This window comes from Aedes albopictus, chromosome 2 (assembly GCF_035046485.1).
Source record: "Aedes albopictus strain Foshan chromosome 2, AalbF5, whole genome shotgun sequence".
Classification (NCBI taxonomy): Eukaryota; Metazoa; Arthropoda; class Insecta; order Diptera; family Culicidae; genus Aedes; species Aedes albopictus.
Window position 1 is genome coordinate 10,894,766 of NC_085137.1, and position 60,948 is coordinate 10,955,713.

The 60,948-nt window shown below is 39.2% G+C and overlaps 5 protein-coding genes, 1 long non-coding RNA gene and 1 pseudogene across 6 annotated transcripts; 2 read left to right on the plus strand and 5 right to left on the minus strand.

The window, feature by feature from the left end:
- Window positions 1-10,285: 10,285 nt before the first annotated feature.
- LOC134288831 (uncharacterized) lies at window positions 10,286-11,138 on the minus strand. The gene is made up of 2 exons (XR_009998139.1): window positions 10,800-11,138; window positions 10,286-10,713 (listed from the first exon to the last, which is right to left on the minus strand). It is a non-coding gene; the product is annotated as an uncharacterized LOC134288831 (long non-coding RNA).
- Window positions 11,139-25,919: 14,781 nt separating this feature from the next.
- LOC109398322 (uncharacterized) lies at window positions 25,920-27,738 on the plus strand. Its single transcript, XM_019670672.3, has 3 exons — window positions 25,920-26,446; window positions 26,511-26,942; window positions 27,003-27,738. Exons 1-3 carry the CDS (start codon window positions 26,237-26,239, stop codon window positions 27,675-27,677), a joined length of 1,317 nt encoding a protein of 438 aa, XP_019526217.3. The 5' UTR covers window positions 25,920-26,236; the 3' UTR covers window positions 27,678-27,738.
- Window positions 27,739-28,956: 1,218 nt separating this feature from the next.
- LOC109398331 (uncharacterized) lies at window positions 28,957-30,446 on the plus strand. Its single transcript, XM_019670685.3, has 3 exons — window positions 28,957-29,202; window positions 29,266-29,697; window positions 29,753-30,446. The coding sequence occupies exons 1-3, from the start codon at window positions 29,038-29,040 to the stop codon at window positions 30,422-30,424; spliced, it is 1,269 nt and encodes a 422-aa protein (XP_019526230.3). The 5' UTR covers window positions 28,957-29,037; the 3' UTR covers window positions 30,425-30,446.
- A 9,973-nt stretch (window positions 30,447-40,419) lies between these two features.
- On the minus strand, window positions 40,420-41,653 carry LOC109429835 (uncharacterized; annotated as a pseudogene).
- A 145-nt stretch (window positions 41,654-41,798) lies between these two features.
- On the minus strand, window positions 41,799-43,125 carry LOC109398309 (uncharacterized). Its single transcript, XM_019670657.3, has one exon. It carries the CDS (start codon window positions 43,089-43,091, stop codon window positions 41,799-41,801), a length of 1,293 nt encoding a protein of 430 aa, XP_019526202.3. The 5' UTR covers window positions 43,092-43,125.
- A 5,404-nt stretch (window positions 43,126-48,529) lies between these two features.
- Window positions 48,530-49,744, minus strand: LOC109429836 (zinc finger protein 26). The gene is made up of 2 exons (XM_019705821.3): window positions 49,342-49,744; window positions 48,530-49,280 (listed from the first exon to the last, which is right to left on the minus strand). Exons 1-2 carry the CDS (start codon window positions 49,588-49,590, stop codon window positions 48,660-48,662), a joined length of 870 nt encoding a protein of 289 aa, XP_019561366.3. The 5' UTR covers window positions 49,591-49,744; the 3' UTR covers window positions 48,530-48,659.
- A 3,995-nt stretch (window positions 49,745-53,739) lies between these two features.
- On the minus strand, window positions 53,740-55,609 carry LOC109429837 (uncharacterized). Its single transcript, XM_019705823.3, has one exon. The coding sequence runs from the start codon at window positions 55,099-55,101 to the stop codon at window positions 53,857-53,859; it is 1,245 nt and encodes a 414-aa protein (XP_019561368.3). The 5' UTR covers window positions 55,102-55,609; the 3' UTR covers window positions 53,740-53,856.
- Window positions 55,610-60,948: the final 5,339 nt, after the last annotated feature.

The following is a 60,948-nucleotide window of genomic DNA, read 5'->3' on the forward strand; positions in this document are numbered from 1 at the left end:
TCTATCTTATGAAATTTGTCATAGCAAGCACGATCAATTTTCATAAGGTATTCTTATGCCATCCATAAGAATTAGTTATAGCAAACTTTCATAAGGTATTTCGATGAATTTCGCTAGTTTTTTTCGCTGAGTGTATCGGTCAACAGAGATCCGTGTGCACCAAATCCAACAGTCCGTCTGCTTCCGTTGTGCTGGATTGAAAAGGGTCACGAGCCTGCTTCCCTGTAGCACAGGTCACACAGTCGAATGCCGCTTCCTTCCGAAGATCCAAATCGTCCACCATGGTTGCGAGTTTCTTCATGCCTTGCTGATTCAAGTGTCCTAGCCGCCTGTGCCAGATTTCCGCTTCTGCTGTCAACAAGGATGTTTCCGGTTTCTTGCAGTTGAGTCGATACAAACCATCCATCTCGGTTCCTGAGGCTATCACTTCTCCATCTTCATCGTAGACTTCACAGGAATCTGCCTTGAACGTCACCGTCAATCCTTTTCGGCAAATCTTGCTTACTGATATCAGTTGCCCTTCTTAAGTCTCAAATTTGAGGCTAAATAAGGGCAGGATTATTCAAATGTTGTAGATTAGCTTACATTACTACCTACATATATGGGTTCGCTTAAGGCGTTTTTGCCATTGGTGTTTTTCAATTGACGCCGATTTGGTTTGTCGTTGATGTTTCCTTTTTGTGCTGTGATTGTGAAGAGTGTGTAATACTGTCTAGTTTGGGTAGTGGCTACGGCTAGGAAACCTGAGATCAATTTTCAGCGTAAAAAGCGTGCGTAACCCAAGTGGCTCTACTTCAAAAGGTTCATTTTCGTAGGATAACTTCTGTACAGTTTACCTTGTGAACCCAGTTTTGCTTCTTTCATTATAAATGAATTGTCGTGCCTCGAGCATGCTATATCTTACTAAGGTACACCGGGGTAAGTTGAAACGGGTGGGGGAAGATGAAACAGCGGGTTAACAAGATGTTTTCTAATGATGATAAACAGTTTGATCGCCATAACACATAGTTTTTGATTCAAACTATCTTTTAGCGAAGGATAAATTTCCAAATTGTATTGAAATCTGTTTCAAAACTTCGTGTTTCATCTTGCCCCACCCGTTTCAACTTGCCCCGGTGTACCTTATGTTTCAACCTTTCCTTATGGATGCCTTCTAGCAAGCTCTTGTATTCAGCATCTTTTCGCTGATATTTGGCAGTATTGCTACGATGGTTACATCATCTGAAATAGGTCAAACATTTATTTGAGATAGATAACTTAACATAGAATTGCACCAAACCCAACTCTGCATTAGCAGAATTTGTCATGAGTTGACTGAATGGCATGTGTCAGATGAGGAGTCTCTATTTGACCTTCTTTGCACTTTTTTAGTGTTCCTTCGCAAAATTTGCGTATTCAGGCATCCCTGCTCAATAAACTAGGGAACCTGTACTAATTGGTTGCGACTACATTTTATAGATAACTCGCTTCCATTGCTACTCCAAAAGAGTTTCATTGTGGTTTTGTACCTACAACGCCCTCCATTGTGGTATACCATAACTATTGCTTTGAAAGAAGCTTATCCTCTGCGGTCTGTGCGGACCACACGAGGTATTCCTGAATGGAACTCCGAGCTGTTCAAGTTCAAAATATCTTCGGATAAACCAGTCTTTTGTATAGTTATTTTATTATTATTTATTCCTTGTTGGGTATCTAAGTCACTACGACCAGTTATTAGATCTATTGTGACATATGCCCCAGTTTGTTTTAGCTATATCAAGTTGACGTATTACTACTGTTAGCAATAATCAAACCTTGACTGTGCGTTTGATCCCAACATGGTGACACAGCTCGGATAAACTGTACAACCGTATTGGGATTTGTTCTCCAGACATCAAGGGGTTCTATCAGCCCCTTGTCGAAGAACCTAATTCTTTTAACAGCAATTGCCGGACAACGGCATAACAAATGTTCCGAGTCTTCTGTATCAATGTCGCAAAAACGACATACATCATTCTGAAGCTTTCCGATTAGCTTCATATGATAACGGCTCGGACAATGGCCTGTTAGCAGGCCAGTAAAAGTACTTAGATCTCTTTTTGACAGCTCTAAGATTTTGCGAGTGTTTGAAAAGTTTGGCTTTATGAAACGTTTTGACTGCCTCGCAAAAGTGGTATTTTCCCAGTTGGATATTATTTTTTCATGTTCCCATGTTTTAAACTCCATTCTGAGAGAACACCCAGACACACCACAAAACGGTTCTGGTCCTATGAATTGGTGTGACGAACCAAGTCTTGCTAACATATCAGCTTGTTCGTTTCCATCAATTCCACAGTGTCCTGGAACCCAAAACAGCTTCACCTGATTACGGCAAGCTAATTGTTGGAGTGATGGAGTGTAGTTTGGAAGAGCATGTTGCTGATTTCAAAGCATTTAGAGCTGCTTGACTATCAGACATAATGCATATTTTTGAATATCTGTAATTTCTGCGTAAACAAATATTACAACATTCTAAAATTGCCTGAATTTCAGCTTGAAAAACAGTTGGCCATTTGCCCATGGGAATTGATACGTTAATCCCGGGGCCAGTTACTCCTGCACCAACTTGGTCGTTCAGTTTCGAACCGTCGGTGTAAAACACGATTGATCCTGGATGTAGTTCTGGGCCCCCATTTGTCCACAGATTTCGCCCAGGATTAATCACTTCAAAAGTGCGTTCAAAATTGTACCTTCTGCTCATCCAATCACTGTTACTTGTGATTAACGAGTTGATACTAATTGATTTTAGAATACTTAGATGGCCTCTCAGGTCACCTTCAAAGAGGTTTGTAGTTCTTTTAACCTTCAAAGCACTCTTTGTAGCTTCTAATTGAACAAATTGATGCAATGGAAGTAAGAAGAGTAAAGTGTCTAGCGCTTTAGTCGGCGTACTTCGCATTGCACCAGTAATTGAAAGACTAGCAAGTCTTTGAAGTTTTTCAAGCTTCTTCTGAGCTAGCTTTTCATTTGTTTTAGGCCACCAGATTAGTGACGCATATGTAACTCTGGGTCTCACAATTGCCGTGTAAATCCAATAGATCATTTTCGGCTTCAGTCCCCATTTTTTACCAAAAGTTTTTTTGCTGATCCATAGAGCATTTGTGGCTTTTCCAATCACTTGCTCAAGATGCAAATTCCAATTTAGCTTACTGTCAAGATGTATTCCGAGATACTTGACTGTGCTTGAAAGTTCCAAAAGAGTTCCTTTCAATTTTAGGTTAGTTATTGAAATTTGTCTCTTTCGTGTAAACGGTACGACCGTGGTTTTAGAAGGATTGACATTTAAGCCTTCCTTATCGCACCATGAAGAGACCAGATTTAAGGCAGTTTGCATTCTGTTACTGATAATGAGCCTCTGTACGAGTTTGCCCTGTCCTGCTCACTCCCACAGAAAATTTGAAAACAGCGCGCACAGTAAAAGTCACATTTGACTTTTACTGTGCGCGCTGTTTTTAAATTTTCTGTGGGAGTGAGCAGTACACCAGATTAGTGCAGAGGCTCATATGGTCATATTTTCCACGGACTACTATGACTATGTCATCAGCGAAGCCAATTATTTCAAAGCCCTGTGCTTCCAATTGTTTGAGAAGATCATCAACTACCAAGGACCACAATAAAGGTGATAGCACGCCTCCTTGTGGGCACCCTTTCACTGCTCTAACGCTAATAAATGAGCTGCCAAGGTTTGATGATATCTCTCTTTCTGATAACATTTTTCCAATCCAATTAACAATACATCCGTCAAAACCACGTTTTGACATAGCATTCCTAATTGAACTGTAGGATGTGTTATCGAACGCTCCTTCAATGTCAAGGAACGCTGCAAGTGAAATCTCTTTTGCTTCAAAAGATCTTTCCAGTTTTGTAACCAACTTATGAAGTGCAGTTACCGAAGATTTGCCCTCTTGATATGCAAATTGATTTTTGCTTAAAGGGCTTTTTGTTAAGTATGACGATTTAATATGCTCGTCTAGTAATTTTTCCATTATTTTTAGCATAACGGACGATAAACTTATGGGTCTGAAGGATTTTGGTGATGATTTATCCTTCTTACTTGCCTTTGGTATAAAAGTGACACGCACTTCTCGCCAAGCTTTAGGGATGTAGCATAACGATAAGCTCAATCTGAACAATTTAGTTAAAATGGGTGTTAAGGTTTCTTTACCCTTCTGCAGTAGTACAGGAAAAATTCCATCCCTACCAGGCGCTTTGAAGGGTTCAAAGGAATCTATCGCCCATTCAACTTTTTGTTCTGTTATAATTTTATTGGCCATAATGCATGCATCACTCCTGAAACTTTCTAACCCAGTTGAATCATGAATTTCATGGCCATATCTCCTGGTTTCATTGTCATCAGTTTGCGATACAGATGCATCTTGGTCTTGAGTTGAAACAAGCGTAGAACACGGAAAATGCGTTTTCATCATTGTTTCTAAAATTTCACTGGTACTCGTTGTAAAAGAGCCATTCTCTTTTTTAAGAGTTCCCAGGCCAATTGAATGGTCTTTAGCGAGGACTTTTTGCAACCTGGCTGCAATTGGAGTACTCTCAATGTTTTCACATGTGTGCCTCCAATTTATCCTCTTTGACCTTCGGATTTCTCTGTTATAAATTGTGAGGGACTCTTTGTATTGTTCCCACTGTTGTGTTCTTTTAGCCCGGTTAAATAGTTTCCGGGTTTTCTTTCGTAGTTTTTGCAGGTTGTTATTCCACCAAGGTACATCTCTATTTGAAGAGCGTTCCTTAGGAGCACAACTGCTATGGAATGCCTGTTGAATCAGGCTTGAAAGTGTTGTAGCGCTATTTTCAAGCCCATAACAAGAATTTGGGATGTTATTGAAACTGTCCCGTAGAATTCCCGTAGAAAGTTTTGAAGTATAAAGCTCCCAGTTTGTCTTCCTAGGATTTCTCGTAGTTTCTATGAGTTGATGACCAGCCTCATATTCAAACAAAATATGCTTGTGATCAGATAAAGAGATTTCGTCTGACACATGCCAATTTTTGATTTTTTCTGATAGTGTAGGACTACACAACGTTAAATCAAGAACTTCTTGTCTAATGGCATTCGTAAAAGTAGGTTCTTCGCCTTTGTTACATAAATCGATCTCATTTCCAGAAATGAAATCTAAAAGGTGTTCGCCCCTATTGTTGATGTCTGTGCTAGCCCATATTGTATGATGGGCATTCGCATCACATCCAATTATGAAAGCTTTATTTTGCTTTCTACAATATGAAACAAAAGCTGCCACTCCTGGTGGAGGTATATCATCCACATCTCCCGGAAAGTATGCCGCAGCAATACAAATTTCCGTTTTTCCGTGAATAGTCGGTACTTCCAACATAATTGCAACTATGTTTCGATTGATAAACTGAGTAATTGGAATTGCATTTACATTTCCACTCACTAAAATTGCAGCACGTGGTGGAGATTGTCCTGCCTTATATATCAATTTGGTAGAAGTTGTAGGTATTCCTAGTATCCTACTGTTGTTTGTCCATGGCTCCTGAATAAGAGCAATATCCAGTTTGCTCTCAGCAAATCTTTTGCAAAGTACAGCGGTTGCTCCCTTTGCATGATGAAGATTTACTACGTATAGTTACGAATCTCTAGCTTCCGAAAGAGAATTATAGCTATATAATTGACTTTGTGGGCACTAACACGCTCTGCTTACTTCAAATATCCAGGAGCAAATGGGGTTTTGTCTCATTTTTCTCCAGAGGGATTTGAGTATTTCAAACATGTTTTGAACTCTTGTAGTTTTCTATGGGGTATTTTGCTGGCGTGAAATTACTCCATAGTTTTATCCCGAAAAGGTGCGTGCCTTGTATAAAGAAGGAATGAGTTCCTGGTTACCTCGTTCTTTCTGAAATGCTTGAAACGCATTGTCGATTATCACATCTGTGATGTTCGTCTGGCTGACGTGGCTATTCATGTGAACTCACATGCCTCCCAAATTGGGATGTCCACAGTGGCTCTTTTACATAAAGTTGTATACGTTTTCAAGAAACTACTCGCTCAAACGTAGATTTTGCTTGGGCGATTTCTTGAACGTTGAGGATGCTTTCGATGCCGTGCCTTTCAATATCATATTGAAAGTCGCATGACGTCACAAGCTACCTCCAATAAGCTATAGGCTCTCTTTACGCTTATGCGTTTTACAGTGTCCTTTTCAGGGCACTGATTAAACCCGTTGGGGTATGGGCTATGAGCTCTCGTTGCGCTTATGCGTTCATTCCCTCTTCTAGGGTAATCCTTCCTATTTCATCACCTTTCCCTTTCCTAATTCCCATCCCTTATCCCATGCTCCCTCAGGTAAATGATGAAATAGGCTTACGTAGGATAACGTGCCTCTGGAGCCGGCCTTCTGATACCTGATACTATATCAGTCATGATTTCAATAAAAATATGCGTTTAAAGATGGTTCTGTGCTTCCTTTGGTATTATGAGCAGCGTGATTTTGCTATATACAGTGGTAGACATTCGTTTAGCCGAGGTATGTTTTTTTCTATTTTTTCGCAACTGTAAAGAATTTATGTTCTTTTTTTAGTGTTTAGAGGATCTCCTAGGTAATTTGCATTAGTCAATGGGATGAAACAATATTGTATTTATTTTATGGCCGTAAAATACAATAAAAATAGAAAATTTGCCTAGACATTCGTTTAGACGAATTGTGCATTTTTTTTAGAATTCCATAATAAAAACTATCAAATTTTGAATAATATCCAACACAATCATTTTGTATGGTGACCTGCATTATAGATCAACTTATAAATCATGAATTCGATCGTTTTCAGAAGTGTTGCCATATTAATTTTACATGCATCTCATATGAGTAAGCTATAATATTGTAAATGTTTCCAAATTGAGATTTGTTGTAGTTATATTCATCGGAAGTGTTTTAAAAGATTCCAATAAAAGTATCACGACGAGTGCAGGTTGAAAATATACGAAAAATAAAATTTTTAACAGAAAAAAATGCCGCAAACCATAAAAAATCACGTATTTAAGTAATGTCTTGATGAAATATGATAGTTTAAATTGCATAAATCACAGTGTTTACTACTATTACGTCTTCTATAATTATGTATATCTGCTAGACTGTATTCTGGCTGAAATAACATACATTGGACGCCTCACATTTTGAGATATGGCCCCCAAAGTATTCAAATTTCTAGCATGAACTACTTATTTCATAATTTAGACGTTCTTTTCAAAGAAATCATGTTAAAAATGAATGTGGTTCAATTCTTAGACTCATTTATAATATATTTCTTCAGATTGAATGAAATAAGCCAATGTTTTGACCATGTCATGCATTTTTGTATGAGCATCTGCTTTAAAATAAACAGGGTCAAAAAATTCCAACTCTTCTTGCAGTTCTTTCGCTTGGCCGTCTTCTGATTCATTTAGTAATGCTAGAATTATACAGTTATACTTCAGAGGCGTTAGGATACGTCTTTACTACTTCAAAGAACTATTTATTTTAGCTTCTATCGATCTCATTTTGATGTTTAACCAGCCGAAAACCTATATACCGTATTACCCCGCTAATACGACACCGACTGTTGTCGAATAACCGGGGTAAACTTTTAATTCGACAAACTGGTCACCCTACACCATCATGATCATTGAATTTTGGCATCTCTATTTTTGTTTTTGTTTTGACTTTCGGATTTGTTATGAAACATAATTTTAACAGATAATGCGGTGGTGCGAATGAAAATCTCGTTCTTTCTACGATTATTGCTATCCTCAGTTCATTCCGGATGGTCTCCAGGCGGTTTGGGTGTAGAATAGCACCAACTTAGAACTTCCGGAATTGCCAGCTGCAGGAGGAGCTGCTGCGGGTGGGAGTATAAGCGCAATATCAAACTGTTTTGCATTTACAGTGTACATCGCTGTGACATTCGAACACTTTTAAATTCGACATGTATCGAATAAGCGGGGTACGAATTAAAAAGTGTCGTATTAAAACGTGTCGAACGAACGGGGTAAGACGGTATTTCATTTTCTCACGACATTTAATGCAACAATTTAAACATTCCCAACAATAATTGTTGGGTTATCTTCGGATTACCAACTCCTAAGAGCAAACGCCGGGTATCTTGGCCGTTAGCTTTAAGCTAAAATAGATATATATTTCGAATGAATTCTTTGCAGTGTATGAGGACTTACATTTTTGGTTTACCGATATAATAAGGAAGGTGTGGGTCGCACAGGTAACACGCTGATAACCGTATGCCTACAGAATAACTTTATGTAAGTTTCAAACAATTATGGGCCAATAAATACAACTTACTACTAAGCACATAGGAAATTCACCGTATTATTTCAACAATTCTCCGTACGGTTTTAGGAATAAGGATTAGAAATAAGTATAATTTTGCTGGATTTACAACACTTCAAAGTCTAACGATATTCACGATGACGAAGTTGTTTTTACCAATCCGCGATGACAATTGGCATGACAATTCGTCACAAACGTCAGAATCATCGAGCGTTGCTGTCAGATGGAGCGTCACGTTCGACAGCGTTGCTGCGACGAGGGGTCCCGTCGGCACAATAATTCAGTGCCATATTTTAAAAACAAATAATCTACCCAAGAAACAGTGATAGCTGAATAGCAGTTTCTAAAGCTGAAGTTTGCTTAAGAATTGTTTGTTCAACTCTTATATAGCTGAAATGTTTGTTGGGTAGTTTACGTTAGAGTGTTAACAGAAAGCATTTTCCTTAAATAAATTAATTTATCATTGTTTCTCCTTATCGGGACATTTTTTGTAATAATTCTTTGAATTTCACAAAAATATAAACTTTAAGGTCAATTATCTTGCGAACACGCCATAAACTAAATGCCTTGGGGCATATCCTCGAAATGCACTCACGATTTAACAAAAAATCTATTGAAAACCAATTTTTCATTCACCTCGGCTAAACGAATGTCTAGGCAAAACATGACATTTGAAGGGTTTTTACCTTCGTTTTTGTTTCAGTGTATATGTAAGTGTGATGTGTCATCTTTTCATAAAACAGTACTAGATAAACTATCATTGCCATAAAAAAGTTTTATCATAAAATCTTTTGTTTGAGTTTCCTGACATTTTTTTGAAAATTTTTGGCCCTCGGCTAAACGAATGTCTATCACTGTAGATTGCCTGAAAAAAGGGATCATCAATCCTTAATTTAGGTAAAACGGTCATTTATAATGTATAACGATACAAATATTCGATTGTTTATGCTACGTTGATACATTTTGAACATCAAATTTGCAAGCAATAAATACTTCGGTAACATTTTTCTAAGATGCACCGTTTAGAAGATATTACTGACTTAATATTGATTTTTTTTTTGATAACTTAATAAGTTTTTGGCCCTTTTCGAATGTAGTCCGTGTTTCTCCAGTTTCAAAAGTTTTTTTTTGCAATTTCTCATCGTAATAGGCGCGGATCTGACAGGAAAAGGCCTACTTTCCCACACCAAATTATCAGTGCTGTAATGGTTCATTACAGCACTGATTTGCGTTGCGTAATGAACCATTACAGCACTGTTTTCAGTTTTGATCAACTTCTTGATGCTTTCTGGACGCAGGTTTGAAAAAATGTGACAACTGCACAGTATAACCTGCTATGATCAGACTTTCTTAAACATGGCTATGAACATCAGTGTACAGTTTGATGTGAAAGTTTTGTTGAAAACTATCCTCAAGTGGTAATTTATGAAATTGCAAAAAACGTTGTACGCATCTCGGTCCAGAACTCGATTTTTACAGCACTCGTCGTACTTATCCAACTCGGCAAGCCTCGTTCGATAAGTGTACAACTCGTGCTGTAAAAATCTTCATTCTGCACCTTGTTGCGTAAACTACTATTTTCAGAAAGATTGGAAAATTTTGAGGTCAAATGACACTGACAGTTTATAGATTTGAGTGAAATTCTCTGCCTTAAAAGTAATCTGAGAACAAGTTACAAAATCTCACTATCAGGAACAATGATTTCTTCCAGTGATTTTTGGTGTATTGTGCTGAAAATGTGCATTTAACTCTTGCATATCGCCTAACAGTTTATTCCATTTAAACTGGATGTGTTTATACTGTGCATATTTTCTCTCTATTGCTGAACATCGCCACAGACATCATACCGATGAGACAACCCGATTTCGAGATACACCTTTTTGAGAACTGCAAATGCTAGCTCCTCAATTAGCAAGATTCAAAAGAGCGAATTAAGCAGGGATGGTGATTGTGCGCAATAAAAAATAACACATTATATGTTGGATATTATCAGTTTATTTTTATTTGTGTATTTTTTATCAAATTCGCCTATAGGCGAAACACAAATTGCTGCTATTCCTCGGTTGAATATTTTAACGTCTTCAGGCATCGTTAAGTCTTAATTTGATTGAATTGTGCTTAGCGTTGACGCTTTGCGAATCAGGTACATCAGATATGGTCTGAACAGTTGGCATCCTTGAGCCGCCGGCTACGCTTTGTTCTTCGTTTTGGGTGCGGTGAGCTCTTGAATCAATATGTAGACGGCAAGACGAACAAATACGAAAATCTTTGGTATTCAGTGTGGATACCTTGGGAAATCCAATTGATTTTAGTTTTTGGATGATACCATCCGTGAGATATCGCAGCTCTTTCGAACAATGAATATCTTTGAATGGGCGAATACATCTTATTTTACTCATTTTGTAATCTGTAACATAGAAAATATTTTCCACTTGTTAGTTTTGTACGAAAATATCACAAAACATGTAATCAAAATGTGTATTTAAAACTTACCTTTGCACCAAAACGTGTTACACTTTCCTTTACAATTATTATGCTATCAAACAACACTGGATCTAGTTCAAAAACACTGGATTATGAGCTGAAATTACTATGAAATCACTATGCTTCTAGCAACCTTTCTGCATTTACTGTTTGGCTTTCCCTAGTAGATCCTGGATGAATTCAGAACCGAGTCAGACATTATTATACAGCTCACGGGTAGAAATCATAGAATGCTGGGTAAAGACTGTTGAACCTTCAGGTACGAGTTTGGAGAGTTGGAGCGAGGTAGATTTGCTGGCGTAGGTATATTGTTATTGAAGAAGATTGTAAATTGCAGCCTCATGTCACCGCAATGAGCCTCTGCACGAATTTGCCCTGTCCTGCTCACTCCCACAGAAAATTTGAAAACAGCGCGCACAGTAAAAGTCACATTTGACTTTTACTGTGCGAACTGTTTTCAAGTTTTCTGTGGGAGTGAGCAGTACGCCAGATTCGTGCAGAGGCTCATACTGCCCCACAGAAAAATAACGAGCCAACATCACTGGTTCTCACTTCCAGCCGCCTCGTTGAACACGATAGCGGCGGCTCGGCGGCTTGGTTCCCCATGACAGCGCAAAGTTTGTAAACAAACATAATTTCAGGAGCAAAAATCAAAAGCGGCGAAACTTTTTTTTCACAACCAATTTTTTTTTGCACCTTTTTAAATCGCAAAACATGATTTTTAATTTCGCAATTATTTATTTAAATTTGAAGTCGTAATAGTATCAGCTCGTATTCGTCACGGGAACAAAAATTCCATAAAATTTATAATTGTTATTGATATGATTCAGCCACAGTCGATAATCGTTTCCGGATTTTGATGCTGACCTCAAAAACATGGCCGCGTGACAGGAGGCTGGTAAATTGTATATACTTTGAATGAATAAAGAGTGCAGCAGTTGTTAATTAAGGTATAAGTCGGCAGTCGTCTAGTTTGATGGAAGGTGACTACTGCGTTCTTTTGATTTATTATTAATAAACGGTCATCGACGGAGCTAGCCTCGTTATGGCCAGCGTGGCCATGGTGGACAAGTTCCAACAAAGAAGCGCTTGAAAATTGAAGCGTTTTACCTCAGACGAATCAAAATTTGCTCTTTTATAACAAAATTATAACAATTAGTTTATTTTTCTAATTTTCTTAAATTTCAACATTGTTTTAAAATTTAAGAAGCTTATTATTGTTCATTTAAATTTCCTCTAATTGACTTGAATACAGATATGTTTTGAAAAAAAAAAATACCAACATAGCCGGCAATTTATTGAAAAAGTAATGGGATGCATATTAAAAATACAGGGGATGGTCAAAATGTTTGGGATAGGCAACTTTTTTTTCTCTCACAAAAAAGTTCAACAAGCTATAACTTTTCATAGAGCGCATCAAGAAATCTCAAATTTTGACTGATTGTCAACCTATTATGTGTGCATCATTGGTACAAAATTGGGCTCGATTGATTTCTCAGACAACTCATTTTTGAGGTGTCATATCTCGGAAACCAGTTAACCGAATTTAATGAAATTTTGACGTACTCTAACAATATGTAAATGCTTCACAAACCATTAAAACATACAGGGGATAGACAAAATGATCGGGATAGGCAAAATTTCCATTTTTTAAAAAAAGTTCAACTAGCTGTAACTTTTCGAAAAGTGCATCAAATATTCTCAAATTTTTACTGTACGTTCATCAACTAGTTATGTATCAGCGTTACAAATTTGGAAAAGATCGGGTCATTCTCCACAAAGTTATAAAGATTCTTGAAAAAGGTAAAATTATCCGATAGCCAAATTTGAGCTGTTATATCTCCGGATTCAATGAACCGATTGAAATGAAATTTTGACCATTTATGACTTATATAATGAACTCTGGAAAACATTTGACTTAACTTAAAATTTTTAACGAGAGACAAAATTATAGCAATTTTAATTTTTTCACGATTTTTTTTAGTAAATTGGTCTATTTTTAATATGCATTCTATTACTTTTTCAATTTATTGGTGGCTATGTTGTTACTTTCCTTCAAAACACATTTATATATTAGTCAACTAGAGGGAAATTAAATGAACTATAATTTACATCTTGAATTTTGAAACGATGTTGATATTTTGGATAATTTGGTGTTTTATTAGAAAAATAATCTAATCGTTATAATTTTCTTCCGTGTTAAGAATATTAAGTTAAGTCAATGGTTTTTCATAGCTCATTATATAAGTCATAAATGGTCAAAATTTCATTGCATTCGGTTCATTGAATCCAGAGACATAACAGCTCAAAGTTGGCTATCGGATAATTTTACCTTTTTCAAGAATCTTTATAACTTCGTGGAGAATGGCCCGATCTTTTCTAAATCTGAGCCACTGATACACAACTAGTTGATGAACTTACAGTAAAAATTTGAGAATATTTGATGCACTTTTCGAAAAGTTACAGCTAGTTGTACACTTTTTGAAAAGTGAAAATTTTGCCTGTCCCGATCATTTTGTCTATCCCCTGTAGGTACTTTTTAAACGTTGAAAAAAATTATCATGGATTGACACTTTTTGGATTTTTCTCGAAAAAATGTATTTTTAAACATCAATGTCAATAAATTTTAGTGTTGATATCCAAAGATTTTCCACTTCTGTTCTCAAGTTATCTCTAATCAGATATATTAGAGCCTATTTAGATTGAAGGAAGAACACATTTAGTAATTTTTGTGTGGTATTGTAAATTTGACTTATTTTCCTCTATATGGGTAAAATTTCAATCCGGTATAACTTAATTCGCCGTGAGAAAATATTACATTTTATAACGTCGTATTAAGTATCAATATATTGTTGATAAACTTTAAAAAAATCTTTCAATTCGGTTCACTGGTTTCCGAGATATAACAGTTCAAAAATTAGTTGTCTAAATAATAGTGTTTTACCCGAATGGTTCTAACTTCACGAAAAATTAATCAATCGAGCCCAAATTTGTACCAATGATGCACATATAATAGGTTGACAAACAGTCAAAATTTGAGATTTTTTGATGCACTCTATGAAAAGTTACAGCATGTAGAATTTTTTTGTGAGAGAAAAAAATTTGCCTATCCTAAACATTTTGGCCATCCCCTGTAAACCAATTTACTAAAAAATCATAAAATTAATGAAATCGCTATAACTTTTTTTTTTGTTAATAATTTAAAGTTGAGTCAAAAGTTTTTCAGAGCTCATTATTTAAGTCATAAACGGACAAAAATTCATTGCATCAGAATTATAGAGGAATTTCTAGAGAAATTTAAAAAAAAATCACTTGGGGAGATTTCTGGAAGATTTTTCAGGGTAATGGATGGAGAAACTTATGATGGACTTCTCCAAGAAAGTTTTAAAGAGATCTGACGAAGATTTTGTGAAAGAATTATCGGAAAAATTCTAAAATAAAACCTCGTAGAAATTCCTTGATTAGATAACAGAAATAATGGAGCAATTTTTCAATCTGTGAAAGTTTAGTTATTCGCGCTATAGTATAACTTACTTAGTTATAAGTTTGCTATCATAACAAATTTTGCTCTCGGATTATTATCAATAACATATAAATTTCAAAATTTGTTATTCATTTTTTTCAGAATTCATTGTTATTAACACTAGGAGCCCCGAGATCAAAAAAGTTACGCGGAGCCCCGTGATCGAAAATTAGTTGTAACTAAATCTTCAAATGACTATATCTCAGCGATGGCTCAACCGATTTTCAATTTTTTTTTATGGATCTCTTGTCCGAATCCTAAAGTTTCAGATAATTGAACAGAAATCATTCTAGGGATGTTCAAATTTCCTATAGAAAAGTGCAACCGATACAAATTTTTTTTCGACGTGCTCATTGAATTGTAAACGTTTAAAATACTTCAGTAAACATCATAAATATTTGTGATTCAAATGAATATAGTATAAAATAACTGAATGCACATCGTAAGTTCAATGAAAAAAAAAATCAACATCCCTAGCGCTCCCGGCACGCTGATTAGTTGCAATTCAATGTTCAATTGGCTATATCTCAGCGATGACTCAGTTGATTTTCATAATTATTTTACCAATCTCTTGTCCGAATCCTAGTTTCAAATAATTTGATAGAAATTATTTTAGGGATGTTCAAATTTCCTTTATAGCAGTACAATCTCTACAAATGTTATTCGACATGCTCATTTGATTGCGAACGTTCAACATCTTTCAGTAAGCATCATAAATCTACGATGTTCACATGACTATAGTATATTTAAGATAACAGCTTGTATATTTAAAATCCATCAAAAAATATTTTCAACATCCCTAGTGCTCCCGGCACAATTAACAGTTGCAATTAAATTTTCAATTGGCTATATCTCAGAGATGGCTCAACCGATTTTCATTATTTTTTATAGATCTCTCATTCGAATCCTAAAGTTTCAGATAATTGAACTGAAATCATTCTAGGAATGTTCAAATTTCCTATAGAAAAGTGCAACCGATACAAATTGTTTTTCGACGTGCTCACTTCATTGTAAACGTTCAAAATATTCCAGTAAACATCATAGATCTTAGGGATTCAAATGAATATAGTATAAGATAACTAAATGCACATCGTTAGTCCAAAGAAAAAAAAATTGAACATGCCTAGCGCTCTTGGCACAGTGATAAGTTGCAATTAAGTGTTCCATTGGCTATATCTCAGCGATGACTCAATCGATTTTCAAAATTATTTTACCAATATCTTGTCTGAATCTTAAAGTTTCTAATAATTTATTTGAAATTATTTTAGGGGTGTTCGAATTTCCTTTATAACAATACAATCTCTACAAATGTTATTCGACATGCTGATTTGATTGTGATCGCTCAACATGTTTCAGTAAACATAATAAATCTGCGTTGTTTACTTGAATATAGTAAAAGATAACTGGATGCATATCGAAAATCAATCAAAAAAATATTTTGAACATCCCTAGTGCTCCCGGCACAATGAATAGTTGCAATTAAATTTTTAATTGGCTATATCTCAGAGATGGCTCAACCGATTTTCAAAATTCTTTTGCCAGTATCTTGTCCGAGTCTTCAAATATCCAACAATGGACTAAAACTTATTCTAGGGGTTTGATAAAAATTTGATTACCGATGTGTTGTTAAATTATTCAAATTTTAGACAATTGAACAAAAACATTCAGAAGGTGTTCAAATATCCCCCATACCAATGCAACAGATACTTTTTTTACTATTTTTTCTTCACTGTGAACGTTCCAAATATTTCGTAAACATAAAAAATCTACGAGATTAAAATGGAAATAGTATTGGATTCAAACTACTTTTACCAAACCCTTACCATAATCTTCAATATTCAAACAATTGCACAAAACCCATTCTTAGTGTATGTATGTGTGTGTGTTTGTAGCTTTTTTTTTATTTATCAACGACGCTTTACATTATAAAGTGAATTAGTGTCAGGGTGTGTTACACCCTGTACCCTGCTACCAGTGCTACAAAAAAAAAAAGATTTTATACCATTTTAACTTCAATTGAATGTGCGGTGCACAGTTACAGCTTGTTTAAGGACAAACGTCTTGAAATCCCGCTTCTACATTGCATCGAAACTTCAGACGCACAAATATCAAGAAGCAAACTTCAAACAACAATGTATTTCATTATTCTGTTCTTGCTCACTTGTAATTAGCTTGAAATAAAAAGCTCAGGTGCACTGGTTTTGTTTACGACGAGATTTGTGCCCTCGAAATCGTGAGTAGGTGCCAAAGTCGGCCATTGTGGCAGCCATTTTGGGATTCTAACAAGTCTGTCCTTAACATTTTCTAGCTAATTATTTAAATGTGTGTGCTCTTGAAAATCCGCAACTACAACCAAACAGTAATTCAACTGAAAGCCCTTGATCTACTACTCAACTTTACCGACGACACCATATTTCTTAAAAATCAGGTTCCTGAGATATGTAGAATTCAAAATTTGTTTGCACTCTAGCGCCGCCTAGCGGTGGAATTTCGAATAATACGTACCATCATCTTTAAGTCCTTTAACAACCAAACGTTAACAGTCCAAGTAATAAGGATCCTGAGATATATGAGAATGCAATTTCGTTACTGTTTCACCTAATTGTCTGTGGTTTAAAGACAAGTAGACGTAACACTGACAATATTTCCATCCCGTATATATCAGGATTCTTATTACTAGAAATTTGAGATAATGAGCCGTATGAGTCGAAATTTCACCGCTAGGCGGCGCTATAGTGCAAACAAATTTTTAATTTAACATATCTTAGGATCCTGATTTTTTAGAAATATGGTGTCTTCGGCAAAGTTGTTGAGTAGGTCAAGGACTTTCAGTCGAATAACGGTTTGGTTCGAGTTTCTGTCACAAAATAGCGCTATTTGCAAATTTGAAAAAAACATGATAAATCAAGTCATTAGCTAGAAAATGTTTTACAAGCTGTTACTTTTTATTAAGTGCACCGAAAATACTCAAATTTTGACTGCAAGTTCCTTAGCTAGTTAGCTACATATGGTACAAATTTGGGCTTGATTGGTAGAGTTACCGGAAGCTGAAAAGGCTTCAGTAAAATATTTATAATTTCATTGCAGTTCATTTCATTGCACTACTATATCTTAAGGATAAGTGAACCAAATTTAATGGAATTTTCGTAATTTATGACTAATAAGTTGGTCTTTGATTACCATTTGGCTAACCTCAAATATGTCAAAAGAGAATAAAGTTACAAATTGTGAAACTTATTTTCAGAAATTCCAATCATTTGCAAGCTATTGCAAATTTGTTGTTAGCACAGCCTAGTGACAAAGTTTTGCATCAAATGATAAACAAACTGTAAGCTCTTAATTTACCATACATTTTGCCAAAGAAATCATCTTTTTAAATAAACAGGAACCTGAGATATTCAAAAACTAAAATTTGAAAGTTCTCTAGCACCGCCTATTGGTTGAATTTCGAATCAAACTTTTTATGATTTGCACAGCATATTAGTAAAAGAATTCTAAAATCGGATGAGCCATCGCTGAAATACATTCAACATTTTTAATTTCAATTCCGGGAGCTTTAGGGATGCTCAACATCTTTTTTGGTGGGGTTCTATAAATGAATTGGGGAATCTAATATTGTTTTCATTTAAATCACGTTAATTTATGATGTTCATGGAAGTATTTGGAACGCTCACAATGCAGAAAAATCATCCTAAAAATTCGTACTGTTGCATTGTTATGAAGAAATTTGAACACCCCTCAAATATTATTTGTTCAATTGTTCGAAATTTAAATACTTGGATAACATATTAGTAAAAACAATTTAGAAAATCGGTTATGCCATTGCAGAGATACAGCTGATTGAAAATATAGTTTCAAATAATTTTCGAACGCTGTGTCTGGAGCGCTAGAGATGTTCTAAATAAGTTATTTTTCTATCTGTATTAACGAGATTTTTAGTCCTAGGCTAGTTTATCTCGGGACCCACGCTTTACTTCCCTTCCGAAGGAAGAACTCATATTTTGTGAGTTTGTCGGGAGTCGGATTCGATCCCAGGTCATAGTCAAGTGTTCTAACCATCACACCAGGTCCGCTCCACATTCTAAATATTGTATCTAAGACAAATCTCATTTGACCTACACAGATCAAGTGGTTGTTAAACATCTTCTACTATAGGTTTCACAACATGTTTTCCTTAGTCTTATACTATTTACATTTGAAGCATGTTGAAATTTTAAAACGTACACAATGAAGAAATAATGGCCGAGGAAAAAATCATATCTGCTGCACTGGTGTGGAGGAACTTTCAACACCCCTAGAATATTTTTTGTTCAATTGTCTGAAATTTGAAGATTCGAACAAAATATTAGTAAAATAATTTTGAAAATTGGTTGAGCCATCGCTGAAATATATTCAAAGTTTTGTAACAGCTTTATTTCAATCGCAATTCCGGGTGCACTAGAGGTGCTTACCCTTTTTTGGGAGGTTCACTAGTTGTATTCGGGAATCCAATCATGTTCTTATTTGAACCACTTAGATTTATGGGCCCATATAGTCGAGGCGGTAAACGCACGGGTATTCAGCATGACCATGCTGAGGGTGACGGGTTCGATTCCCGGTCGGTCCAGGATCTTTTCGTAAAGGAAATTTCCTTGACTTCCTTGGGCATAGAGTATCTTCGTGCCTGCCACACGATATACACATGCAAAAATGGTCATTGGCAGAGGAAGCTCTCAGTTAATAACTGTGGAAGTGCTCATAGAACACTAAGCTGAGAAGCAGGCTTTGTCCCAGTGAGGACGTTACGCCAAGAAGAAGAAGAAGATTTATGATCTTTAGGAAAGTATTTGAAACGCTCACAATGAAGAAAACATGGTCGAACAGAGCTCGTTCTGTTGCATTGGTATGGAAGAAATTTGAACATCCCTGAAATAATGTTTTTGCAATTTCTAATCGTAATAGGCTGGTTTACCTCACGCAAATCTGACAGGAAAAGGCCTAATTTCCCACACTAAGTAAACAGTGCTGTAATGGTTCATTACAGCACTGATTTGCGTTGCGTAATGAACCATTACATAACTGTTTTCAGTTTTGATCAACTTCTTGATGCTTTCTGGACGCAGTTTTGGAAAATTGTGACAACTGCACAGTATAACCTGATATGATCAGATTCTCTGAAACAAAGCTATGAACATCAGTGTTCAGTTTGATGGAAAAGTATTGTTAAAAACTAACCTCAAGCGGTAATTTACGAAATTGCAAAAAACGTTGTACGCAACTCGGTTCAGAACTCGATTTTTACAGCTCTCGTCGTAAATATCCAACTCGGCAAGCCTCGTTGGATAAATGTACGACTCGTGCTGTAAAAATCTTCATTCTGCACCTTGTTGCGAAAACTACTATTGTTCAATTGTCTAAAATGTGAATATTGGGACAACATATTAGTAAAAAAAAAAGAAAATTAGTTGAGCCACCGCAGAGATACAGCTGATTTTAATATATAGTTTCAACAAATTTTCGATCGTCGTGCCTGAAACGCTAGGGATGTTCAAAATAGTATATCTAATACTATTCTCATTTGAACTACACAGATCAATAACTTTTACAACTAGGTTGACATGTCGAAAAAAAAAATATATATCGGTTGCACTAATCTAAAGGAAATTTGAATACCTCTAGATTGTTTTTTTTTCAATTGTTTGAAATTTGATGATTCGGACTAGAGATTGGCAAAAGAATTTTGAAAATCGAATAAACAATCGTTGAGATATAGCCAATTGAACATTTAATTACAAGTAATCACTGTGCCAGGAGCGCTAGGGATGTTCAAAATATTTTCCGTTAAATATTCGATGTGCATCCAGTTATTTTATGCTATACTAGCTGACCCGGCAAACTTTGTCTTGCCATCTTGTGTTGGTTTGACAACTGTTGAACTCAAAATAGCACCGCACTCTAGATCGGTTTTATTTCAATCGTGTTGATTTCCTTCCCAAAACATGAAAAATCAATAATTTATCATTTTTCTTACTTTTCTAGTTGATTTTCGTAACTTTTTGTACATATAAACACAGCCACCATGAACACGAATCAAACCATGCAAGAGTTAGCCCGATCGGTTCATCCGTTCTTGAGTTTTGTTACCTCAAAGGGGCTCCAAACTCATTTTTATATATGCGAACAACGCAGATTTATGATGTTTACTGAAAGATGTTGAACGTTCACAATCAAATGAGCATGTCGAATAACATTTGTAGAGATTGTACTGTTTTAAAGGAAATTTGAACACCCCTAAAATAATCTCTAATAAATTATCTGAAACTTTAAGATTCGGACAAGAGATTGGTAAAATAATTTTGAAAATCGATTGAGTCATCGCTGAGATATAGCAAATGGAACACTTAATTGCAACTTATCACTGTGCCGGCAGCGCTAGGGATGTTCAATTTTTTTTCTTTGAAATTTGAACATCCCTAGAATGATTTCAGTTGAATTATCTGAAACTTTAGGATTCGGACAAGAGATCCATAAAAAAAAAATTGAAAATCGGTTGAGCCTTCGCTGAGATACAGTCATATGAAGATTTAGTTACAACTAATTTTCGATCACGGGCCCGCGAGTGTTAAGTTGTTATTGAAACTAACAAAACAAGTTATTAAAATGGTTTTCCAGGAATATTTTTTCGTTATGATATTTGTTATTTTGCCGCTTAGACAAGTTTATAACATGATATGTTATGCTAATAACATAAAAATAAATGATTTTATTATTCAGTTATTTTGCCAAAATATCGAATTTTCTAATGCATTTGTTATTTCTCTCTGCTCGGGATATCTTTCGACTGACGGGTGCCATTTTACTAGTGAACATTTTTATTTGATAACGGTTTTTGCCACACAGTGCATCGATCTAATGGATATAATGTAGTGATAAAAACACGGCAGACTGCGGTGGGCTGAGCACGACGCTCGAATGCTGGAGGAAGGGGCCGTCTGCTTCGTCATAGGCCGCGCATTCGATGGCGTTTTCCAGTTGAGGAGAACCTAAGGCCTCCAAACGTTCAGAACGACTGGAAGCGATTGGCCCAGGATCGAGATCAGTGGAGGCGAATGCTTCATTCCGCGTAGACTCGCCCCTTCGAGCTGTAGCCCATCAAGTATCAAGTACAGGGGATATTCAAAATAACTGCCCAAGTAACAATTTCAATTCCTTTTAGATTTGATTATTTTTATGGAAGCTTTATCACAGCATGACCAATTCATGGAACATTTATAGTTGTTTTTATCAAGAGAAAACAATCTTCGTTCACTATTAACTTTTACAACCAAAACCAACGCAGTCAGTCGGACATTGTCCTGTAGATGGGCTAGATCACGCCCGAAACCGGTCGACGTAAAGGTAATTTTAATCTTTTCTTGACGATTGTAAGAACGATAAGTGTTATGTCTTGTCTCATTTCGCGTCTCGTGTGAATCTTCGTTCGTTTGCGGTTTTTAAGTTATCTTCAAGTTAATTTTGAAATTCGCGCATAAAACAACTGAATTTACAAGAGCATTAAATCTTATAATAAGTTTTAAGGTGTATTTGAAGTTATTTTCAGCACATAACATCAACATATTTTATTAAAAGTTTATGCTTCGTTTATTCAAGTGCATTTCATCTGGCTAATCCTCCTTTAAAAACTTCTTGAAGCCTTCTATTCTTGAGCTAGAGCCATTACTCTGGAACAAGAACTATGCGAAATAATGATAACACAACGAACTATTTTTCAATCCAAATAATGAATGTAACAAATTGGTTGAAAAATCGCGTTCTCATGCAAATATAAACACATAAACATGTTTGCTCACTGATAATTTAGCCATTCTTGTGCTAAAAAGTAATCATGTCAACGAAATAATGGTTTTACGGCCAATCAAAAATGCGAGTAGCTGGCTGCTGTCGTCCTGCCTTCAACCAGTTTCTCACACAGGCCATAGCTATGCGAATCGAAAATGAAATGGGTACTTACTGTGACTCTGCTCAAGCTCATGCCAAATAGTGTAATTGTAGCAAGTTGCACTTCATTATTAAAAGCAAAAATACAGGGAAACACCGCGAAATGTACAGACACAACTTTCTAGCATCGAAAACGTAAAGAAACAATTGTCAAAGGCTGTTACTCTTGTATAAAACGAATAAGATTCATTTAAGACGAACAAATCTGCCTTAAGATCATAACTAGTAAAAACAATCTTCAATAAAGGCTGTAGCGTTCATGCAAGGTGACTTGGTTCCATCATTGTTTTGAGGGGGTTTGGATTAAAGGTAATAACAATTGATGGCGGCTGCATGAGTTTTGTTCGCTTGGAACGGCAGCCATGCTTGAAAAGAATTGAAAAAGTGGCGTAGCCTTTTGTTTTTAAAGGAAATTTATGTCTTCGTATATTAATGATTGATATTATTTTTGAGGCGCTTTGTAATTTTCGTATGTTTTGGGTGGCATATCAACGAAAAAGTGGGTATGGCACGGAAAATTTCGATTCCCTGTCATCAATGATCTGTCAGGAAATTTTAATGTTTTAGCCATTTCAATTTGATGAAAATTAATTCGCAGTTCAATTATTATTTCATCCATGAAACAAAACTTGTTTGCATCTGCATAATGCTTAGGTAAAAGATTTCATTTATTATGCACTGTTGACACTTTTGAGAAAGACAGCTAAAAGATCAACATGCCTCAAGATATTCTTGTAATAGTTTCATGAAGTTCTTATAATCAATTATCAGCGCATGTACATAAATACAACTAGTTTCAAAGCAGTCTTCAAAAGCAGCTTTGAAGATCTCCTGAAGAGTGGACCAGATTAGTCTTATGGATGTTTTATACCTATTTTATCTCAGATTTGCAGAACAAAGTGCTTTATTGCTAAGTTTTATTATTCTATCTTAGAAATTACTTCAGGATTGCCACAAAAGTATAATTGTTACTTGGGTGGGACAGGTAAAATATTCGCTTTTCAAAAAATATTCAACTAGCTGTAACTTTTCGAAAAGGTCATCAAATATTCTGAAATTTTTACTGCAAGTTCATCAACTAGTTGTATACCTGTGGTCAAAATTTGGAAAAGATCGGGCTATTCTACACGAAGTTACAAAGGTTCTAGAAAAAGGTGTAAAGCCTGTATCCGCAATAATCGGGACACAGAAATATGGCTGTAAATCTGCAATAGAAACATTAAAATTGCTCAAATTTTGCCTAATAATATCTTAAGATGCGTTAATTTCACCTGCAAAGTTTTAGGTGAATCGGTGAAGTACCTTGTGTTGTAGCAATGAAACAGTAGAACGCGAGCAATTGAATTTTGTACAGCTTCTGGTTTAGCTTGTCAGCGCTGTAACTTTTGAATTTGATAAAGGAAATGGCTGAAATTTTGAACACAAACCCCTCAATCTACTTTACTTGCATGGGCAAAATTTCAAAAAAATCGATGCACTATACACAATTTTATAGTCGAAACATATATTGGGGCTGACCGCGATTTTAGCCCCTCAGACAACATTTAGTGAGTACCCCTTATTGTATCGATTGTATTGTTGAAAGTACTACACCAATAATCATCAAATTTTGCAAGCATAATATATACATGATCAACTACCTTCTGTGAAAATTTCATGAAAATTGGCAGAGACATTCAAAAGTTATGAATGGGCAAACATCGCACATGAAAAACATGAAACATTTTCACTAACACTATCCCCTATCAACACCAGTAACTTTCAATCCAAATGATAAAAGTTGATGCAATTTTGCAAGAAGGTGTCTTTATAAGTTTCATAACTGCTTACGAAATTTCATAATTATCCTCACAGAACTTTGAATTGTAGCGGAAAAGAACCATCTAGTATGCGAATGAAAATGGGTGATGATTGTACAAAATCCTAAAAACCACGTCTGTTTGTTTCTCATCCACAGTTAAAAGTAATGCATCGATTTTTATGAAATTTTGCACAAATAATAAACATGCATTAAAGAGTTCTCAGTTAATTTTTGGCCAATTTTTATTGATTCAAAACAGAGTTACTGCCGTACTTCTATGTCCCGATTATTGCGGATACAGGCTTTAATTATCCGAAAGCAAACTTTGAACTGTTATATCTCCGGATTCAATGAACCGAATGCAATGAAATTTTGATCATTTATGACTTATATAATGAGCTATTGAAAACTTTTGACTTAACTTCAAATTCTTTACACGAAAGAAACTTATAACAAATAGATTATTTTTCTTATATAACATCAATTTATCCAAAACTTCATCATCATTTCAAAATTCGAGGTAGTAATTATAGTTCATTCAAATTCCCTCTAATTGACTTGAATATATTAATGCTTCAAAGGAAAGCATCCAAATAGCCCGCATTAAATTGAAAAAGTAACACAAGTTTACAAAATAAAACGAAAATCGTGAACTTCTGTCCACGACCAAAAATTTTGAAGCACAATTTAGCCCTGATTTCGAAACCGACCTTCAAAAAATTTTAAGTAGAACAGTTTTTGAGTTTTAGCTCAATATCGAGTTTTGCAACTTTTCAAAATATGTAATTTACTAAAATCCAAATATATTGCGTTTTGTTCAACCAATTTTAAATCTCTTTCCATAAATTAAAAGCTGAATACAATACCATTCGATCATCTGAATACAGGTTCTGCGTCAGATTGATGAAATTCAAGATATTGGCGAGTTTTAGGGACGATCTCTTTAAAATTTAACGAAATTTCCAAAAATATAACGAAGAAATGTATTTTTTCAATAAGAAAAAAACAACTTAAAAATTCTTTCTCGACGTTTATTTGACATATCATATGTAGGCGAGTTACAGTAAAAATTTCAGCTCAATCGGAGCATTGATTGCGGAGAATGAGATGTTTGAAGTGAGCGACTTTGCTTAAAAATAGAACAAAAATCGATTTCAAATCATCAACCTTGTATGGAAAGTCGAAAAAATTTCCGCTCTACTGTAATTTTTTTTCTTTTGCGTTTTCGAACTCAGGGTATGATTCTACACCAAAAATGATCATCAGCTTACCGAGTTCAAAAATGCTGTAAACTAGTGTAATGGGATGCATATGAAAAATTGATAAATTTACTAAAAAAACATGAAATAAATAAAAAACAATAAATTAAATCACCATAACTTTTTTTTCTTATTAATAATTTCAAATTAAGTAAACTGTTTTTCAAAGTTCATTATATAAGTCATAAATGATCAAAATTGCATTGCATTTGGTTCATTGAATCCGGAGATATAACAGCTCAAAGTTGGCTATCGGATAATTACAGCTTTTTCTAGAATCTTTATAACTTCGTGTAGAATGGCCCGATATTTTCCAAATTTGGACCAATGATACACAACTAGTTGATGAACATACAGTAAAAATTTGAGAATATGTGATGCCCTTATCAAAAAGTTACAGAGAGTTAAACATTTTTTGAAAAGTTTAAATTTAACCTGTCCCAGTTATTTTGAGTATCCCCTGTATGTACTACTTTTACTCATACTACCCGATGTGACCCGGCTATGATTGTATTATTCTGTTTGTCAGTTTCTTTAAAAATGACATCAGGTCCACTCCTACCCCTTTACGTTACATACTAGCATTTCGATATTAAAACGAAAGCTGTAACTGAACGACAACGTAAACGGACAACGAATTCTAAATTGTGCGGGCCCGCTCCTTCAAATCAACTCACCTTCGGTCAGCTTCAACGAGATTACCTATCTTGTCAGCATCCTATCAGGAGCTTGTTTTGTCCGGTGAGATAATTTGGAAAGCAAAAAAAAAATCATCAGATGGGTCAGTCTCGTGCGATCAGCGGCGCGTTTCGTATAGTTTATGCCACATCGCGTCTTTCGTTCACTCACTGTGTGTTCACGGATCTGCTAAGCCAGTTGAAGAAAGATGAGTGATTCCGCTAGGTGTGCCGGCAACAGTGATCAAGGCCACGCAGTGAACCCCTTTCGAGAGGTAATCAGTGCTGAAGAATGTGAGCAAATCGTACGAAATGCGCTGGGATCGAACGACATCACGGTGGTCGAGTACGAAGTTACGAAAATTCCCGGACATATCGGATTCTTGGGGGAATATCTCCGGCTCGAGGTGTTGGTAGAGGTATGGTTGGTTATTTTTACATACTTCGTTTAAACCTTGTAACTAAGATCTAACCATTCCTCAGAAAAATGGAGTTCAATCGCGGGAGCGATACTTCCTCAAATCGCTGCCCATCACGGACAAGAACCAACGAGCCATGATGGAGTCTTTGGGATTTTTCCGCAAGGAAGTCGGAGTGTACTCCCGGATACTGAGTGGATTCGGACACAATGAAGCGCCGGTCAAGTGGCGTCCAAACTGCTATCTTACACGTGCCGACCTTATCGTACTGGAGGATCTGAAGTGGCAACAGGGATTTAGCATGATACACTTCCAGACTGCGCTGGAGCAAAGCCATCTCCATTTGGTGCTGGAAGCGGTAGCCCAGATGCATGCCTTGTCTTTGAACTACGAATACAACTGCGTTAGTGGTCAACGTTTGGACGACCTGTATGCGGATGTGCTTTTCGAGACGTCCGTCATTCGAGATAACAGTTGGTTTATGGCCGGATTAAGCGTAAGTGTACTATAGTATTTGCAAAGTAAACTTCACTTAAATCTGTTTCCTCTCATTCAGGGCATTAAGGCAATTGCGCTGAATGGAACTAAATACTCGTCAGATCCAGCAAAAAAGCAAATCATGGAACAGCAGATAGACGAAAAGCTGAACGAGATTTTTGATATAGTCAAACCCACTCACGACTTCCAAAGCGTTCTAGTTCATCGAGACATTTGGCTCAACAATCTTATGTTCCAGTTCGAAAAGGACCCCGCAACGGGCCAAGACAAACCGGACATTCCCAAAAGATGCATTCTCTTAGACTTCCAAATTTGTCGCTACTTGCCACCGATCGTTGATTTTCTTTTGACGCTTTATCTCACCACGAGACGCTCCCATCGAGAGCAATTCTTCCAAGACTATCTGAGATTTTATTACGACCATCTGTCGGACAGGATGCGCTCGTTCAAACTGAATCCGGATCAAATGTTGCCTTTCGAGCAACTAGAACGCAGCATTGGACACTACAAGATCATCGCGCATGTCTTTGCCGGGGTTTATCTGGCCTTGACCAATCTACCGGCCAACGTGCTGGACCAGTTGCACCAAGACGATCCGGAACTGTATCATCAGTATTGCAATAGCAATCGCGATGAGTTTATGCTGAAATACCTGCGAGAGGATGAGTTTTATCGCGAAACAATGACCGAATGCGTGGAAGAAACCGTTGAATATTTCTTTGGATTTGAATAAGGGGACGGGTAGGACTACATATTGTAATGTCTTTCAATAAAGCATGATTTTTATACCAACACCTGAAATGCTTTGAATTGTAGAGTGCTTACGCCAATGAAACCTGACACAAACCAGCAGGGTAAGTAGAAAGGAGGTAATCCAAGTTGTCAAATTGCTATATCCGCCATATTGGAAATGAACTTGACATAGAGGCTTGCAGCAAATCAAATCAGTTATAAAACTGGAATCGAGATGCCCCAGTAGGAATAAAATTCCTAAGTAAAAACCAGCTATGAACGCAGCAGCAATGACTGCGAAAAAGCAGGCGAATTACTCGAATACTCCAGGATAGACTGGCCCAAAACGATCAATGGTTGGTACCTCATAACAAAGCAAATATATGTTTTGCGTTGTATGTGTCAATATGCGCGCATTTGTAATGCTCCATTAAGATATTATATTTTATTTTGCAATTTCGTTATAATAGCTTCCAACGTCGACATGAGTTCTGTAGTGTTCCATTAAATTTTCCTAAGATGGCGTCCATCTGCAAATCCCACATGGGCATTGTAAATAGGATAAATGCAGCAACAGTGTTAGATTAGATTAGTGTAGGGATGTAGAAAATTTCGTCGCGATCGAAAGCTTGCTGTGGTTTCCACAACTCCGTTGTGGGACAAGTTTACATGTCTTTTGTTTTGTGTTTATTTAGTTATTCTTTGATCGAATTAGATCTTTTGTCTGATTTTATACTAAAGCCATCAACTTCGAAGGTTCAATAATGTAGGAAGATTTTGTCTAATTTTGAGTTGCGCCCTACGTACAGATTATTTAAGTATTCCTGCAGGAACTATTTTGTTATCGTGAGTCTAGCCGAACCAGCTTTAAGATTTGCGAAATATTTGTTAATGGTTTAATTAAACTAGACTAAATTGAACGGTTTTAAACTTCCTGCGAAGCCATCGCTGCAAGTAACGTTTATGTTTTGAAGCTTCTAAACCATTCTCATCTGAAAAGACACTCGCTGCTAATGGATTGGAAAGTACTACCCTAAAATTAAAAGACATTCTGCAAAAAAAAGAATCATTTCATTCACAAACACTTCACTCAGCTAAGCAAACTGTTCAAGACGATCTTATATCACAATGATAAGAAAATGTGGCACTGTGGAAAACGGCAGGCCAATCCAAGCATCAGTATTTTTATTACTCTTGTCTTGGCTAAATCCATAGAATTTCGCCAACAGGGTACATTTCTCTCAGTGCATCTTGACTTAGTCTAATTGAGCGCTAATGCGATATGCACCCTTGTGAGCTCGGAGAGTGCGCAGAAAGGCTTTCAGCCTTCAACGCACACGCAGCTCGAGAGTGGAAACGAGATGGTAAATTTAAGTGACCTTATTTCGTTCGACGACTGCGTTGAAGTGGTACAAAGTTCCCTTGGCGAAGGGTTCCGTGTGATCTCCTATCGACTCGAGAAGGTTCCGGGTCATCCTGGATTCCTAGGCGAATACGCCCATTTGACGGTGTCCACCGTACAGATAGTGAGTTCAACGAGAGTTTCCAATGGGATCGGGTATTATCTACTTAAGAAATTTAAATTTCAGGGAACTAACCTAAGCCACGATCAGTCGTATTTCGTAAAGTGTTTGCCATTCACCGATGCGAAGCAACGTGAGGTTGTTCAGGACTTGGGAATATTCACCAAAGAAGCCGTTTGCTATCGGGAGCTGTTTGCCCGATTCGAGAGAAACCCCGGAAAGGTACTGAAATGGAGACCGGAGTGTTGGCTGGCCCGGGACGATCTGATGGTGATGGAAGATCTTGTCGACGCGGGCTACCGATCGATGCCCTTTCAAAGATCATTCGGTAAAGAACACATGATGCTGATATTGGAACGAATGGCACAGATGCACGCCTGTTCACTGGATTTGCAGTACAATCAGATGAAAGGGAGTAGGTTAGATGAAAAAATCGGTAAAATGCTTTTCGAGACAACTTTCATGCGGGAAAACCCTTGGTTTGTTGCGGGACTGAAGGTTAGTGTATCAGTTTGTGTAGTTTCTTTGAATACCTTCCACAATTCACTTCCAGGGAGTACTCAAGGTAGCCTTGGATGGGTCAAAGTACTCACGAAATCCGGATTACAGGTCCATGATTCAGTCCCAATTGATGGATAAAATGGACCGCATCTATGAGCTTTCCCAGCCGTCCCATCGCTTTCAATCGGTCATAGTTCATAAAGACCTGTGGTACAACAATATGATGTTTAGATTTGAATATGATCAAACAGGGAACGTTTTGTATGATAAGCCCTTGGACTGCGTTTTGATTGATTTTCAGATATCGCGCTACCAACCACCTGCCATCGATTTCTTCTGCACCATTTACCTGTTGACTCGGAGACCTCACCGAGATCAATGGTACGATTTCTATGTGCAATACTACCACGATCAACTACGCCAAAAACTGGACAAACTTCAACTACAGGTAGATCTCATTCTACCATGGCAGCAATGGTTGGAGAGTTTGGAGCACTACAAACTGTTCGGTTTGCTTTGGTCCGGAGTACTGCACGCATACGTAAACCTACCAGAGGGATACATCGGTGAGCTGCACGCGGCAGATCCCGAGGCGTACCACGAGTTCGGACTTATGAGCAGAGATGCAATACTGATGAGGTTCTTTCATTCGGATTCTTATTATCGGGAAACTCTGCTCGATTCGATTGACGAAACTTTGGAATATTTATTTGAGTTCAAATAAAATGTATTGTAGAACGATGTAACTTCAATAGTGTTTCAGTAAATGTGCATTCTAGCTTATCCCGGGAAGACGAGAATATCGAACAATTTTTAATGTCATATCTCTATGTGATATTTATATCGCACGGACAACTCAAAGTGATATGAGACCAGTTTTTGTTCTTGTGGAAAAATCTGAAAATTTCTACATAAGAACAAATTTAGTTCTTCTGAACGAAATGAAACACAAACACGCATAGAGTTGGATCAATGTTAGTGAAATGCCATGTGCTCCTTTTTGAGCTGTGGAAACGAAGAACTTTGTGCTCTTATTCCCCTCATATTCAAAGCAGTGAGCCACAGTTGAGTGGTAAGCATCGCCGTTTGTGGTTCCTAAGGTTGAAGATTCAATACTGGCTGTTGGCATTTTTTTTTACTTTCAAAGAAAAATATCAGCAAATCTAGTCTGATATTGTTTTGATCTTGTAATATCTTCTCCATACTAGATTTTCATATTATTACTGGTATTTTACCTCTTATCTCAATCAATCCAATATTAGTTTTTGATCTTCAGTAATTCAATTATTAATAACTGAATGTGTTATTCGTTAGATTTTCACACCAATTCGGGATAAACTAAAAATCTTACAATCAAGGATTAAAACTGTCCTACTCCGAGGTATATTCTCAGTAAAGGCGGAGCTTTTTGGGCGAAAAATGGATACTGTATGTTGCTTTCACAACAAAACGCGTTGCCTTTTTCCAGGTGGCATTTCTGAATCATCGCGACGAATTAAGAATCACCTCTGCTGTTGTTTGTGTTAGTGAGATCGGAGAAACATCAGACTCCCGCCAGCTGATTGGCTGGCGACGACTCTGGCGATGGGTTCACCCGCGACGGATTCAAATCGTCGCGTTCGATAAGGGGGAAAATCGACAATATTGATTGATTGATTTTTTCGTCATTTGCCAACACCTGCAAACCTTGCAACAGTCAACTCTCCACAACTCGATGTTCTACAACTAGAGATTTTGAATAACTTGATAGATTCGTCAGTCCCTTCATTTTTCCATGGCGATGGCGTTTGCCTCCATAAAACTATATTTGCTTGTAAGTTCAATATAATCATTGCTCAATAAGGCCGATGCAAATATTTAATTTGTTTTATGTCACCCCCCCCTTCAAAAATCCCAAAATATTGAAGGGGCGAAAAAAAAACATGGCGTCCCATGACTCCATTTTCAATGGGGCACGTTCAGTGTAGTACTAGATTTGTAGTAATGAGCTGAATTTTAGTATGGTGAGAAGGTCAATTCTCCGTTTCTGCAATGAAATGGTGCAAAAAGCGTGGGTATTATGATTCCTTGCCTAATTTGATGCTGTTTGAGCAAAACTTCGGATATCTATGTTGTTTATGTTGCAAGAAATGGAGAAAACAACAACACTGTTGCCCAAAGTTTTGCTCAAACAGCATCAAATTAGGCAAGGAGTCATAATACCCACGCTTTTTGCACCATTTCATTGCAGAAACGGAGAATTGACCTTCTCACCATACTAAAATTCAGCTCATTACTACAAATCTAGTACTTCACCGATCTGTCCTATAGAAAAAATGTTTACAAGCAACTATTTTTCAATAGTTGAAAAATATTTTTTCAATAGTTGGTAAAATTTGTAATTTTTCAATAGTTTGTTTTGTTTGTTCCTTATTTATTTTTGTACCCCCCCCCCTCGTACCCTTTGGGAGGTCTCGGACATAAAAGAAAAATAATATTTGCATCGGCCTAAGCAACGTATAGAGAGTTTTTGGACAAACCTTAGGCACACAAATGGTACAATCTCATAATTGGAGCATATAAAAGAGTATAGGTCGGATCTACAAGTGCAACAAGTCTGGAACATCTTGCGTCCCTTCGGAACCCGTCTAAGACGTTTTCCAAATGCATTAAAACGCCTTTGAAATCTCCCCGAAACACACCTAAGAGCAGTGATCCAGAATTTGTTTTTATACACTGCAGGCCCAACCAGGTTTTGTTTTGACCATCTTCACCGTAAAGATACGGCTAAACGGTTGTCTCTTTATTTCTGAGAAATAATTTCATATGTTCATTTCAAATCTGCTACTGAGAGAATGAAGATGCATGTTTGCTCATGTGAATGAACTTTCTTTTATTTTGCTTAGCATGATTGGCATGATGCTCTGCCGAGCCCACATCACTGGAAAAAGTGAAATGAATCGCTCAGAGCATTGTTTTATTTCCTCTGCACCCCCTAGAGCAAAACCGATAATCACAAATCAACACTGAATGTGGATAATTAGTAGGGGTAGGCGGGGCATTATGGACACCCGGGGCAGAATGGACACCCTCAATATTTTGAAATATGCGAACTTTTTTGAACTTTTAATGAATGGAGAATATAGTCCATTTGTCTAAAACGTAGTTTCAGGAAAGAAACATTCGAAATTAAAATTATACTTGATTTTACACGAAAAAGTTGCGTCCTCCGTTTTTTGTGCATGGAAATTATAATTTTTACACCATCTAAAATAAGATCTAGTGATTAATTTATTGCAGGTCGATTAAAACCTGATATTTCTAGAACACATGCAAGTAGTTTTGCTGTATCTACATGCTTAACATGTTTATATTTTCTTCTTTATTATATCAAAAATCAAGTTTGGAAATATCTTCTGCTGCCGGGGCAAAATGGACACTCACCTTTTTTAAAGAAGCGGCAAGGGAAAAATATAACCTAAATCACAAACCAACCAAATTCTTCGATTTAAGTATATTTTCCGTCAAATGTTCACTATAATAGACATAGGGTGAAACAAATTGGTCAAAAAACGACAGAAGTGGAAAACAGTTGTTCTAGTCACAGCTGTACATGCCGACAAAAACGAAGCTTTATCCAAAACAGCCTGAATTTAAATTAACTGAACAAAAATGAACTACTTCGGCGTATAGGCAACTCCAACGGAAGCTAACGATCCCTCCGCATCTGGTGGCAGGAATGAGAAACCTATGAAAAGAGGGGCTCCGCCGAAATTTGCCATTGCGCAGCATAGGCAAACTGCACTTTTTTCACATTTTCATATCGAATTCCGCATCGTAGAGAAACAAACGAGCACTTTTTGAAAAGAAAATCTAATTCTCTTTCAGATGCGCTTAGATCCGGTAGGTACTTACGAACAACTTATGTGATTAATTTGAGGAGCTCTTGCTATGCCTCCGGCGGGCAATCTTCCGGATTTTTTGTTAGCTGGTCAATCCGGTGTCTGTCGCCGTGGGCATCGAGATTGATGATAATAGAAGCCATTACCAATGGAAAATAGCAACCATCAAAGCAAAATATGAGTTAATTTTGAAAACGAAAAATTTAATTTTTGATGTAAACAAACCATTTTCACCTTATCTCACTTAGCGCCTCTACAATTGGGGATCATCCGAATTCACCTATGGATGAATACCATAATAGTTGTTTTGTAATGAAATGACATTATAGGTGTAAATAATGTACGAAAATCGTAAAAGTCTCATGGTGTCCATATTGCCCCATGGGGGTGTCCATTCTGCCCCGTATGCTTGAAGACGGTCATCAAAAACTAACATTTTTCGTAACATTTTTTGAAGTGGATAAATCATTTTTCTTCGTGAGCATTCTTATGCAATAGATGCTAAATAGACTTTAAAAGGATACATGTATCAAAAAACTAAACTTTTTTGACATCTTGCCAGGTAAAGTTGGCAAAAACCTTAGGGTGTCCAAAATTGGGTAGATGCATCTCTGTTTGTTTTTGACAACATCGGTGGGGGAAAGAGGGAAAACAACTTAATTTTGGGTAACTAGTTTATTCGATATACTCAGCTTTGAGTAAAATCGACCCAAAAATTAGGTAGTTTGATTTCTCCGTGTACATCCCAACTAACAATCACTCATTTAACAGGCACCATTATGACGAATTAATTCAGCATAATGTTGAATAACATTTGAATTATTTTCACGTACAACCTATATTCGGGTTTTGTTCACACAAATTTGGAGAAGTTGTAAAGCATCATGTTGTGCACCAACTTAATTTTTTGTTGTTATATATAAAATGCAAAAATGTTGAACTCTCACGAGAGTAATTATTTGCTCTCATGTTGAGAACACCTATTATGAAATAAGAATTACATATAAAATTACCTAAATCCGGATTAGATCTCGAGACCTGTCGATTGCCAGTCGCATGCCTTCCTATCTGCGCCATCCTAGAGATGGTGAGATGCAGCACCCAAAGCAAAACATAATCTTCCCATGACTCAATAATGATCACCCCTGAACTTGTGTTCAGCAGTGGTGAATAAGCACAGCACGAGGTAATCAACTGAACAGCGCCTTATACTTCAACAGCTGTTCAGCTCAAAACACGTGTTTTCCATTCTGATTTCGCTGTCAGTATTTTTATCGCACGGTGAGAAAACTTGTATCGAATGCGGTCAAAAAGTGTTGATCCTTTTTGAAGATATTGTTTCCAGACGAACTAATTGCGATATGAATATGTTTTTATTTTTAGTATTAAATATCGATCTTTAAAATGTATGACAATATGTGGTGCGGTATGGTCTTGGACATGGTGCAGTCACAGCATCTGTTCAGGTAATGTACTCATGCTCAGTCGAAGATCCGTCAAGCATTTTTTATTTATGCTTTTGTCATGGAATCTTGATATTATGTTCAATAAATAGTGCATAAGGATGTTTAGAGATACTTGAAATGTGTCGATTTCTGAATGCTGTTTGATTATCTAGGTGAATGTGGGAACAATATTCAGTAAACACGACGGGACTGCAATGTCAAATGCATCGATCCAAGCGTCTAGTACAATCGAACTGCTGCGGAAAATAAAAAAAATATAATAATCAAGGTACAAGTTCTCCTTGTTACAGACTAATCATAATAAATAAATGCCTCATTTTTACGTTGATTACGTCTCTTGGCACTCAATGTTAAACTACATAATTCTATTCTGTTTTATTTTATGTGATTCGTTTGAAATTTTGGTTCTTTAATAACTTGGTAGTCTAAACAATTTTAGCCATGATTTATCCCATAATCCGAACAAAGTTCCGAGTCAAACTATGACGGGCTGAAGGTGGTTATTTGACAAGTGAAAAGCACATTGTTCAGGAGCATATGCTTATCGATGCATCAGCTTGATAAGATGCAGACAAATGTTTTGTTAAACTCCTTTGTTAAGGAATCAATGCTTGTCGAATAAATTTCTTGTTAAACTTTTGAAAAGTGTTTTAATTTATCATTGTTGATGTACCGATGAGGAAAGTCGAACATTGACTATTTTCTCAATTTAAAAATCATTTAAACAGTAATGTGTAGAGCATAATTTTAGTTCAGCTATCATTACCATTATTAAGCAACAATTCAGCAAGCTTGCTTGTTTGTGACTTGCAATTGTTAGTTGGGATGTGTAAACAGAAATGTAAATACTCCCTAACTTTGCGAAGCTATTCGCTCAGCTAGTGTGAGAGAATGTTCATTTCTCTGTAGCGTTCGACAGCTCTCAGCTAAAAGAGAGAGTCTGAGCATAAACCGAGAGCACGGAAGAAGCCTGGGCCCAACCCCTCAAAACCCCCTGTAACGCCACTGAGGCTCTCTGGAATGTAGAATTACTGCCAAGTTCGCCGTGGAACACTTAACAACCAGGTTTGCGTATGAAAGAAGAACATAAACCCTTTTTAGTATACTTCTTCAACTATGTCTTTATTCGCTCAAACAACTAAGAAAAACCGAACTCAACAAACTGCAAGAACTCAACCTACTCGATGCAGCTCACAAAACATATGCCTACCTACTTTTGCCAACTTACCCAGTAAGGGGCTAGACACTAGTCGCTTAGATCAATTACTTTTGTGAGGGGAGAGACACAACTCATTCTTCAACATGGAATCCCCAAACACGTCACTAAGTAAAACCCGCTGAAATTTCCTGAATTGGCTCCGAAAACCCTTGAAACCGCTGCGGACCTCCTGTAACGCACCTGAGACCCTCCTAAACAAGGATGGGAAATGTCACGAAATTTCAATTTTCCAATTTCCACCACTTCCGGTGTAAATTTCTGTCCGATTGCATCACCAATCCCAAATAGTGATTAGTTATGGGAATAATCCCACGAAGACGCTCATGTAATACCTCTGTAACTTTCTGGAATTCCTAAGATACCACCGACAATTCCCTAAAACTTCCAAAATCTCCCCTGTAACGCCTCCGGAACCTCCTGAAATCCCTCCGAAAACTCCCTGAAATTCCCGTGTATCCCATGTAACTGTAATCCCTGAGACCCTTAGAAACCCCCCACAAACCCTGTGAAGCTCCCTGAAATACCTCAGAAAACCCCCTGTTACGCCCCTGAATCGCATTTCCTCCTGAAACCCCCTTGAAAGCCCTCTTAGGGGCTGTCCATTAATTACGTAAGGGAATTTTAGCGATTTTTCGACACCCCCTTCCCCCCTTGGGGGTGATGCACAAATTATGTCACGCAAAAATCGACCTTTTTCAACCCCCCCTCCCCCCTATGTCACACTTTTTGTATGGAATCTCAATATTTTTTGTATGGGTCGTCACGTTCTGCAAAACCCCCCCTCCCCCCTAAAAGCGTGACGTAATTTGTGTACGACCCCTTGTAAGATTTTTTGTATGAGAACCCAAAAATTTTTGCATGGCGCGTAAGATTTCTCAAACCCTCCCTCCCTCCATAAACCCTTACGTAATTAATGGACAGCCCCTTAAACCTCGCAAGACCCAGAGATGAACCAGCCCCCAGATGAAAATCTCGCTAATGAAGATAAATAAATAAATAACCCCGCAAGACCCCCCTTTCAATCACCTGGTAACTCACCCTTCATACATACATACATACATACATTTATTTGTTCAACATCATTAAGACAAGACATAATAAACAATAGTACGCCACAATACTCGGTTTGTGGCTGCCGCTTTCCATCCTCGGTCGCGCCCAATGCTCGCCAAGTCACGCTACACCTGGTCCGCCCATCGTGCTCTCTGCGCTCCACGCCTTCTTGTGCCAACCGGATCAGTTGCAAACACCAGCTTTTCATGGTTGTTGTCCGGCATTCTTGCAACATGCCCTGCCCACCGTATCCTTCCGCCTTTGGTCACCTTCTGGATGCTGGGTTCGCCGTAAAGGGCAGCGAGCTCGTGGTTCATCCTTCTCCGCCACACACCGTTCTCTTGCACACCGCCGAAGATCGTTCTTAGCACGCGTCGCTCGAAAAATCCGAGTGCTTGTAGGTCCTCCTCGAGCATGGTCCATGTCTCGTGCCCGTAGAGGATCACCGGTCTTATTAGCGTTTTGTACATGGTGCATTTGGTGCGTGGGTGAATCTTTTTCGACCGCAGTTTCTTCTGGAGCCCGTAGTAGGCCCGACTTCCGCTGCTCACCCTTCCTAAACTTATTTATAAGCCATTTAGTCATATGGGGCACGGTTTTGTAAATCATGCCGATGGAACTACGATTATGCTGCTAACGACCGCCCGTGAAAGGTTAGATCTAGATTCTGTGAAGAGACCTTTTACTTTGAGATACTTGATGAGACAGAACAGTTCGAGTACTCAAAGACACGTAATGGATGCTCCGAATGGCAGCTCGTAAGTCACAAAGCTAGTCCGTCGAGAAAAGTAATTGTACGTTTCATTCATAGTCACCATAAGGGGAACAGCTTCTCCTGGTACCGTAGGTATTCCTCCAGGTATTTATTCAAGGGATTTCACTTATGATTCCCTCGGCATGCTTGATGAGGTTTCTCTAAGAGTAAATTCTTACTAGGATTTCTCTAGAAATATCTTCTATGAAATCTCCTGGAAATTCTAGGAATTCCTCCAGATGTTTTTCGAAGAGCTCTTGGTGGGACCATTCAAGACAATCTTCATAGATTTTATCCAGAAATTTCAGCTGGGTTCGTCAAGCAATTCCTAGGACACATCCAGAAATTCTTATACTGTATTACCTTCAGGAGTTCTTCTAGGGATATCTCCAGAGATTTCTCATGGGATTTCTTTAGGGATGTTCGCTGGGATTATTCGTGGTAATATTATTCCGGACATTCTTATAGAAGTTCCTCCGGTAAATCGTCTTGGAATTACTTCAGATATTTTATCCAGGGATTCCTCCAGTTATTAATCATGAGATTCCGCCAGGAGCTCCTCGTGGCCATCCTCCAGAAATTCCTCACGCATGCTTCCTGTGGTTCTTCCAGCTATTCTTACTAGGATTCCTCCAGAAATTCTTACTGTGGTACAATGATACATATTGCCCATTTTACTGGCATTTTACCAGGTTAGCTGGTATGTCTGAAACATACTGGAAAAACTTGTAATTAGAAGGCACGAAATGTTGCTAATTGGCAAATTGAGAGATGAAATTTGTGAAAAAAAATCGCGTTCTGGTGGGATCCGAACCCACGACTCCGTATTCGCTAGACCGCGATGTTTTTCACAAATTTCATCTCTCAATTTGCCAATTAGCAACATTTCGTGCCTTCTAATTACAAGTTTTTCCAGTATGTCTTACTGTGGTTCTTCAGAAAATCTGTTAGCGATTCCTCTAGAGCTTTCTCCCGGCTTTCTTGTTGTGATTCTTCCAGGCAATCCTAATTAAGGTCGTGTCCTAAGCCGTGCCATGATCTCAATCACCATTAGACCGGCCCACATTTGTATAACGCGAAAAAAAGTTTTCTCTTGAATCGTGCCTTTGGATGAGAAGATCAATCTGTGAAAGATTCAACTCAATCGGTTGAAAACTGAGCTGGCGCAAATGAGTTGAAGGTTTGTATGGGATGTTCAGTCCAAATTATGGGAAATTGGATGACCTCCAGTCTCTCATACAGCTCGCCGGTTTGGTGGGTTCGATTTGGCTAAGAATTGAAAGAATAGAAGTAGAAGTAGATACCCTAATGAACAACTTTGTAGAAGACCATGTCATGATAAAACTTAAATAAGTTGCGGTTTTAACCAACGAAAGCAGGGTGAGGACTTCTTCCCCCGTTTACTCTCGGTAGTTATATGCAGCACGTGTTTGTCGCCCGAAACTTGCGCACTACATCATAGGCGGCTATGTTATCCTTCATTTCCATTGCTCACGCACGTGGGTGAGTATCGAGACAATGAATAATTACATTGCTGCCTATGATGTAGCGCGCAAGCTACGGCCGACCAACACGTGATGCATATAACAACCGAGAGTAAACGGGGGATGATGTCCTCATCCTGCTTTCGTTAGCTAAAACCACAACTATTTTAATTTGTATCATGATATTGTTGTTCTACAAAGTTGTTCATTAGGGTATCAACTTCTATTCTTTCAATTCTGGGCCAAATCGAACTCACCAAACCGGCGAGCTGTATGAGAGACTGGAGGTCATCCAATTTCCCATATATTTGGACTGAACATCCCATACAAACCTTCAACTCATTTGCGCCAGCTCAGTTTTCAACAAATTGAGCTGAATCTCCCACAGATTGTTCTTCTCATCTAAAGGCACGATTCTAGAGGGTGCCCCGTGGAATTTTTCGACATTTTTGTATTTGGGCCAGTCCAGCACCAATCAAATGACGTCTGAAGTTCGTTCAAAATGTTCGTTGTTCATCCTTTTTTTAACAATCATAGATAGGTACCTGAAGCCCTGGCGCAGAAAATTAGTTCGACCGCGAGCCATACCGTGTCGCTGCTGTCGGTAAAATGCGTTCGCTTGCTCAGAGCCAGTGAGATATATTCTTTATTATACGGTCAGTTTTTTTATGCGGGGGATACGTACCGCGTAAAAAACTCAGTTCAAAATTCGAAAAATCGTCTTACCATTTCTCGACGAATCATGCAAAAATAAGATGAACAAAACGTAATTGTATGGAGTTTTCATTTACGCGGCCGTGTAAATAGAAACCGCGTAAAAAAAAACCAGACTGTATTTGATGGAGGTTTGGGTGTAAGAGCTGGTGGACCACTTGCACTAGTTCGGAAAAATAAATCATAATACATCGATGTTTGTTATACTATTTTATTGCGGTAGAATTTCAGTATCGATGAGCTCGTCGAGCATATCCAGCAGTCGGCTACGGTACGGAGGATCTGTTTGGAATGCCTTCAAACAGACGGCGACCTTTGATTGGGGCATGAAGCCACAGCTTGAGTCGGGTTCGGACAATATTGTTTGCAGATAGCTTTGAGGAAGTAGCACTTCTGGGCTTATTAGACATGAGTGGATTACACCAGCTGATTTATAGAAAGCACACGAGTCTTTGAAGAGTTCTGGATCAAGATAGATTTCGTGGGTTGCCAAAATGGTTTTAAGGTTTGAGTAATAATCCATTATCAATGCGTCGTAATGCTGCGACCTAAAAATCCGAGACGTTGAAAGACTGATGACTAAGTTCAGATCGTATGCAGGTGGGACATATCGTGCCATTTGAAAATCAACTAAAATACAATCTTCTGGAATACCGGCTAGTGATCGGAACATGAGATTATTCTTCCACAAATCTCCATGACAAAGAACGTTCTGGAACTTCCGCGAGGGTTTGACGAATTCGAATATTTTCCGCATCACTTGTGGAAGTTCTTCTAAAATGACGTTCAATCGCTTAAGATTTTTCTCGGATAGTTTCACAACCTCACACCAGAAGCGAATAACATTTTCAACATCTTTCCTGCGAACGCTATCCCGCGTGTAGTCTTGCCAGCGCATCCATCGCTTTTCGCAGTTGAAAGCCATCCAGAAGCCCACTATTGGCCGCAACAATGTCGTAGCCTTTGGTCTTCAAATTTTCCAAAACGATCAGTCTATTTCCTTTAGCAAGAACCATTCTAGGGGCGAAGTTCTTTCCACCTACCGCTTGGTGAATTCGCGGAAGAACCTCTTGGAACAGCTTTATTTCCTTCCGGAACGTTCCTATGCTCTCCAAATATTCCACCAAACAGGGATTCTGTCGAGGAAGTGCTTTCACAAAGAACGACAGCTTGCGATCGGACTGATCTGGCGGCACTCCTTGCCAACGTACGCTAACTCGCAGCGCATAGTGCTCCGAAAGAAATCCATCTACGGTCGAACTGAATCGTTCCACAGAATGATCTTGAACGATAACTTGGTCCTTTGAACACTCGCTTGCCGTGGCAACGATCGAAACCAGCTCATCGATACTGAATTCGGGAACTAAACCTGCGGAATCCATCTCTTTGCTAGGGGATCTACTACACTCGTTACTGAACTCCTATCCTTTATTTGAAGCCAATTGTTTTCGGTGGACTGTTTGCTTCTTGTGCAGAATCTACAATCAAGTGTCGTGACAAGATACGGTCCATCTCTTTTATGATCTGTCAATCAAGGTCTGCATTATCGTTTGCGCAGTGCAGCTCGGGTAGCAACTCCTGCACCATATCCAACATACGGAGGCGATAACAGTCGTCGCTCCGGAATGCATTCAGACAAATGTTGACTTTCGGCTGAGGCATGAACCCGGCACATTCGGTGGCGAGATCGAACACATGATCAATGAAGCTTGATGGTAGCAGAACCTCCGGACCGATTATACAACCGTGGATTTGCCCGGCAAGACGGTAGTGTTCGCAACTGGCTTCAAAGGAATTCCTTGTGTAGATTGCAGTAGGATCAACCCCGTTACGAGTTAACACAGTTTGGAAAGTATCATAATAACCGTTCAACAAAGAATTCATGTGTTTACAGCGGAACTCAAATGTGGTCGTCAACGATAGTAGCAGATTTATGTCGTACGCTGGAGGAGTGTAGCGCGATAGTTGGAAATCTACTAAGATACATTCTTCAGGAACTCCAGAGGGCGTACTTCTGAACATCACGTTGTTACTCCAAAGATCACCATGACTGAACACGTTTCTCCACTGTGTTGACGGCTTTACGTACTCGTACAAACTCCTGATCGTATCTGGAAGAGCAGTCAGAATAGTTCCCAGTTTAGATGAATCACGCTCCACGACTCTCATGAACTCGCACCACAAAACTATCACGTTTTCAACGTCCCTTGTTCGTATACTTCCTTGTACTCCGGTCCAGGCGTTCTCGTTCAACACATCGGGAAACATCTCCGTCAAACCTTGATCTTCTTTTTGCTCAAGCAGAATCGTCCCCGCGTGGAAATACGCCAAAGTCTCCAACACTTTCTCCAACTGGGCGTATTCCATCAGACCTCTGTTCCCCTTCAAAATATCGAACCCTTTGGTCTTAACATTCTCCATCACAATCAGCCGGTCTTCCTTGGTTAGCAGATACTTTGGCACAACCTGTCTCCCGCCGAGCATTCGTTCCACCTCCGGAATGACCTTCTCGCAAAGCGCCACCTCCTTCCGGAAGCTCCCAATCTCGTCCAAGTACTTTGCCAACACCAAGTTCCCCTTCGGGACGGCCTTCAGAAAGAAAGAAACCTCCCGCGTACTCGGTGGTTTGTCGTTGCCGAAAACGACCACCACCCTCAGGGCAAAATGATCCGCCAAGAAGCCATCTGGGCTTCCTCCGAAACGTTCGATCCAGGCAGATTGCACCGCCGTCGGGGGATGGGTATCATGGCTGGCAAAGTGCCGTTGGACAACCAGCTGGACGTCGTCGTCGGAGAGATCCAAATCCGATAATTTTAGCATGGTAGCTGTCTTGTAACTGACCGGAATGTCGTATGAAAACTGGTGCTCGGTTGAGATAGATTTATGAGGGAGTTTTGATAAATTATGAGGATTAGAAAAACACAGCGATAAGACTGGCAAACATGACTCGGTGAAAGCGTAATTAGAATTCTTTGAGTTGGCTGATTGCGCAAAGCATAGTTTTTGGTGAATGTCAATGTTAATCGTTTCCAATGTAATAGATCCTATGTTTTTTGCGTGTTTGCCAACTAATCATCGAATTATGTGAATCTACTTGGCACAGACTTGGGTTGAGACTTACAGAACAATGTGAAATTAGTATTCTAGGTTGAGAGTGATGTTTGCGTTACGTGGATTTTCGACAAATGATCTGACATTTCGGTAACACATCCCAGGTAACATTTTGATGACCATTAGTCTTGTAGACTAATGTGCTTAATGGCGATGTCTGGAGCGTTCTCCTCAACTCCCACGGCAGCGCTCGAAGCTCTATTTGACGTTGTCCCACTACACATTCATCTCAAACAAGAAGCACTTTCTTGTAAATATGAAAATATTTGAAGGGCATCCGTAGATATTGGTGATCAATGGATAACAAATTTGTTCATTATTGAAATGGTATCGAGTAGCAATCCGTTAGACTGAATTTCCGCATTTCAACTAGTTTGATATTTCCTTAACATATTATGTTATAGACTTAATATTCGCACTTGTTTTGTTATTAATATAGTATTAAGGACTGTATCGGAAATGAACTATAAACATTCAAATACCTTCCATGTTACTCGGAAAAGCAGATGGATTTTGCCCCATTTCCGCGGGAAACGACCAAAATGCTTATGTTGTCCACTTTACCCCCACCACCCCTATGCCAAAAAACTTTGTCGATTCGATGCTTGTTAACCCTTTATAAGGCAGTGGCAACTATATTGCCACCTACTGTTTGTATTTTTTTCTGTTTTATAACAATTTATTTCGAACTTTTTTTTTGGTTTACGCAAATTTGGGATTACTAACAACGCCTGGTATTTTTTTGGTACTAAACATAGCTTTATCAACAATTTAGGAGCCATTCGTAGGCTTCATTATTCATTTATTTAGTATTACATCATATTCAAGATAAAACTGAATCAACAATATTTCTCCATAATACACGGTTCGTGGCTGCCGCTCTCCATCCTCGGTCGCGCCCGATGCTCGCCAAGTCACGCTCCACCTGGTCCGCCCATCGTGCTCTCTGCGCTCCACGCCTTCTTGTGCCAACCGGATCAGTTGCAAACACCAGCTTTGCAGGGTTGTTGTCCGGCATTCTTGCAACATGCCCTGCCCACCGTATCCTTCCGGCTTTGGCCACCTTCTGGATGCTGGGTTCGCCGTAAAGTGCAGCAAGCTCGTGGTTCATTCTTCTCCGCCACACACCGTTCTCCTGCACACCGCCGAAGATCGTCCTTAGCACGCGTCGCTCGAAAACTCCGAGTGCTTGCAGGTCCTCCTCGAGCATGGTCCATGTCTCGTGCCCGTAGAGGATTACCGGTCTTATTAGCGTTTTGTACATGGTGCATTTGGTGCGTGGGTGAATCTTTTTCGACCGCAGTTTCTTTTGGAGCCCGTAGTAGGCCCGACTTCCGCTGATGATGCGCCTCCGAATTTCACGGCTCACGTTGTTGTCAGCCGTCAGTAAGGATCCGAGGTAGACGAATTCCTCCACCACCTCGAAAGTATCCCCGTCTATCGTAACATTACTACCCAGACGGATCCGGTCGTTTTCGGTTCCGCCTACCAGCATGTACTTTGTTTTTGAGGCATTCACCACCAGTCCGACCTTTGCTGCTTCGCGTTTCAGGCGGGTGTACAGCTCTGCCACCGTTCCAAATGTTCTGGCAATAATGTCCATGTCGTCCGCAAAGCACACAAATTGTCCGGATTTTGTGAAAATCGTTCCCCGGCTGTTGAGCCCGGCTCGTCGCATCACACCTTCCAGAGCGATGTTGAAGAGTAGGCATGAGAGTCCATCACCTTGTCGCAGTCCCCGGCGAGATTCAAATGAACTAGATAGTTCACCCGAAACCCTTACGCAGTTTTGCACACCGTCCATCGTTGCTTTAATCAGTCTAGTCAGCTTCCCAGGAAAGCCGTTTTCGTCCATGATTCTCCATAGCTCTGCGCGGTCGATACTGTCGTATGCCGCTTTGAAGTCGATGAACAAGTGATGCGTTGGGACCTGGTATTCACGGCATTTCTGGAGGATTTGCCGTACGGTAAAGATCTGGTCCGTTGTCGACCGGCCGTCGATGAAGCCGGCTTGATAACTTCCCACGAACTCATTTGTTTTAGGTGACAGACGACGGAAGATGATCTGGGATAGCACTTTGTAGGCAGCATTCAAAATAGTGATCGCCCTGAAGTTCTCACATTCCAAATGGTCGCCTTTCTTGTGAATGGGGCAGATTACCCCTTCCTTCCACTCCTCCGGTAGCTGTTCGGTTTCCCAGATCCTGACTATTAGCCGATGCAAACAGGTGGCCAACTTTTCTGGGCCCATTTTGATGAGTTCAGCTGCGATACCATCCTTACCAGCTGCTTTGTTGGTTTTGAGCTGGTGAATGGCATCCTTAACTTCCCTCAGCGTGGGAGTTGGTTCATTTCCGTCCTCCGCTGCACTGGCGTCGTCGTTTCCTCCGTTGCCGTGGGCTCCCGTGCCTACGTTCTCCACGCCGTTCAGGTGCTGATCGAAGTGCTGCTTCCACCTTTCGATCACCTCACGTCCGTCCGTCAAGAGGCCTCCGTCTTTATCCCTGCATATTTCGGCTCGCGGCACGAAGCCGTTGCGGGATGCGTTGAGCTTCTGATAGAACTTCCGTGTTTCTTGGGAACGGCACAGCAGTTCCATTTCTTCGCACTCCGCTTCTTCCAGGCGGCGCTTTTTCTCCCGAAAGAGGCGGGTCTGCTGTTTCCGCTTCTGTTTATAACGTTCCACGTTCTGTCGAGTCCCTTGCTGCAGCATTACCGCCCTCGCTGCATTCTTCTCCTCCAAAACCGTTCTGCACTCTTCGTCGAACCATTCGTTCCGTCGATTCCGTTCCACGTACCCGATGGTGCTCTCGGCTGCGTCGTTGATGGCTGCTTTCACTGTACTCCAGCAGTCCTCTAGAGGGGCCTCATCGAGCTCGCCCTCGTCTGGCAACGCGGCCTCGAGATTCTGCGCGTATGCTGAGGCGAAATCCGGTTGCTTCAGTCGCTCTAGGTTGTACCGTGGCGGTCGCTGGTACCGTACATTGTTGATGACGGAGAGTTTTGGGCGCAGTTTGACCATCACCAGATAGTGGTCGGAGTCGATGTTGGCGCCACGATAGGTCCTGACGTCGATAATGTCGGAGAAGTGCCGTCCGTCAATCAGAACGTGGTCGATTTGAGATTCCGTTTGCTGTGGTGATCTCCAGGTGTAACGATAAGGGAGGCTGTGTTGGAAAAAGGTGCTACGTATGGCCATATTTTTGGAGGCGGCGAAATCAATGAGTCGTAGGCCGTTTTCGTTCGTCTGCTGGTGGGCGCTGAACTTACCAATCGTCGGTCTGAATTCCTCCTCCTGGCCTACCTGAGCGTTCAAATCACCTATGATGATCTTGACGTCGTGGCTTGGGCAGCGATCGTACTCGCGTTCGAGCTGCGCGTAAAATGCGTCCTTGTCATCATCAGTACTTCTGGAGTGTGGGCTGTGCACGTTTATTATGCTGAAGTTGAAGAATCGGCCCTTGATCCTCAACCTGCACATTCTTTCGTCGATCGGCCACCAACCGATCACGCGCCTCTGCATATCACCCATCACGATGAAAGCTGTTCCCAGCTCGCGTGTGTTGCCGCAGCTCTGGTAGATGGTATGATTACCTCTAAACGTTCGCACCATGGATCCTGTCCAACACACCTCCTGCAGCGCTACGATGCCGAACCCGCGGTCCTTCAGTAGACCGGCGAGTATGCGGGTGCTCCCAATGAAGTTGAGAGATCGGCAGTTCCACGTACCGAGTTTCCAATCGCAAGTCCTTTTTGTTCGCTGGGGTCGTTGCCGTCGGTCTCGGTTCGTATTATTCTGTTACTGATTTTCCGTTACAATGGTTTTTTACGGCTGGCTCGTAGGGCCTGACACCAACCCCCTACTTTCCGGAGGACCATAGTGCACAGTTGAGCTTAGAGTCCTTCCCTCCTTCCCTGGCACTCGGACGTAGATCAGCCGCCCCTAACATGGGGATCAGACGCTGTTGTGAGCCGCTCCTCCTGGAGAACAGACGCTCAGGTTTGCCGAAGCAAACCCCCCCTCCCTGTCAGCCTACGACCAAAGTTCCCACCGGGGTTGGTTACCCGATCTTCCCTAAGGTTGCTCATAGTTTCCGGCCGGTACCGCGTGGAGGTAGGGATAGGAGTTGCTGGGCAGAGGCTAGTGGATCACAATGGGATCTGAATTGCGCAGCATACCCAGCCTTTACCGTGCCCATTCGTAGGCTTAAAAATGGCTAATTTTGACCGCGTGAAGAAAATTAGCTCAAACTTATTGTAAAATTATAGATTTGGTAAATATTTTAAGATATAATCAAATTCTGGGTTGACATGAGCTGAACTACCCAGTTTATATTATGGCTTAAGCCCCAATCCACTCTAAAATCTCTTTTCCGGCTTTTTGTCGAAGTCAAAAGAAGAAAAGTACCCTAAACGGGCAGTGGCAAGAATATTGCCACCAGCGCTGGTGGCCTAAACGGGCAGTGGCAACTATATTGCCACCTCAAAAGCTCGTTTTTGGGGTTAACGGGCAGTGGCAACTATATTGCCACCTAGATTTTTGAGTTTCTTTTAAACAAAAATTGTTTTGTACATGTAATCATGTATATAATCATTTGCATAATAGTATGCGATGATAGCTCTTCTAGTTTTCTCGGCCTTATAAAGGGTTAAAAAAAATCATAACCTAGGTAAAGTGAGGTGAAAGAGTTCTTTATTCGAAGATTCCTCCTTCTGGCAATTTCAACCGTGATTTCTCCCGGTATTCCCTCAGAAGATTCTTCTCGAGTATATTTCTTCCTTGTACGATTTCTTCAAGAGTGTTCTGGGATTTTTCAAGGAGTTTTTTTTTTCTGAGATTGCGGAGAAATTCCGGAGTGACTATGGAAAACTCGCACGCGTTTTTAATGGGCAATTTAAATTGATATTTTCCAGGAGTCTGGAGGGCGATCCCTAAGTAATCCCGGAAGGAGTTACTAACAAAATCCTGGAATAAGTTCTAGAACGAATCCCCCAAGAAGTGTTTCCTGGAAGAAAGAATTCCTGGAATTTCTGAAGGAATGTCTGTCTGTCTGTCACTGTCTGTCTGTCTGACCGCTATGCATTCGGAAACTACTACTGATTTATGCGTTGATGTGAAAATGCTCAACTGCAAAGCAACACTAATGTAAAATTTGGATTTGTTTATTGAACTGTATGATTATTCTCAATCTCGTATGGTTAATTTGATTATGTTAAGCACAACGTTTGACATACAGTGTTCTAGACGATTAGAGATACTTCTTATGTTACAAAAGCTCAACTTTGCCCCCGGCAATCAAACTTCCGCTTTTGGCTGTGTGACCTAACGTGCCGTGTCAATAGTCCCGAAGTGCTAAACGACTGGCCACACTCCAAGCATCCGTACAGTTCCTCCTGCGTATGAATTCGCATGTGTATCCGCAGGGCCGTGTCGTCCAATAGCGTTTTCCGACAGAAGCCGCACTGAACCTTTGGCAGCTTTGGCATGTGAACTCGGCCATGTCTTCGCAGGTTACGCTCGACACGAAATCGCCGCAAGCAGATGGAGCACTGATAGGGGAGTTGTTCATCGTTCGCGGCATGGTGGGAAACTTCCCACTCTTCGTCTGCAAGCTCCGGCGCATTGTTCTCGTCTACTTCCGCTGGGATGTCTTCGATCGCTAGAATAGCGTCACTCTGAAGATCACTTTCCTGCTTTACCACATATTCGAATGTATAAATATCACGCCTCTCCGCGCCATCCACATGATTGACGATCGCTGGTTGTTCCGTTTGAGGAAACATATCGCGAAATGTGCTGTCATTGCTGAAGCACATTTCTCGAAATGATTCGAAATTTTTGAGAATTGTCTCACATTCTAGACAAAGTGCTGCCGGTGCATCCGGTACGTACGAGATCTGAAATCAGTATTGCAAGTTAGCGTAAGGAATCAGAAAACCGAAATGAATCTGTCGAAACCTTCAGTGATGTGAGATTCTCGATCCAAGTAGCCAAAGTTGTGCTGTCGCCTTGAAAAACGGATCTGTAGCGGTCCCGTTCTTGTAGGCATAGACGGCACATCGATTCGGATGAACTTTCTTTCTTTATTTCGAACTTATCCATATCGGAAAATTTACTAAATAAAGAACAGTTTTCAGGCTTTTTGATAGGTACTTTTCCAAATAAACAAAATTTGCGACTAGGTACGAATTTAAGACATTTCAACATTATACGTACATATAGAGATAATCATGTTCAAATGTATGCGTGTCTCTTTTGTAGTAGAGTCTGTGTATACCAGAGTCCCGCAAACACGACTTCTTTTAATAGGGTCCTAAAATGAAAAATATTTTCCCGGTTTTGCTGTATAACACGAAGGACCATGCTTTTCTGATCTCAATGGTAATTTTTCCGAACTTAACCCTCTAATATCCAAATTTTTGATTTTGATCTAAATATCATTTTTCGTCATCTAAAATCGATTTAAACATGTTTTGGAAGATGATTCTTTTTAATTCTCGATTTCGTGAATTTCAGTTTTTGATTTTTTTTAATTTTTATTTTTGAACATCCTCACACTTTTATATTTTTCCTGGAAGCCAATTTGGGGAACGGAATTTTTGAGATGAAAACATTTTGAGATTTTATGATTATTGTTGAAATATTATTATTTTAAATTTTTTTCACAGCAAATTTTATTTTCCGTGTAATTTTAAGGAAAATAATTTTAGAGTGTATTCGATTCCCTTAAACTAATAAACAAGGATAGAATGATTTGGGAAAAATTTAAAATATGTTAATTATAGCGATTCAATACAAAATAAACAATGACTTCTAAGAAGTGACTAAAACATCAATTTTTCAATTATTATTATTATTAATATTTATTAAAGACACTTTACCACTTATGTGACATTCGTGTCTGTCAATTTTTCAATGATTTTTCAAAATATGTAAATACGCTTTAAAATACACCAAAAACCATTTTGAGATTTACAGAACAGTCCTAAATATCAGCCAAAAATATATAAAAAAAATGATTTTCCACGAAACAAAAATTACAAAAATGCTCAAACTATACCCCGTCTAAAGGCGGGATTGGGTATTAAACAATGAAAGAATAGTTAATAAACTCGAAAATAAAATAATGGTGAGCAGGTTTTGTTTGACATTCGAGGTCAACCTTAACGTAACGAAAGTGAAAGGAAATGCGATCTATCTCTGATTAATTGAATTTGTACATACCCCTTAGCTTAGGCAAATGAAAAGGCATCCATTAACAAACGCTTTCCTACTCTAGAAATCTTGTAAGGGATTGCATTTAAAAAATATTGTTTTCTTTGATTATTTTCTTCACCAAATCGTGCATCAAAATAGCGTGAAAAAAATTGGTGGGGGTAAAATGGACAATCGATGGGGTAAAATGAACAAGTCGTTAAAAATTATATAACAGCATATTGTTTCTATGTTTTTAAATACAAACTATCAAATTTCATACGATACCTTAATTTTGTTGTTTTCAAACTTTTAATACAAACTTTAAAACACACTTAAATAATTATTGTAAATATAGTGTAAAAAACAAGCACTGTTTTGGATGAAAAATATATTTTGTTGATATAAAATATTTTTTTATAACTTTTTACTTCAACTATCTCACGATATCATCAGCCGTCATGATGATTCTGGAGTTTGCAAAAAAAAAATATGAAATTTTGATAAAATTTGTACCGATTGTTCATTTTACCCCCACGGTCTGATTTTATCAAAATTATTTCCAAAACTTTTTTTTTACAAAACCTATTTTTTTTTTTCGGTCAAATATATTCTTTCACTTGGACTTTATTGGTTAAGGGGGTAAAACTTGTAATAATTTAAAAATAACTTACGAGAAAACCTTAGCAATTATAAGCAGATTTTACATCATTTCCGATTTTTCAGGTGATTTTTAAAGTTTATTGTCATCTTGAAGAGGTTTATTTGATTTTAATGTTCAATATCAGCAAAAGTGTAATGATTCCTGCTTAGGCATGAGCTCCAATCGTTGAAAAATTTTGAAAAACAATAAAAGCCATGAAACTGTACCTTGTCCATTTTACCCCCACCACCCCTACATTCACCTGCAAGAATGTTGAATTATTGATTGCTTGCAGCGCCACATCGCGCCAAAAATAGGAAACTAATATTTCTACATTTGACCAAGTTTTCCCATACAAACTTCAAACTCTTTGAGCGCCGGGAGAAATCCCATCAGCAGGACCAATTTCAATATAAGTTCTCAAAACAAGAAGATTTGAGGATGAAGAGCATTTTCAGTAACAAAACAAAGAGTCATTCCTGGAAAAAAATCTCTGGGTGAATTTCTGGAGAAACCCATAGAGAAGTTACAGTAGTGGTTGCTGGACGAAACCTGTCATGAATTCGAGGAATCCCAACAAGAATGTCCAGAGGTAATCTAGAGGTAGAAGAATTCTTAAAAAAAAATCAAGAGGTTTGTATTAGTGCTACTGGAGGAACGACATATAGCAGTCATTTCTGAAAAAAGTTGTAGTGGGTTTTGTGAAAGAATCTTGAAGAAACTCTTGCAGAAATCCACAGAGATATGCCAATAGGAACTCTTGAAAGATCTTTGGAATTCCTCCACAAATTCCTGATGAGTTGTTTTTTCTAGAATTTCTTACCAGAGGTTTCTCCAAGGATTCCTATACAAATCCTGCTTGTAATTCCTTTGTGCTTTCTACAGAGATTTTTCAAGGATTTTTTTATGAATTTTCTATGGAACATCAACTGAAATTCTTGCTAGGATTGCTTCAGATATTCATACTAAGATTTCTTCAGGAATTCTTGCTGGAATTCCTCCAACAATATCAGCTGAGATTTCTTTAGTAATTGCTCTCAGGAGTCGACCAAGAATTCCTAGAGGATTATCAGCAGGAAATGGCTTCAATACGGCTTCCCGATGGATTCCACCATAAATTCCTGAATGAATCCCAGAAGCATTTCTTGAGTAATCCCAGCAAGAATTTGTGAAGGAATCTCAAGAAGATTTCCAGCAGGAATTACTGGGTAAATACTAAGAAAAGATTCTTGAGAAATCCTCGTAGGAATCCCTGAAAGAATCACAGCAGGAAATGTTGAAGAAATATCTAGAGGAATCACAGCAGAAATTTGTGTATGTAGGAGTCTCAGCTGTCATTGCACGAAGAATTGCAGCAATAATTTCTAGAGGAGTATTATTATTTATTACTCCAGGAACTCCTTTAAAATTCATCCCGTGATTCCTACAGGAATTTCTCCAAGGATTCTTCCAGGAAGTATTTTTGGGAGTTGAGATGCAGGCTCTGCTTCACTTCAAGCGCTATTCCAGAACGAAGAAAAAATCATAAAAAGGTGTATTTTATCACAAAAAAAAACAACTTTGTAGAACAATCGATAGTTCCTAAAGATCCCAAGAAAAAGCTCTATTAGAAAACCTGTTACTAGGGGTCGTCCACAAAAAAATACACAAAACTTTTAAAATTGAGAAAAAAAGGTGATAGTTTGTTCGGCAAACTTTCCAACAATACATTTTTTGCAACTTTGAAGTAGATACCAATGCTCTATCTTCATTAATGAGAAAAGTGAATTTCCACCTACTCGGGATTGTACTAGCAAGGAATTTCTAGGAGAATTTCTCTAAGTATCTCCTGAGATAGCCTACGAAATGCATTATTTGTGAGAAATTCCCCGAGAAATATCGTAAGAGGTAGAAATTCAAAGAGAAGCCCTAGAAGGAATTCATGATAAAATTTAAAAAAAAACTCAAAGGAATTCCGGAACGAATACTGGATATATTTTCAACCGAGTTCCTTAACAAATCTCGGAAGAAATTTCCAATCCCAGAAAGAGTAGTGTCACAGGTTATAGTTATCGGCGTACCTCCCTTTCTTACTCAAATAGTGTAGTAAACTCAAATTTACTACTTTTTATTCATGCGACCCATTGATTAGTTGAGCTGCAAGCTTTGTCCCATTTGTCCCTGCACACAGATAAAAATAATGACATTTACACGTCATGTAAACTTCAGTTCAGTCATGTAAACTAAGTGTTATGATGGTTTACATGATATATCATGTAAATTTGTGTTATATGTCATGTAAACACACAGAGTCATGCTGAATTACATGACATATAATGGAAGTTTACATGATATTTTATGACTTTTACATGATATGTCATGTAAACTTCTGTGATATTCCACGCTCCAATCATGCGCATCATATGTCACAGAATTTTACACTCTTTTTTCAATCTGTGTGCTGAATATTGTAATCCCTACGTTAGTAGTTTTTTTTTAATATTTCATACCCCTAGTATGGAAATAAAAGATAACAAAAATCCAATAACAACAGGAAGGTTTATTTTCATATCTACAATGGCAAGATTTGTTACATTTAACATGGAATGTTCGCAAATATGTCAAGTAATGACTTAAGGGGATATCTCCCCGAAATTTCACAGCGCTTCAATAAGATCTTTGATGATCCCGGTAATTCTGCTCCTGTATTTCATATCAGTGTCCAAAACCCCTAGACACATTCGAATTTTGTCCTCTCCGCTAAAGTTGTTGTACTCTTCTGGCGAAGAAAACACGCGATCCACGCAATTCCTCGGCAACAGCGTGACGTGATTCATCAGAAAGTTGTCGATGATGCCCGAAACTTTGTATCGGTGGCAGGATTCGCGAAACGGCTGCTCTGGGATGATCTCCTCCGGCGATAGACACTGATCGATGAAGATTTGCTCCACGGTAGCGTAGTACAAATCGATCAAGTGGCTGTAGTACTCTTTTCGGTAGTCGGCGGTGGTCGTTAGTGTTATCAGCATGTTCAGATCGTATGCTGGAGGCGCGTATCGTGCGAATTGGAAATCTACGATCAGGCAGTCCTCGGGGATTGACGCTTCGGAGTATTTGAACAGGAGATTACTTCCCCAAAGATCGCCGTGACTGACTACGTTACGATACTTGCTGGAAGGTTTCACCAGATCGTAGATTTGTAGAACAAATTCGGGTAATTTTCTGAGTATATCGGGGAGTTCTGGGTTATCCTTTTCAACGACCTTTACAAGTTCACACAGCACTTGGATAGCATTTTCCAACTCTTCCACTCGCGGGTTGTTATTCTTCAGGATCCAGCAGTTCTCATCCAATGCACCTGGACACAACTCCGGCAATGTACGACCTGTTTTGGTTTCCAACATCAGCGAAGCGCAGTGAAGTCTGGCCAACGCCTGCAACGCTCGCTCCAGATGCGCCTTGTCGAAAATTCCCATTTCACAACCGGCTACGGATCGGAAGCCTTCCAGGGCCAAGTTTTCCAGCACCAACTGTCGGTTATCTTTCGTTAGATATGCCTTCGGAGCAAATCTTGTGAACTGCTGCATTCGAGGGAACAGGTCACCATAGATGCGTGTTTCTTTGCGGAATGTTCCGCTGGCTTCCAGATAGGAGGTCAGTGCGGGAATGGCCGTCGGAAGAACTTTGAGGAAGAGATTCAACTCATCTTTGCGATTTCCATCGTCCTCAATGATCACCTGTAGCTTCAGGAAGAAATGATCGCCGAGATATCCAGCTCGACTGGTGCTGAAGTGGGTCACTTCCGACGATTCGATTTGAAAGCGGAGTTTGGGGTTCGCGTAATACCGTTTGACGATAGTCTCCAGATCGTTGCGATTTAGATTGAACTTTTCTGGGTTCATAATAGACGTACTATCTATCGCACAAAAATAGGAATGATACTGATACACGCTGATACAAGGCGGCTGAATTATCTGAAAACCTCTAGCTCACACTTGAATGGTCGCAGCATTACTGAATTGCTCCGAACCGAAAGCAGGCAAGAGGGTAATTGATAACAACAACCAATAAACCAACACATTTGAGTTTGGTCTGCCGAGAGAACAAAACAAATTCCAGAATAGGGTGGAAGAAAAGGAAACGGTTGGCCGGCAGGTGTTTGTGTGGTGCAGAAGTGGCGACGGATAGAATAGGTGGATAGGTATATAGCATTTTTTTTTACTGATTTCAATTGTATGTTCTGTTGAGCTTTGGCAATCCTCATGGAAGGATAGAATAATACAAGAGCATTGATGTCCGCATGTTTTAGGCATCTGCTAAGGCAAAGAAAGAATGTGTGCTTGGTTTCTATTGGAGCTGCATAGTTAAGCTTGATCAAGCAAACCTGACAGCTTTCCTGTAGCCTGTAGTTTCCTTCTAACAGATTAACTAGCGAAATTATAGCCAGGTATATCTCGGCAGCGTTTCAAACATCATTTACAACCTAATTTCTAACGCTATTTCACAGAGATTCGCTTGCTGGCTTCATGTGGATTTAGAAAAACAAAAATTTAATTCATACAGCCCAATGCTTCCCAGCAACGCCGTAAAAATTATCCGAACAATCAACAACACAATTAGATTCAAAACAATTGGGATAACACATATTTAACCCGGTTTGTGGCTGCTGATCTCCATCCTCGGGTACGCCTAATGCTTGCCAGATCACACACCACCTGGTCGCCGTTCAGCGAATATATAACAGATTTGAATATTGTCGTCGGGGTTGAAACTCGACGATTCCCCACACCCGTCAATCGAATTTTCTCAAAATCTATACGTGAAACTTAAACGTCGGACGTAGTGCGCTGAACAACGGACCTGGCTCTCTATCCAGCGCACTGTACCCGACGTACGTCCGACACACATATTAGGAGAAATATCGATTTTCACGTGTCAAAAATTCAGATTTTCAACTGCACGAACAATATTTTTTTTTGCAATTTCTCATCGTAATAGGCTATTTTACCTCACGCAAATCTTCCAGGAAAAGGCCTACTTTCCCACACAACAAGTAGCAGTGATGTAATGGTTTATTACAGCACTGATTTGCGTTGCGTAATGAACGATTAAAGCATTGTTTTCAGATTTGATCAACTTATTGATGCATTCTGGACGCAGGTTTGATAAGTTATGACAGCTGCACAGTATGCCCTGCAATATTCTGACTTTCTTAAACGTGGTTATGAACATCACTGGCAGTTTGATAAAAAAAAAGTTTTGTTAAAACTATCCTGAAGTGGTAATTTATGAAATTGCAAAAAACGTTGTACGTAATTCGGTGCAGAACTCGATTTTTACAGCACTCGTCGTAATTATCCAACTCGGCAAGCCTCGTTGAATCAGCGACTCGTGCTGTAAAAATATTCATTCTGCACCTTGTTGCGTAAACTACTATTACAGTACACTCGTTTACATATCGAGTTTGTAAAACTGGACAGAGAACGTCGGAATGGTCCCTGTGGCTGGAGTTATTCCGGTAGGTCACTGCACAATGGTCCGAATCCACGTTTTAGCAGGAAAAAAATCGGTATCTCTGTTTTCGTTAATTTTAGGCATTTGGTGTCTTCAGAGAAGTTGTTTGAATATGTTTGCTGCATCTTTTCCAAAAATTTTTGATTAGGGTGGTCCGCGTCTTAGCTCAAATCTGGAATAGAACTTTTAAATTTCAAGTCATACGCGATCGAGTTCTTCAGCAAAGTTATAGGCAATGCTATTTTGAGCAACTTTGCCGAATACGCCGTTTATCTAGCTCTTAATTTGAACATAGTAGGTCAATTTTTAGTTTTGACTTAGGGTGAGCCACCCAAAAACGGTTTTTTCGCAATGACTTTTTTATTTGATTTTTTTCGAAGATGTGAGCTTCGGAGCATTTGAAGAGCAAGTAATGACGCATATTTGTTCTGAACATTGCACGTTGCTAAGTCTTGTCATTCAAATGTTATGGGCAATTTTGACTTAAAATCAACGATGTCTTCAAATGCTTATATCTCTAGGAGCTGGTAAAATAAAAAAAGTTCTTAAGGCGGCATTTGGAAGGTCACATATAAAGCCAAATTTAGAGCAAATATTACAAGAACGTTATTTCTTAAATTGGAATAAATCGACTCCAAAAATCCCCTTGAAAAATCGAAAAACTACTTATAACTCATACAATTTTAAAGATAGAGTCAAACTGTCTTCGGAAAAAATGTAGGTTTTTACCATGCCTACAAGTTTTCCATACACGATTTTTTTGCAAAACGTGAAACAAAAGCTTGAAATTGATAATTTGATTCTTAGGGGTACATGCTATGTTTTTCTAGGGAATCAGAACGATTATATTCTTTAAAAACAAATTATCAATTTCAAGCTTTTGTTTCACGTTTTACAAAAAAGTCGTGTATGAGAAACTTTTAGGTATGGTGAAAACCCACATTTTTTCCGAAGACAGTTTGACTCTATCTTTAAAATTGTATGAGTTATAAGTACTTTTTCGATTTTTTAAGCGGATTTTTGGAGTCGATTTATTCCAATTTAAAAAATAACGTTCTTGTAATATTTGCTCCACATTTGGCTTTATATGTGACCTTCCAAATGCCGCTTAAAAAACTTTTTTTATTTTACCAGCTCCATGAGATATAAGCATTTGAAGACATCGTTGTTTTTAAGTCAAAATTGCCCATAACATGTGAATAACAAGACCTAGCAACATGCAATGTTCAGAACAAATATGCGTCATTACTTGCTCTTCAAATGCTCCGAAGCTCACATCTTCGAAAAAAATCAAATAAAAAAGTTATTGCGAAATAACCGTTTTTGGGGGGCTCACCCTAAGTCAAAACTAGAAATTGACCTACTATGTTCAAATTAAGAGCTAGATAAACGGCGTATTCAGCAAAGTTGCTCGAAATAGCATTGCCTACAACTTTTCTGAAGAACTCGATCGCGTATGACTTAAAATTAAAAAACTCTTTTCCAGATTTGAGTTAGGACGTGGACCACCCTATTTAAATTTTTTTGGAAAAGATGCAGCAAACAAATGCAAACAACTTCTCTGAAGACACCAAACGCCTAAAATTAACGAAAACAGAGGTACGGATTTTTTTCCTGCTAAAACGTAGATTCGGACCATTGTGCACTGGGACAGATTCTTATGAAAATCTGTTTTTTTAGTACACAACATGTTTTCCTTTATGATTCGAAATCAAATTCTATCTATTTCTATTCAAACTTACAACTCCATCATCGAACATTTACTATAAGCAGTTTTGAACCGTTTGGGAGTTACCGGATGTGGCCACCGGATATAATCTACGGAGAAACCTTACTTACCTTACCGATCAGGCTAAGGCCGGGGTGGCCTCTGCTGTACATAGTAGCCGTCTCCATTCCACTCGGTCCATGGCTGTTTGTCTCCAGTTCCGCACTCTACGTAGGGTCCGAAGATCGTCATCCACTTGGACGACCCACCTAGCTCGCTGCGCTCCACGTCTTCTTGTACCGGTCAGATGACTCTCGAGAACCATTTTAGTCGGGTTGCAATCCAACATCCTAGTGACGTGACCCACCCACCGTAGCCACCCGATTTTCGCTGTATGGACGATAGTTGGTTCTCTTAGCAGCTGATGCAGCTCGTGGTTCATTCGCCTTCTCCAAGTCCCGTCTTCCATCTGCACTCCGCCGTAGATGGTACGCAACACCTTCCGTTCGGAAACTCCAAGGGCGCATTGGTCCTCTGCACGTAGGGTCCGTGTTTCGTGCCCATAGAGGACGACCGGTCTAATCAGCGTTGTGTAGATAATTAACTTCGTGTTACGGCGAACTTTATTCGATCGTGGAGTTCTGCGGTGTCCAAAGTAAGCACGATTTACTGCCACAATGCGCCTCTGAATTTCTCCGCTGGTGTCGTTGTTGGATGTCATCAGTGAGCCCAAGTACACGAATTCTTCAACCGCCTCGATTTCATCACCGTCGATATAAATTCGGAATGGCGGGCGTGGTTATTACTCTCTGGAGCCCTTTGCCATCATTTACTTTGTCTTCGACACATTAATGACTAATCCGATTCGTCTGGCTTCACTCTTTTTTTTTCCTCTTCTGTTGGGGAAATTAAGCCACTGCGTCCAATAGGCTGAACTATTGTGGCACTCTTTAGTCGCATGTACGTTCCCGCCATCGTCTCAAATTTACGAGCAATAATATCAACATCATCAGCGAAACCAAGCAGCTGAACGGACTTTGTAAAAATCGTTCCACTCGTGTTTATCCCCGCTCTCCTAATTACACCCTCTAAAGCAATGTTGAACAGCATGCACGAAAGACCATCACCTTGCCGTAACCCTCTGCGAGATTCGAAGGGACTCGAGAGTGTCCCTGATACTCGAACTACGCACATCACTCGATCCATCGTCGCCTTGATCAATCGTATCAGTTCCGGGAATCCGTATTCGTGCATAATCTGCCATAGCTGTTCTCGATCGATTAGAAATCGATGAACAAGTGATGCGTGGGCACGTTGTATTCGCGGCATTTCTGCAACACCTGGCGGATGGCGAACATCTGGTCCGTTGTAGCGCGTTCAGCCTGATATTTCCCCACGAACTGTCTTGCAATCGGTGATAGACGGCGGCATAAAATTTGAAAGAGTATCTTGTAGGCAGCGCTCAGTAGTGTGATCGCGCGGTAGTTCCCGCCATCCAACTTGTCGCCCTTTTTGTAGATGGGACACACGATACCCTTCATCCATTCCTCCGGTAATACTTCCTCCTCCCAAATCTTGGTAATGACCCAGTGTAGTGCTTTCACCAGTGCTTCTCCACCGTATTTTAGAAGCTCGCTTGGTAGTTGATCGGCTCCAGCGGCTTTGTTGTTTTCAACCGGCCAACCCCCTCCTCAATCTCTTGGAGGTCAGGGGCCGGAAGTCTTTCGTCCTGTGCACATACTCCTAGATCTGTTACCACACCACCTTCGGTACTTGCAATGCCACCATTGAGGTGCTCATCGTAATGCTGACGCCACCTCTTGACCACCTCACGCTCGCTCGTGAGAATATTCCCGTGATTATCTCGGCACATGTCGGCTTGTGGCACAAAGACTCTGCGCGAGCTGTTCAGCTTCTCGTAGAACTTTCGTGTGTCCTTAGCGCGGTACAGCTCTTCCATCGCTTCGCGATCTCGTTCTTCCTGCTGGCGCTTCTTCATCCGGAAGACTGAGTTCTTCCTGTTCCGCGCCTGTTTGTAACGTGCCTCTTTCGCTCTCGTACGGTGTTGCAGCATTCTCGCCCATGCTGCATTCTTCTCGTTTTTCAACTGTTCACATTCGCCGTCGTACCAGTCGTTTCTGTGATTCGGAGTCGCGAAGCCTAGTGCTGTAGCTAAGGTACTACCTATGGCGGATCAGATGTCCCTCCAGCCATCTTCAAGTGTAGCTGCGCCAAGCTGCTCTTCCGTTGGTAGGTCTACTGCTAACTGCTGCGCGTAGTCTTGAGCCACTTCTACGTTACGCACACTCAGCGAAGTAAGCTACCGAAATTCATCAAAATACCTTATGAAATTTAGCCATAACTGTGAAGTATGGATGCCATAAGAATACCTAATGAAAATTTAACATGCTTATTATGACCTAATTACATAAGATAAACTTATGAAAGGAGCAGAAAAATTACAAAATGATGCAGACTGGAATCGATCCATGAACGTCGAGATCACTGAGCTCGTGCCCAACCCACG

What these genes read in the sequence shown, in the direction of transcription:
- LOC109398322 (XM_019670672.3), top strand. Translation starts at nt 26,237, where the DNA reads ATGAGTGATTCCGCTAGGTGTGCCGGCAACAGTGATCAAGGCCACGCA. An exon ending in GGCTCGAGGTGTTGGTAGAG is followed by an intron (nt 26,447 to 26,510) that starts GTATGGTTGGTT and finishes ACCATTCCTCAG; the next exon opens with AAAAATGGAGTTCAATCGCG. An exon ending in GGTTTATGGCCGGATTAAGC is followed by an intron (nt 26,943 to 27,002) that starts GTAAGTGTACTA and finishes CCTCTCATTCAG; the next exon opens with GGCATTAAGGCAATTGCGCT.
- LOC109398331 (XM_019670685.3), top strand. Translation starts at nt 29,038, where the DNA reads ATGGTAAATTTAAGTGACCTTATTTCGTTCGACGACTGCGTTGAAGTG. An exon ending in CGGTGTCCACCGTACAGATA is followed by an intron (nt 29,203 to 29,265) that starts GTGAGTTCAACG and finishes TTTAAATTTCAG; the next exon opens with GGAACTAACCTAAGCCACGA. An exon ending in GGTTTGTTGCGGGACTGAAG is followed by an intron (nt 29,698 to 29,752) that starts GTTAGTGTATCA and finishes ATTCACTTCCAG; the next exon opens with GGAGTACTCAAGGTAGCCTT.
- LOC109398309 (XM_019670657.3), bottom strand. Translation starts at nt 43,091, where the DNA reads ATGCTAAAATTATCGGATTTGGATCTCTCCGACGACGACGTCCAGCTG.
- LOC109429836 (XM_019705821.3), bottom strand. Translation starts at nt 49,590, where the DNA reads ATGTTGAAATGTCTTAAATTCGTACCTAGTCGCAAATTTTGTTTATTT. An exon ending in AGAATCTCACATCACTGAAG is followed by an intron (nt 49,281 to 49,341) that starts GTTTCGACAGAT and finishes TACTGATTTCAG; the next exon opens with ATCTCGTACGTACCGGATGC.
- LOC109429837 (XM_019705823.3), bottom strand. Translation starts at nt 55,101, where the DNA reads ATGAACCCAGAAAAGTTCAATCTAAATCGCAACGATCTGGAGACTATC.